This window comes from Cibotium barometz, chromosome 10, assembly GCF_041138505.1.
Source record: "Cibotium barometz isolate CiBa-2024 chromosome 10, ASM4113850v1, whole genome shotgun sequence".
Lineage (NCBI taxonomy): Eukaryota > Viridiplantae > Streptophyta > Polypodiopsida > Cyatheales > Cibotiaceae > Cibotium > Cibotium barometz.
In genome coordinates, this window is record NC_141055.1 from 6,189,313 (window position 1) to 6,261,401 (window position 72,089).

At 41.7% G+C, this 72,089-nt stretch overlaps 3 protein-coding genes across 4 annotated transcripts; all 3 read right to left on the minus strand.

The window, feature by feature from the left end:
- Positions 1–4,140: 4,140 nt before the first annotated feature.
- LOC147634474 (type I inositol polyphosphate 5-phosphatase 10-like) lies at positions 4,141–9,397 on the minus strand. 2 transcript variants are annotated; one of them, XM_086803561.1, is made up of 10 exons: positions 8,880–9,397; positions 8,676–8,784; positions 8,183–8,254; positions 7,943–8,030; positions 7,707–7,811; positions 6,962–7,556; positions 6,434–6,627; positions 5,648–5,756; positions 5,366–5,514; positions 4,141–5,196 (listed from the first exon to the last, which is right to left on the minus strand). In XM_086803561.1, the coding sequence occupies exons 1-10, from the start codon at positions 8,898–8,900 to the stop codon at positions 5,043–5,045; spliced, it is 1,596 nt and encodes a 531-aa protein (XP_086659687.1). In that variant the 5' UTR covers positions 8,901–9,397; the 3' UTR covers positions 4,141–5,042. The 2 variants fall into 2 exon arrangements, with proteins under 2 accessions (XP_086659687.1, XP_086659688.1); XM_086803562.1 differs by lacking the exon at positions 8,183–8,254.
- A 38,580-nt stretch (positions 9,398–47,977) lies between these two features.
- Positions 47,978–51,731, minus strand: LOC147634475 (large ribosomal subunit protein uL14x/uL14z/uL14y). Its single transcript, XM_086803563.1, has 4 exons — positions 51,589–51,731; positions 50,884–51,168; positions 48,420–48,461; positions 47,978–48,296 (listed from the first exon to the last, which is right to left on the minus strand). Exons 1-4 carry the CDS (start codon positions 51,599–51,601, stop codon positions 48,214–48,216), a joined length of 423 nt encoding a protein of 140 aa, XP_086659689.1. The 5' UTR covers positions 51,602–51,731; the 3' UTR covers positions 47,978–48,213.
- A 13,170-nt stretch (positions 51,732–64,901) lies between these two features.
- LOC147634476 (uncharacterized) lies at positions 64,902–65,447 on the minus strand. The gene has a single exon (XM_086804453.1). It carries the CDS (start codon positions 65,445–65,447, stop codon positions 64,902–64,904), a length of 546 nt encoding a protein of 181 aa, XP_086660579.1.
- Positions 65,448–72,089: the final 6,642 nt, after the last annotated feature.

A 72,089-nucleotide genomic window follows, 5' to 3' on the forward strand; every position in this document is an offset into this window, starting at 1 on the left:
AATCACCAAGGCAAAAGCAAAACCCACTTGGACACTCATGTGTCATAACATCCAGCCCAATCTGAATCACTGAAAGCATGCATCTGTGACTCACCCCCCTTTGGGTAAAATAATCCAAAATACTGAGTGCCCTGTAAATAGTAGAAAATCCGTTTAATAGCTTGCTAGTGCTTCGTACCTGGGCTATGCATAAATCTGCTCCACTGTGAGACCGCATACTGTATATCTGGCCTCGTGTTGCACACATAAAAGAAGGGATCCAACAGCCTTGATACAAAATAGCATCAAAAGAGTCTCCTACATCTTGAAGACTAAATCAAGTACCTGTCTCCTTAGGTGTAGCCCCACAGGTTTATAGTCTTCAAGATTAAACCTCTTCAATAGCTTTTATATATATTTAGACTACAGCATAACAATGCCATCATTGCGCTGCACAAACTGAATCCCCGAATAGTAATGCAAGGGCCCCAAATCTGACATCTCAAACGATGATTGCAAATCAGCCTTAAAGGCTCGAATTTGATCTATTCGCATCCCGTGAGCAGCATGTCATCAACGTATAGAACGATGACCAAAAATGTGTCCTTACTCCTCTTCACATAGAGGATACTCTCCGTTGGATTGTTGCAAAAATCATTTTCAACCAAGTATGCATGAATCTTCTCATACCATGCTCTACTAAGAGCTTGCTTAAGGAAATAAAGAGCCTTTTTAGACTTGCATACTTTATACTCTTCTCCTTTCACAACAAAACCAAGAGGCTACGATACATACACCTCCTCATGTAAATCACCATTCAAGAATACAGCCTTAATGTCCAACTGATGTACATTCCACCCATGATCTACTGCCAAAGCAATGAGACACCTAATGGTAGTCATATGAGATGTGGGTGCAAAGGTCTCATCATAATCAATGCCCTTTTGTTGGGCATACCCCTTTGCAACAAGTTTAACCTTGTAGCGATCAATGCTACCATCTGCTTTACATTTTAACTTGTAAACCCACTGAGTACCAATGGCCTTCTTGTTGCCATGAGGTAGATTTGTCAAATACTAGGCATCATTCTTGAGTATAGAGTTATACTCATCTTGCATAGCATGCATCCAATGATCATCATCATGTGCTTCCTCAAAGGAAACATGTTCCTCCTCATTCCATAAAGTAGAAATGAGAACATGATCCACATGAGAATAATCTGCATGATGAGAACTTGCATGAGTTCTGCTAGGTAAAGAAGCTACCAACTAGCTATCCCTCAATGTCTGCACAAGCCATTTTGGCATACGCCTAGATTCTTCTATGGCTGCTCTCTCCTCATCCACTACATCCTCAATAATTACCTCATCAAAAGGCTGATTTTGCACCTACAAAGGCTAAATTTCAGTACTTGGTTGAGTATTCAAATACTCTACATATGGCTACCCTCCATTAAACAAAGGTAGGAGCGAATCAAACATGTCTTGTGAGCATACATTCTATTGCTTTTTGCATGAAAGCATGGGTTGAACTGAGTTTTCGACAAAAATAACATCTCTACTTACCAAAATCCGCTTTGAGGCTGGATGTAGAGTCAATATCCCTTGCTTTCTGAACTGTATTCCACAAATATGTACTTAACTGCCTTATCATCAAGCTTACTGCATTGTTGCTCAGGCACGAGCATAAGCAAGAAAACCAAAAGCACGCAAATGAGCCAGAGAAAGCTTCCTACCATGCCAAGCTTCATAAGGAGTTTTATAGTGCAAGGCCTTGGTAGGGCATTTGTTCAACACATAGTTTGCACACATAGTTGCCTCTAACCAAAAAACATGAGGTAAATCTTGGGTTTTCACCATACATCGTGCCATCTCCATGAGAGACATTTTCTTCCTCTCAGCCACACCATTTTGCAAAGGTGTGTATGGCACTGTACATTGATGCCTTATGCCTTTTTCAGCCATATATGCATGAAATTCCTTGGACATATACTCCCCCCTTGATCTGAACGAAGAGTGCCAACTTTACATTCACATGCATTTTCAGCCATGGATACAAAGTGCCTAAAGCACATAAGAACCTCTAACTTTTGCTTTAATGGATACACCCAGCTATATCTGGAGTAATCATCAATAAAAGTGATGAAGTAAAGATATCCCCCAATAGATGGTGTCCTCACAGGACCACATACATCACTATGTATAAGCTGTAACTTCTTAACAGCTCTCACAGATCCATCCTTTGGAAATGATGCCAAATGCATTTTACCAAGAATACACCCCTCACATACATGTCTAGCAGGGGTCTCAAGAGTTAGCAACTCAGACACCATATCATGCCTTGAATGCATAACAAACTGCCATAATTCAGATGACCAAATTGTGCATGCCATAATTCTGCATCACTCATAGCACGAGTTGTAGAGACTGAGCAAGCATCATGCTGTAACTTCTGAAATACATCCATCTTGTATAGGCCATGAAACAAGGTACTTGCAATAATAGAATAGCCATCATTTCTATCCGGAGCTATATATCTGTCATCCACAAATTTCACCCCATCAAGAATCCCTCCACATGAACAATTCATCTACCCTCTCCGCCAATTGATTGATGCGAGACTAGAAAGTGTGTAGGCACGCGCGTGCGCGCGCACACACACACACACACATGTATATGCACATACACATATATATGCATATATGTATATATGTGTATGCACGCGTGTGCACACATATGTGCATACATATTTGTGGATTTGTATGTACATACAAAGCTCTGTATATCTAAATATGTGCATACATATCCGTAAATGTGTATGCACATACATTATATAATATATACATACATACATACATACATATATAATATATACATATATATAATATATATATATATATATGTACATATATATAGATATAAGTATTTATATCTATATATATGTACATATATATAGATATATATATATATATATATATATATATATATCTCTAAAATATATATACATATATATCTCTAAAATATATATATAGATACAAGTATTTATATCTATATATATGTACATATATATATATATATATATATATATATATATATATGCGCGCACACAAGTTTGCTTGGGGAATCAATTGACTTTTGCAGCTTTTAAGGCAAAGGCAGATTCAAGTATTGACCATGACCATCAAAAGGAGCGCCATTTCAAAGAGCACATGGGCGGGAGTGGATTGTCTCAGTGCCCAAAAAAAGAACATTTTTCCCAACCAGTCAAGACAAGGAGAGGTCTTAACCTCGGACAGATTTTTATGCAAAAAAATGTACAAATCAACCTGTTTTATAACCAGAATTACCAGAATCTGAACAACTGATTTTAAGGAGACTTTCGCTCTCTGGGCGATTATCACGGGTACCTTGGAAACCCTTTCAAGGATGCACCTGCTCTGAACCTCATAGGTATCATCATGCAAGCACCTGTTCTGAACCTCATAGCCATTCTAGGCAAACAATCATTGGTATTGTGCTGATAATCACGGCATGCTGTTAATTACGCAATTCGAAACAACACACAAAAGGCTAGACTCGTCTAAAACTGTGGTAATTCAATTAATGTTAGTTACTTAAAATAGTCCCCCTTCCAAACATCGAAAAAAGTACTTGGAAGATGCCTGGTCAAGGTACCTGACAGTGCTGCTATGCTCAGGTAAGGAAGGGCAGGCTGCAGGATGGCTGTATGTGACCAGCCTTTTTGCGAAATGTTTTTGTCATCGCACAACAGTCGGACTGTGTTCTGCCTTTTCCTGAACACATTTATGTCACCACATGTGATCATGTTGCTATAGAATGCCCTAAGAGAGGTTATTCTTTGGTGCTAGATTAGTAGTTTCCCATTCAAATTGTTTACCTTGGCACTTGCTGACCTGCGTACAGTCCAACTGGTGTCCACTGTCCAACTAAGTAAGGGATGAGAGGCTTTAAAATGTTCCTCTTCATTAAATTGTAAGGTATAAGGTGCTTCAAAATGTTCCTTTTCATTAAGGTGTCAAATAACAGAGGCTCTAGTTTCCTTGTGTGCATCCATAGATGTGAAGCTCAATGCTTTAACACAGGAGTGGTGGACAAAAGAAATGTGGCGTTTAAAACGATTGCACTACTTGGATATGATAAATGAGCTACAATGTCAAATTCCATGTAATGCTGGAAGAAAAATCACATCATACATGCCATATAATGACATTACAAGACCTCTTGATAGGCTACCACTGGGCAATAATAATTAAAGCCCTTGTATTTAACTTCAATGTGGTCAAGATGGCCATGACCAGTGTTGTCTTCAACCTCCAAAACTCACTTTCTACATCTGCAACCATCAGCTGAAGTAATATACTTTACAAAGGGGCTTCAAAAAAATTCGAAAACATTACGATTCTTTCTGTAGGATCAAGAGTTATTCATATGCCATGCATGTACAGGCATGCAACACCCTGCAATGTGACTGCCTCCCCAAACCTTCCAAGTGAGGGCCTAGGTCACTTTACTTCGAGGCGCCCTTTATTTCGACAAAGGTATGAAGCCTCTGCAGCCTCCTAACTTACTTGGCTTGATGGGCAAGGGCAGTCCAAACATTGCAAGGTTTTTTTTATTGCCAAATATATGATGTAAAGATAAATGATACCTTCCAGCTTACATGGCACCAATCAGCCCTTGGCACACCATCCCCTTTACCAATGCAGCCTCTATATACACTCATGATGACCAGCATATCTTCCTCTCAAAGACAAAATGTATGTCTTATCCACAGCAGTCATTCTTGACAATGCAAGACCTCTCTTCTATCCTAAGCTTATTTTCCTCTCATCTGCTTGCATAAAGTCCCTCCTAATGGTTATGTAAATATCTCGCGTCTAGGTGACCGCCATGTAATTTGGCAAGCACTAAAATCCTAGTCAACTTTTTAGTGGCCATTGAAGCTGTTGGATGGCAAAGTAGTTTGACAACCCATGTGAGGGACTGTATTGTGCCCCTTGAGAGAGGAGAAAACGTTAGCAATTTCTGCTCTGAAGTTGGAGATCAGGTCAAAAAATCCCCAAGCTTTTTTGGGTCTGGCACCTCCACTTCCGCCGAGAATACAGCATACACGGGTCGATGATCAGAGAAGTTGGACTCTGCTCGGACATACTCTAGCTGCTTCAGTCCTTGGCCATACCAAAGGATCCGATCACACCTATCAAGAGAAGACTAGAATCACTTTCTTGACATGGATTTGATGTACTAGATGGCTTTTATATGATGTGCTTAGGTGAGAGATGGTACACTTGATTGATATAGACTTGATGAACTACATGACTTTTATATGATGATCAGCTAAGATGAAAGCATGAAGGTCTGCTCACCAGGCCGGTGTCCGCCGCTTTTCCCCGAATTTGAGCCTCTCCACTGCATAGCAATCTGAACCCGCCCTGTACTTGTAAGTTGGAGGGAAACATATTTTCCCCTCCTGCCAACCTTTGAACACACGGCCTGCCCTCCTCTCAATGTGAAGCTGTGGTGGACATAATATTCAAATGGGCTTTAGCTTGGCTGCAGCATGGAATTTCTTGCGAGCATAGATACAATATGGGACAGCACGTACGTGGTCATCAATGTCATACAGATGATAGTAAAGATAAGTTAACCTGATCCCTTTCCAGTAGTGTCTCCCAATCACCACGGGCAAGCAGCAACTTGGTAGAAGTGGAAGAAAGTGCAAGACGATAGTTCAAGTCTCCAAACCAGAGGATTCGACTGGTTAAACAATATTATCATCAAGGCTCATCACTAAATCGCATGATCATGCATGAAATTCACACCTAGAACTAAGCTCATTATTATTCACACCGAAACTAGAAAAAGAAACAGATCCTTTGAAGCCATAAAGAGACCTCATGGTTGCATGCATAAAATAGGACATATATGCACGTGTGAAGGTTGAATGGGTAATGTAAAGACATGCATGCATGCGTATAGTTGAAGTAATCTATACATGCATCCGTGAAGGTTGCATGGGTAATATATCACACATGCATGGGTTGTATAAGACATACATGCATTTGAGAGGTTGCATGGGTGAAATAAGAGATGCATATGTGGTGGTTGACTGGCAAGCATGAATGCTGAATGTTAAATAAGTCAAGATGCTGAAGGTTGAATGGGTGAAACAAGACATACATGTATGTGAGAAGGTTGGATGGGTGGAATGAAACATGCATGCATGTGTAAAGGTTGAATCACTGGAATAAGGCATACATGCATGTGAGAAGTTTGGATGGGTGGAATGGAGCATGCATGCATGTGTGAAAGGTTGAATGGGTGGAATGAACATGCATGCATGAGTGAAGGTTGAAATACGACATACACACTATTGAGGGGGTAAAATTATACAAATATACGTATGCTCAAACAGCTCATCCTAGCATACTTACTCATGGTCAAGTATTGTATCAGGCAAGGATCCTTCCTTGTGTTGAGAAGATCTACGAAACCGTGTCCGCTTGAGAATAACTGAGACATCATAATTCCGGCGGAGCTCGTCACCTTCTTTTTCTCCTGAAGTCAAGTGGCTGCATATGAAACAGAAGGTTGTCTGATGAAGGCATAGGCTGATAGAAATCGAACCCTACACCAATATAAATCATCTGTTCAGAGCACGAGCTAGTCGGCGGGTGGGAACACCCTCCCTAATATAGAGGTAAAAATCGCTTGAGCTGCTTTGATTGCATAAACTTCAAATTAAGTCCCAGGCCTGATGTGTTGAATGGTGATGTCTGTATCTAATCATGCCCTTGCCATGGCAATAATGAGGTTTCATCATGCCCTTGCCATGGCAATAGCCAAGTTAGTCATGCACTTGCCATGTCAATACAACATGTGTGTACATGCTCTAAGACTTCAAAAGATGAAAGTTAGTATTCTTCCAGTCTGCCTTCACAATAGGCCTGATGAAACCTTACCTTGTTCCCAAGATAGCCCATGATACCACACCCAACTGATGAGATCTTCACATGTCGTACATATCTGCAAAGGTCATCCCGAACCCAGACTGAGAGAAATATTCCCACCATTCTTTTGCTAGCAATCAATGCATATCGGGGCGTCGTTGGCAGGATTCTGCAAGCCGAGGATTTGGCTATAAAAGATGGCGATACCAGTGGAGAATAATCCACCCCTGTTGTGCAAGCCTCCTTGTCATAGGATATGTGTGACCTGAATGATGTGATGGATTCAGACCTACCAAATGATTCATCTAAAAAGGCATCTTCCGGCATAATGGGGAAGTTGAAGTCCAGGCTACTACTATCATCACCCATCAGAAAGAGGTCAGCTCTTTCATTCGAATCTGCTGATTCAGAGGTAGTATCTACAAGGTTAGCAGAAAAGCTGCAGTGTTTCCCCCTTGGGGAAATGGTATCAGCATAGCTGCATGCTAGATCTGACAAGCTTTTCTTGTTCAGAGCCCTCTGGATCAATTGAAGCCACCGCATGACTGAGGACTTGTCATCTACACCCAGAACATTACCAGCATTCAAGGGTACAATCTCCTGAAATCTGCATCCCAGAGAAAGCCAACATGAACCCGTTCTCTTTTTAAAAAATTGCCATTACTGCAGATCATATAATTCTACATGAACACTTCTGATAATCAGTAAACTGGCTTTCTAAAGCATAAGGCGACGTGTGTGTTACTGTGGGGATTACCCAACGACATAAATGTCTGCTGGTTCCATCTGGTTGAGCCACTGCTCGAGGTTCATCTTTTCTTCAGGCGGTTTGCCCCCCACATTCCATGTGCCAATAAAGATCCTGATTGGATGTATAGAAGCACTCAAATGTTTAAGCAAATCTATACTTCTTAAAGAGCTCTTGATCCCAAATACATGCACCTTATTTTGAAGGGATTAAAGAGCTGCATGAAAAGGGTGAAAAATTATTGCCTAAACTGTTGCTTGCTGTTAAGATTATCCCTTGAGAGGTCTGCATCTGTATGGACCGACACAGCTGAAGAGTGTCTCCGGTCTTGGCCTGCACATGTGTGCAGATGCACATACATACACACACACATGAGCTCAGGAGTCCAGAAAACAAAACCAAGCCACTGCTTTCAAGCACGGAATGCAATAATGGCAACAAGGGCCAACTTGGAGAGGAAAACATCAATTAAAAAACAGAAAAACCTGCAAAGCTCCAGCGACTGGCTTCATAGCCTTGTGTTGAGCAGCTGCTATGCCTTCTTCTCATGCAGAGGTCTGGAACATGTTAAATTTCACCATGAAAACCCGTTACACAATCATGTAGATTTGAACCTCTAAATTAGTCAAAGTAGGTAGCACCACTCTTGCATTTAAGTAATGATGATTGTAAGTTATATACGCTCTTGCTTCCATTTGGTCACTGTGTGTAAGATCGTAAAGACCCGTTCACCATCAATGTAGGTCCAAACCCCCCAAATTATACATAGGTTGTGTAGACTCGATCATTACAAGGTTAATTGTGAGATGAAAGACCACAATTACCTATCTCACATTGATGGTAGATCTACTTACCAAACAGTGTAGATCACAGTGAGGAGCTCAATTAACGGAATATATGGAGTTCCATTCGCAACATGTATAATTCAAAGAAGAAAAAGACATGGAATGAAAGAAAGAACCCCATTAGATTACCCACCGTCGTCATCGAGTTCACTTTCTGTGTTATCTTCTTCATCAGCGCCGAATCCTTCATTCTTGGGCCCATGCTTAAGCAAACTCTTAAACGAAAGCTTAGACCAAAGCATCTGTGGAGTCACGAGATCTCACATCAATACCCAATTGGATGATTCTACATTCCTCTGGACTGATTGAAATTCAAACTTATAAAGCAATGTCACACCTTGCCACGTTTACTGGGCATTCTGTATCATGGGGGCCTGGGAGGAGAGGAATTGAATCCTGCTAAGCTCCACTTCTTGAAGCTCCTCCTGTAGAGATCTGTAGGAAAATTTAGAGAAAACTGCACGCCTTGGGACCTGGCCCCTCTGTGAGAAGACTTGATGAATTCCTGGAACGTGTGCGTGATGAAAAGGAATACTTAAAGCCTTGTACATTGGTCACGCAGTCCGAAAGCGTTGTTTCTGTACATTTGGCTAAAACAGTGCTCAACGTTAACTTATCGGAGAAGCAATCAAAATGAGGGTGGTTTAGAATTTTGCATGGCTAAGAGGCATCTACGATGGGATCATGGGAATCTGTTGATGCAAGCGAAATCATGCTCAAAAGGTGGACTCTGATTGATTGGTTGAGGATTAAGGGATGGCAGAAGTGAGAGTCCTGGTTCATGTGGTGGGTTTGTGAGGGCAATGCAGCAGCACTTAGCAGAGAAGGTATGGGCTCCCCCCCACACACACACACACACACAGAATGTTGATGAGAAGAGAGATATGAGACGCGGTTTCAAGGCGGGGGGGGGGGGTAATCACAGCGCTTCTAGAGAGAGAGAGAGAGAGGCGGGCGGGGGGGGCCGTTGGATAATCACAGCGCTTCTAGAGAGAGAGAGAGAGAGAGGACTAGTACGAAGCTGCAAACAGAGCTCGTGGAGTTGTGATGTGATTGATGGGTGGAGAAGAAGCTTGCAGAGAGAATCTAGAGAGGGAGAGACGGCTCTTGGATGGGGACAGGTGAGGTGAGATGAAATGATGATGGGAGAAACTAACTAGACGAGGAATGTTCTGATTGTGCAAGGCCCAGAAATGGCCTGGAGAAAGACAGTGCTATACTAGCTAGAGAGAGAGAGAGAGAGAGAGAGGGAGAGAGAGAGAAGAAACGCTGATAAATTTATTCCTTTTGAGTAATCATTATTTTGGGCAATTTCAACCCACTGAGAAAATCTATCAAAATCAAAGTTTCAGATTTAACAGAGACAAAAAGACCATCATTACCCCACAGAGGGCCAAAAAAAAGGGGCTAAAATATAAAACGCAGTAGAAAATTACAAGTGCAATGTCACAATAAAATCGTCTGTCCACCTCCATAATGATTAAGTCATTCAAAAATATATTCATTTGTTTTGAGTATATATATATATATGTATATTATAACTCACCCGCAATCTTGTGCTCCGTTGACCCTCCACTAACGTGAAGGGAAGTGGGGCCCCATCAATCAAAAAACATTAGTAAAATATTAACAGATTTTTCCAGCTCATCAAAAGAGGGCCAAAAAAATTTGGTGAGTTAAAAACTTTCCAATTAAAATTTTGCGCCTTCTTTTGGTGAATGGAGAACAGCTTGTTGGCATTCAACCTCCTTTCTTATAGGCTACTTTCCCGCTCCCTCCCACAATTGGTTAGCTTTCCTATACTTTTTTTTAAATTAAGAAATTTGAAGTATATAACCCTTTTCCAAACTCATTTCCAACGTACCCTAGCTTTTGCTAAGGTTTACCTTTTATCATACTAAATCTTACCAAACAAGCAAGCTTGACAAGCCCCCGGCTGGATTTTTTCAGCTCGAAAGATAATCCTACTTGTGTCCTAAAAGTACAATATCTAATGTCATGTCCTCCTCCAACATGCTTCTCCCTTTGATTTATCTTCTGTGAGTAGTTGTGTAACTCCTTGTTATACTCAAAAAAATCATCAAAGTCACCACAAAAAATCTCTAATTGTCTCACTAAGTGCTTAACACTCATTTAAAATTCCTGTAACAAAGGCCATAATTTACTATGGAACAATATTCAAGTTGATGAACTTGCCAAACATTAAGAATGCATAACATATATTTACTTAATTCATGTTGGAGAGGAAGGACTAGCTACAGTGGTGGTTGGATGGCCCAATAGTACCTCGAAGACCACCAGCCCCAACACCCAAGTCAGTGCTCTCTTAACTCATATTGAATGACTCCTCACTTGAAGAAGTGCCCAAAGATTCATGGCTTATAAGACAACATGTGTATTTTTAAGTGTGCATTAATTAATGAACAATAGTTTCCTAAGATTTCATTAACATAAGACATTAAGGTTCATGGCTTATAAGACAAAATGTGTATTTTTGAGTGTGCATTAATTAATGAACAATAGTTTCCTAAGATTTCATTAACATAAGACATTAGAATAGTAAAGGTTCATGGCTTATAAGACAAAATGTGTATTTTTTAGTGTGCATTAATTAATGAACAATAGTTTCCTAAGATTTCATTAACATAAGACATTAGAATAGTAAAGCTAGCATGAGAAAGAGGGTCGTAAATAGAGGAGTGATAATCAAGACTTCAAAAGTAAATAATTGCAAGAAACTTCATACATTCGACCCTTTTCCTATTCACATCAAACTAATAATTGGTATCCTATTAATTAATGGGCTAGGGAGAGTGAGTGAGTTGGCACGTGTATAGCGAGTGGGAGAGTGGATTTGTGATTGCCTTTTGTTTTGCACGTGTTGATGCATGCAACCCGTACGTCGACGGGTGGTCGACAACAAGACGGGCCCTGCATGGCTAATCCATCTAGTTTGTGGCACCAGGGTGATGAGGAGGGCTCGAGTGGATGGGCGAATCGGGAACCTGATTCTGAGGAGGAGATGAATCGACGAAGAGAAGAGGCGGAGGTTGAATGTTCCAAGAAGAAGTGTGTGCCCAACTGGTTTTTGAGCGATAGATTATTTTCTCAAGCGAAAACCAAGGTATGTTTGAAGCTTAATTAAGAATTAGTCAGAAGCCAGGTGGGGCTATTCTCAATGTGCATCGTCTTTATCTTTTGCCCTGGTAAACCCTGTCTAAAGTGGAACTAGGGAGGTGGCTTCAAGAAAGTATCTTGCACGATAACGTTGTCTCCAAAGTTTTCTACTTGGGAGAAGGTTTCTTCAATGTCCTCTTTGTTAAGGGTCGATCTGTATCTGAGTTATTTGCTAAAGGACCTCTATTTTTTGGACAACGTTTAGTGCATGTTTTTCCCTTTGATCCATTATTTGATGTTAATAAGAGCATGCAGAGTGCATGTCCGGTTTAGGTTGAGGTGGTCGGTCTTCCCCCTTGGCTTAGGCCACCTCTATGTGATATTGCTCAGCCTCTTGGCATGGTGCTGTATATCCCTAATGACGAGGTAGGCTGTAGGCAAAAAGGTAATAGTGTTTGCATCACTTGGAATACTTCCATAGAAACCCCATGTCCGGTTTAGCTTGAGGTGGTCGGTCTTCCCCCTTGGCTTAGGCCACCTCTACGTGATATTGCTCAGCCTCTTGGCATGGTGTTGTATATCCCTAATGACGAGGTAGGTTGTAGGCAAGGCAACAGTGTTTGCATCACTTGCAATACTTCCATAGAAACCCTGAAGTCAATAGATGTGGATTTGGGTCAATTGGGTGTCATGGAACTAGGCCTCAAATTTGGTGCATTTCTAGGTGCATGTTTCAAGTGTGGAGGGTTTGGCCATATTGCAAAAATTACCCGAAACAGATTGCGGCAAAAGGGGATGAGGTGAAGGATAGTAGCCTAAGTGCGGTGGATAGAGCTAAAGCTTTTGCGCTAAAAGTCAGAAGAATGAGGAGAAAGGAAAAGAAGTGATGAAAGAGACGGGTAAAGGGATTTCGAAGGGGGAATGGGTTAGGGTTAAAGGGAAATCCAGTTAGGCAAGTTAAGATAGAAGCTAGGAAAGCCCAACCTAACCGGGGGCAGCAGGTAAAACTTCGGATTCTCATGGGAGTCTGAGTCCCGTCTTTTATTCTAATCCTTTCAGTCCACTTAATGATAATGAAGCCGCCCCTCGTTTGAACAAAGATTTGATTCCATAGTTGAGGAATCTTGAAAGGAATCCAAAATGAGAGAATAATATGAGGAGTGAGGAGGAGGTTGATATGGTTCTAGAGACTGCTCTATCATGAATAACTATTCAGAGTTCGTTGGGCTGTACGTGGAATGTTAAGGGTATTAAAGATTTAAAAAAAAGAATGCATTGTTTTGGGGGACTAGTGAAATTATGGGGCTTCTCGGTTCTTGCCATTTAAGAACATAACCTTTTGGAAAAATCCCTAGAAAGGATAAATTTAGAGAGTGGGTGATTTTGTATGGGGGTGTTAATTTGGGCTATAGTGGAGTAATGACCTTAGTTAGGGGTGATATTAATCCTAGTGTCATTGCCAACCATCATAATGGTAGGATTTTGGTAGTTGAGATTTTGGTAATGACCTTAGTTAGGGGTGATATTAATCCTAGTGTCATTGCCAACCATCATAATGGTAGGATTTTGGTAGTTGAGATTTTGGTAAACGGGGAAAGAATATGGATTATCAATGTGTATGGGGCTCACAACCACAAAATTAGGAGCGATATGTGGAATTGGATTGCCAATTGAAATATTTAAGTTCCTTGCATTGTCCTAGGTGATTTCAACATGGTGGAAAAAGTTGTGGATAGATGTGATGGCAATATTGTCCTCTTAGGAAAGGAGAAGGGAAAATGGGAGGATTTAAGAAGAGGGTTGGGCCTTAAGGATGGTTGGCATTTAGGAGATTGGAGAGATGACCCGGGCCATACCTATTTCAGTCTTTAATATTTATCCTCTTCCTCCAGAATTGACAGGGTCTTTTTTAGCCAACAAGATACTTGGGTGCCCCACACTATGAGAGTTTCTGTTGATGTAGCATTATATGGTAGTGATGTGTGTGAACACACTTAAGACTGCAGCAGGCAGGGGCACTTTTTCCCTCACTAGGAGGTTTTTTCCCATGTACGTATGTACACCCTCTTATCTACTCATTTTGTGTTGTGTACTTATCTTTTGTATCTGTTGGCACACATTTGTTGATTCTAATCTAGTGAGTTTGTGTGCTCTCAAGCTTCTCTATCTTGTGTGTGTGCATTGTTACAACCCTAACCCTAATTCCAACAATTGGTATCAAAGCTAGCTTCCTTGACACTTACTTGATCTAGTAGTCCCGCCTCCCTCCACGCGACCCAGTTTTTCTCTCTCCGATTGAGATACCCTCTTAGGAGAAGAAGGTATATACTGTAGTGTGTTGTATACAAGGTATCTAATATTTTCAGGGTCTGCGACGCGATTCGGATGTGTTTTGGGCACTGCAAGGTTTCTACAAACGTTCAGGATTTTGGATTGGTTTTGCTCGATTTTGGGTGTTTGGGCTATGCAGCGGCGGCAAGATTTGGTGTGCAATAGCATCTATAGTGTCTTCAACAACATCGACCATCATACTTTCACTAGTAACACTCTATTCTCTACTCTATGTTATTTTTCATACACTTTGCAGGTGATTCAGTCAGTTTGGTAGCCATCCGGGGTTGCATTCAGTGAATACTAGAGTACTTGCAGTGTGTTGAAAGATTTTGCATTTGGTAGACAGTCATGGCTGGCAGTAGTGATGTATTCAATATGTTGTCTGTTGAGCACAAATGTTATATGCACATTATGTATGCATATACTAGGAGGCTAACCCACATTAGGCTTGTGAGCGTGGGAACAAGCTCTAGTGGAGCATGGGTTAGGACTAACGTTAAGGGTTAAGGTTAGGGTTAGGCATCCAAGGGATCACACATGAAAAATGGATCACACATCCAAGGGATCACACATGGAAAATGGAGAGTCAAGAGTCACTTGAGGGCCCTCCTATATAATAGGGGCATGGGGCACACTCAAGGGAGGCTTGGAGGCTTGGGCTTGTGAGGCCAAGGCTATGTTATGCTCTCTTATGTAGAGGATCATATCTACTCACCTACTATTTCACACTATAGCTACATGCTATTGGATTGGAGTTATACCTCTTGATGGTATGGGACATCAAGGTAGAGGTATGATGTATTTCATTTATAATTCATGTGTGCATCCCTTGGGCTTGGGTTGGGTAGATGAGTTTATGCCTGATTTATGCATGTTTATGCATAACAACTATCTAGAGAGATCTTAGGGTTTTAACAACAAACTTAATAGGACTAACTACCCATTGTGGTCCTATATGATGATGCATGTACTGGTTGCTAAAGGCATTTGGAATGTGGTAAGTGATAGTGAAACTCATCCTGTTTCACAACTACCAGTGCAACCAGGTGCTGCACGTACATTTGAAGTAGAATCTGATGTAGATGTGGCTCATCCACATGCACCACCAGTGCCTCCCACTACTGCTCAAATGAGATGGGATGGAAACGATGCACAGGCATATGCATTGCTTGCACTTTCTATGAAGTGAAGCATTATTCCTCATATTCGGTCATGTAAGACTTCAAAACAGACATGGGATGCACTTGCTGCATTATACCAGGTGCACAATGAATCACGTGTTGCATATCTGTACAAACAATTGGAGTTTGAGCACATGAATGAGGAAGACTCAATGGACAGCATCTTGACCAAGATAAAAGATTTTAAGGAGCAGCTCGCTAGTGTGGATGAGATATATCATGATAGTACATTGGTGCCCACAGTTTGCTGGATTCTTATCAGAGTTTTGCCTTTACCCTTAGACTCATGATGTAGGGAAATCCAAATGCCCTTACATTTGATGAGCTGATTTTAGTACTCTTACAAAGAAGAGCAGTCTAGGCAAAACAGATCTGTTATGCGACTTGGTGACCAAGCTTTTGTTTCTAGTTAGGAAAGGCAAAACAGATCTGTTATGCGACTTGGTGACCAAGCTTTTGTTGCTAGTCAGGAAAGGCAAAGGTAAAGCTTCTTCGCATGGTGTCTTTAACCCAAAATTAGAATGCTTAGGTAAAGATGCAGAGAAAGAAGGTGATAAGCCTAAAAGGAAGGGCAAGTGTCACTATTGCAGGAAACCAGGGCACTACATAAATGAGTGCAAGAAAAGGATAGAGAAGGAGAAAAAGAAAGAATCAAGCATAGCTATGGCTGATGCATTTGCACCAAGTGCACAGAAGAAGGAATCTTCAAGTTTTACTCAAGATGATTGGACATGGACTGTATACTGTGTAGATGGTAGCATTGATCGCTATAAGGCTAAACTTGTTGCAAAGGGGTATGCCCAACAAAAGGGCATTGATTATGATGAGACCTTTGCACCCACATCTCATATGACTACCATTAGGTGTCTCATTGCTTTGGCAGTACATCATGGGTGGAATGTACATCAGTTTGACATTAAGGCTGTATTCTTGAATGGTGATTTACATGAGGAGGTGTATGTATCGTAGCCTCTTGGTTTTGTTGTGAAAGGAGAAGAGTATAAAGTATGCAGGTCTAAAAAGGCTCTTTATTTCCTTAAGCAGGCTCTTAGTAGAGCATGGTATGAGAAGATTCATGCATACTTGGTTGAAAATGATTTTTGCAACAATCCAATAGAGAGTATCCTCTATGTGAAGAGGAGTAAGGACACATTTTTGGTCATCGTTCTATACGTTGATGACATGCTGCTCACGGGACCCGAATAGATCAAATTCGAGCCTTTAAGGCTGATTTGCAGTCGTCGTTTGAGATGTCAGATTTGGGGCCCTTGCATTACTATTTGGGGATTCAGTTTGTGCAGCGTAATGGTGGCCTTGTTATGCTGTAGTCTAAATATATATATAGAAGCTATTGAAGAGGTTTAATCTTGAAGACTATAAACCTGTGGGGCTACACCTATGGAGACAGGTACTTGATTTAGTCTTCAAGATGTAGGAGACTCTTTTGATGCTATTTTGTATCAGCAGGCTGTTGGATCCCTTCTTTATGTGTGCAACACGAGACCAGATATACAATATGCGGTCTCACATTGGAGCAAATTTATGCATAGCCCAGGTACGAAGCACTAGCAAGCTGTTAAACAAGTTTTCTGCTACTATTTACAGGGCACTCAGTATTTTGGATTATTTTATCCAAAGGGGGGTGAGTCACAGATGCATGCTTTCAGTGATTCAGATTGGGCTGGATGTTATGACACATGAGTGTCCAAGTGGGTTTTGCTTTTGCCTTGGTGATTCATGTATATCATGGCTCAACAAGAAGCAGTGTACAGTGGCCACTTCCACCTGTGAAGCTGAGTACATGGTAGCTTTTACAGCTACAGTTGAGTGTGTATGGCTCAAACATCTTATGGTTGATTTGGGTGTTGGACAGTCGTTTAGCACTATGATTTTCACTGGCACAGCAGCCAGAACGCATTAGCAATTGCGAGGAACCTAGTGTTTTATGCTCGCACTAAGCACATTGAGGTGCATTACCACTATGTCAGGGAAAGACTCTCTGGCAGAGATCAGCTTGGTCTACACATGACAACATGGGAGATTTATTCACGAAGGCTCTTCTTGGTGAAAAGTTTGAAGCTTTTCGTAAAGCTTTGGGCTTACTGCCTTATCAGGATTGATCGGCCATACCCTATACTACATGTTCACATCATCACTCCTCCAAAGGGGATTTATAGCATTATATGGTAGTGATGTGTGTGAACACACTTAGGGACAGTCGGGGCACTTTTCCCACACTAGGAGGTTTTTTCCCCTGTGCATATGTACACCCTCTTATCTACTCATTTTGGGGTGTGTACTTATCTTTTGTATCTGGCACACATTTGTTGATTCTAATCTAGTGAGTTTGTGTGCTCTCAAGATTCTTTATCTTGTATGTGTCCATTGTTGCAACCCTGTCCCTAATTCCAACATAGAATACTTGTGAGCTGTCTACCCTCTTATCCTTACTCTCTTATTTGTGTTTTATTGAATCCTTGCATAGCTAGATGGATGCATGCTTCGGTAGGAATGTTTGTGAGATCTCCCTCTCACATGAGCTTCCCCCCTCCTCTTGGGAGATTGATCCATAGCGTAGGAATATTCTTTTTACCTCCATCTAGATGGATAAAGCTCTTCCTTCACACCTACGGTTATGGAGCTCTGGAGTGAGTATGTGAACAATGGGCTAACATATCCATAACCAAGGGAAGTTTTATTTTGCAGCTATAAGGCAAACCACATGTTTTAGCAAGGCTAGGTAAGCTTTTAACTTAAACACATTTGGCACCTCCCACTACCAACGGTGTGGGTAGCCCCAAAGGAGTTGCCTCCATCTAGGTGGATAAAGTTCTTCTTCTACACCCACGATTATGGAGCTCTTCCTCCACGCCCATTATTATGGATCTCTTAGGTGTGTGCCAATGGAGCTTTGTCTAGGTAGATAAAGCTCTTCCTCCACACCCACGATTATGGAGCTCTTAGGTGTGTGCTAATGGAGTGAGGATCCGGATGATGGGCAAAAATATCCATAACTAGGGGAAGTTTCATTTCATGCAAAGCTCCAAATGGCACATGTTTTGGTAAGGCCAGGTAAGCTTTTAATTGTAAACATATTTGGTGCTGCCCTCCAGTGTGAGTAGCCTAAGGGTTATCTCTGATTCTGATCCATTCCAAGATATTAGGATCATTAAATATCACCCAGTGAGTACACACAGTAGCCCAAGGGCTTATATCTGATTTTGATCCATTCCGAGATATTGGGATCATCTAATATCAACCAATGTTCAGGAGGTCACACTTTGAAAGACATATGATTTTGGAGCCTCTGAAATGTTTGTTTTGATGTTGAGGACATTCGATTTGTAGGTTTTGAAGGGAAAACTCCTAATTTTTCTTGGCTATTTGCATGATTTTTAGGATTTAAAGCATTAGATTTCATTGCATTGGCCAAGGGATTACTTAATTGAATTGCTTAACCTTAGTGATTAGGGATGACATCCACTCCAAAAACATTGGCTAGAAGCTCTAATCATGTGGATTAGAGTATGAAAAGTTGTGTTTTCTTGTTCATGCATTGCATTCATTTTGTAGTAACAAAACACAAAAACAATCATCAAAAAATAATCATTAAGCATTACATTACTTACATAAACCCCCTCATCAAGATTAGGAACATTAGACACCCCTAAATAAAAATTGCACAAACAACCACACGAGTCCACAATCCTGTGAAAATCACATGTGATGTGAGCCTAGAGGGATGCTTAATGGTAGTTACACCTAATATGATACAAGGAAGCTAACACCACCTTGAAGACTTGTAAAAAAGACCACCTTGAAGACTTATAAAGACTCACCTACCCATGTCCCGAAAAGATCTTTCCATCAAAATATGTACCAACACCAATTCCCAAGCAAAATTCTTGTCTTTGTACTAAAGGCGGCCCAATTATGCTCAGCAACACTGTCATAGGCACTAGGCCCCACTTGCCACACTTGAAAATGAGACCCCACATGGTTCTAGCTCACCAAAACCATTTAAGCCTAATTTGATTTGATGTGAGATGTGAGACTATACTAGAGACATGATGTGAGCTTACCAATCCCCATTGAGCCTAGCTCACATGACTTGCATGAGCCTATTTCATCCAAAATCACATGAGCCTATTTCATCTAAATTGTGTGAGCCAAGCTCACCAGACCCGTATGAGCCTAGCTAGATGTGCATGAGCCAAGCCAAACCTAGAGTGAGCTTATCCAAACATGATACGAGTCTATTCAAACATGAATATGAGCTCACAAAACTTGCATGAGCTAAGGTCTTGTGTGAGCCAAAAGATAAAACATAATAAAAACAAACACACAAAAAAAGAAAAGGGAAATAAAATATTTTGTACAACTTGCATAGTGCACACGTGTCTAATGTTGTATAGACCTGCTTGAGTGGCCTAATCTCAAAATTGCAATGTGTCCTTAAGGTGTTGTTTCCCAGTAACATCATTATTGAACCACCTCATCTAGCCATAGGTGCCTGAGAGAAACTCTTTGATTATGCGAACTCAATCCAGGCTCATTATTGGAAACAATTATCTAGTCAATTATAGTGCATCACATCGTACTTCTTCAAACCCATCTTTGATGCAAACTCAATCCGAGCTCATTATTGGAAAACACGATTTGGTCGATTTTATAGTGCATCACACCGTACTTCTTCAAACCCATCTAGCCTTTGGTCCCATCAAACGAAGACAAGACTTCATTAAGCCTACACCCCAAAGCAAGGAGTCTTGGGAAGAAATGAGCCAAATAAATGCAGACTTGGGTAGAGAAACTAGGAAACCCTTAGAAACGAGGGGCACCATGGTCCTCCAAGCCCTAGATTCACTAGCGGTATGAACTTTATAAAAAGACTGTGAAACCATCCTATCTTTGGGTGCAACTCTATTGAGGGAGTAGGACCATCAAGTTTTACCCCCAGCCTCAGAGAAGCATTCAATCCATGTCAGTAGATGCCACACTTTTTCAAACCCTTTGCATCAACCTTGATTTGGGTGTGCATGTCGTGAGGTGCAAGGTGTGAAATAAAATGTGATGCCCTTAGTCAAATATGTAGGTGACATGCATGGGTAATTGAAGGTGTGTCCTATGTAGGTGACATGCATGGGTAATTGATTGAAGGTGTGTCCTATGTGTGTACTCCTCCAATACCAAATATCTCAACTGCTTTCTTTGACTCTCTTTACTGCTTTCTTCGACATTTTATCTTTTATTTCAATTTAGGGAATAAGGTCATAACGCTTAAGTGGTACCCCTCTTTGATTGAACGAGGGTTTGAGCCCACACAAACATTTGGAAAGTGGTACATGGGGCCAAGCATGGGAGTGAGACTTACCAACCCGCGTCGATGCCAAAGATACCATTGGTCTTGTAGAAGGACCCGATGAAGGGCTTACACGAAAGTAGTAGCACGAAAGTAGTAGATGGGGCCCTCACAAGGATGAGACTTACCAACCTGCATTGGTATTGAAGATATCGACGGTCTTGTGATGAAGGGCTTGCTGGGAAAGGTAATGATTGTACCACCACATGTTGTCTCAAAGGGTTTCCAAAACCCAATATCTAGTGTCCATAGAAGTATTTGATCATGCCATAGAGATCTATCCGCTGGCAAAAATGGGGCCTTCATTGAGGTGGAAAGCCAGTCATTCTCATTAGCTCTCTTTGGCACCTCCTTAAGGCTAATGATGATGAACTAGAAGAGAGATAGCATGTGGTGGCCACTATAGTTGGGTTAGGGAGGACGTTGGTGTGTGGTAGAGATCATTAAAGTTCTTTATTCAAATCCACATCTTTGTGGTGGTGAGTGGTTTAGGGGTGTCAGTGGTGTAAGGAAAGTTGTAGACTTTCCCTTTACCCTCCATTTGCAAGAACTTGCACCACAACCATAGTCTTTGATAGGCATGATCAGGGGCGAGTAGGTTCCACCATTAGTAGCCATATCCTAAAGGTTGGCTACATGTATAGAGGTATGTATGCTTTGGGACCTACGACCTTTTTAGTTCATTTTTTGTAGACAATTACCTCAAGGTGCTACCCTTATTTTTTCATTACTTACTTCTTGTTTCTCCTTCTTTTTCTTGTGAATTTGATAGAGCATGCTATGGATGATAGGTCCATAGTAGAGTATGAGCAACTGCCGAGTTTCTCTTGATCCCATATGAGCAACTGCCAAGTTTCTCTTGATCCCATATGCCTTGTAGAGGCATTGAATTTACCACACGTGAATTCTCCTCCTTTGAAACTTCTTTAGCCTCTTTCTTATCTCATTCTCCACCAAACTATGCACCATATTATGAATTTTCCAAAATCTTCAGCCTTATCCCAAAGAAAATAGCATCCATATCCTCTTACTAAAGTCATGGATCGATAACAGAAGTAGGAAGAACCACCCAATGTAGTGGGTGGCACATGGACAAGCTCTAAGAGGAGTCTTTGTAGCACGATTCTTTCTTGTGGAAATGCATGTCAAATGCTGCTTACCCATTATACAAGCTTGTTCTTCTTTCTTGGCGAAAATGTATACCAATGCCGCTTACTTTTCATTATACAAGATTCATATACATCTGACATCTCAAAAAATATTGGTAGATGTGCCACAATCCTACTCCACTGTATTTCTTTTACGACTACAAAATTCAAGTGCCCTCATGCCATAGCTTGTTTGTTCTGACATCGACTTGGGCTATAAAAGCCGATAATTCCTACAAGTTGCAACATCGAATTCCTCTCCCAACAACAACATTTGTGCGCTTTTGCCGCACAGGTCATAGCTGGGGACTTGCCGAACACCGTATGCGAGCCACGAATGGCTGCAAGCATACAACCAGGAAGGAAAGCTCAAAATAGAATGCAAAAGGTGTGTCACTCACCGCTTAACTGCCGCCTTGAAGGATTCCCGTGTCGCAGCCATGAAGGAGGAGCCGCCGTCGTGCCGCTCTACCGCCTCTCCGCCGCCGCCGTGCCGCTACACAGTGCTCGATCGCTCTCTCACTCTCTCTCTCTCTCTCTCTCTCTCACACGCAGGAGAAGGAAACCAAAGAGATAAGGCAAGAGCACTCTTGTATTCACAACACATGAGAATGAGGATTTTAGGGTTACATTTGACTCTTATAGGTGACTTGGCCGTTCACACTTGGGCGCCCATACATGGCCGGTCGATCCTAACCCTTATCCTACTGATATTCAAGGTGCGCCTCTCATCGGCGATCACCCAATCCCTTCATCCTTAACATATGGTGCCAACAAGCCCGGCCCATGACTCAGAATATTTAAATTAATGACGTAAAACATAATACGTCTCAATGTCCGTCAAAGGTTAACAACATTACCACCAGTATCCGTGATTATTGCACCAACCTTATCAAAGAGAACCTTCAAGTCAAGTCAGCTATGGTCGACTGACAACAAATTCCTCTTAATATCTCTTGCACACATAAAGGATATCTAATTTACATAAAGCCTAGAAACAAATGGAATGGTACATGTTCCTATGGTGGCTGGGCATTTGGCATCGTTCCCAACTACTACCAAAGATGGAGTCCCCCACAAGCTTAAGGGAGCTATACTAGCCCTTTTGACTGGCCATATGTTGAGATGCTCCATCGATGATCCATGAACCATCAAGAGTGCTGTTGCCTTTGTACACATTTCTTCAATTTCCACAAACAACTCCAATTCTGCTTTAGTGTTGTTCCAGGACTCCTTCCTTCAAAGGATTCAAAGTGTCATTCTTCTCATCTACTTCCTTCAATCTATATGATTTGATCACATGACGAGGCTTGTCACAATAGAAACATTTTACTTGTGATTTCTTCTTCCTCTCAAAAGTAATGGGGTTTACTAGAGTGCTTCCCCTTGCTTTTTATTGAAATCATTAGAGAATACATTATCACTACCATCTCTAGCTTTTCTTCCTCCACCAGTATCGCATTGAACTCCTCAAAAGTAAGAGGCGGGTCATGCACCTACGTGTTCAATGAGGACACCAAATTATAATATGTCGAGGGAAAAACTTTGATGAACCTGCAAATTCCTTTCACTGGTTTTGGCGATTCCCACTACTGCTATCTGATTATGCATATTCTTTATCCACGATATAAGCTACTCTTCTTGCTTCTCCTTTAGAACACTTTTGTGTTCTAAGTTAAGGTTTTGTATCCTTGGCTTATTCCTCATCTCATACTGGCTCTTAAGAAGTTGCCCATTGTATCCACATTATGTATCCACATTCCTTTGCCTCCACATTAAAGTGAGAGTAAGATCTGACAGTATGGTCTGTAACGGATCTGTTGGATCTAGAGTAGGGCTCGACTTTGCAGTGGTTCGTGTTGTGGTTCTCCACAACTCATATAAATCAAGATTGGACCTAATCTTGATTGTAGAGAGTGTAGTAATCCAAATTATGGTAGAGAATGAATATAACAATTGCATTATTTGCAGGTTAGGCCATCTCTCCAAATTATTTGTAGTGATTCGTGTTGCGGTCGGCCATGTCACCCAACTGACCATATCATCCAACTGGAACCATATTAGACTACAAACAAGAATACATAGAGATAGCTCCCATCGTCATTAGAGATCACATGGACCCTCAAGATAGCTCCCATCGTCATTAGAGATCACATGGGCCTCGCATCTCAAGAATAGTGTGCCCTTGGTTTGATGTCTAACAGTCACATAGCCCGCACAAGCATGCATCCTACTTGAAAAAGTGCCAAGTCTACATAAATAGTCTACTAATCATCTGGCTTGCACAAGTATGCATACTTAGCAAAGTGAAAATTGGCAGTGTCTAAAGTGGGAACTACTAGGTGCCCGGGTGCTCACCACAAAACGGCTACTCCTCATATAAGGGACGTTACAAAATATAAGGGGATTTACAAAATAGAGCACATTTGGCAGTGTCTAAACTAGGAACTACTAGGTGCCCAGGTGCTCATCACACAAAACGGCTACTCCTCATATAGGGGGCTTAACAAAATAGAGCACATCCATCACCCACAGTAACAACATGAAGGAGCATTAAGAAAATGCTTTTCCAACGTGATCATGGTAGGATTGTGTCTGCAAAAATAACATTAAGAGCACATTGGTGTGTTTCTATTTGTTGGACCCTTAATGGCTATGGAGAAGAGAAGGCAGGGAGAGGTGTAGATTCTCAGATCAAACTTACAAGAGTCTCCCCACTAATTATGACCTAATATGACAAAAATGGGTGCATATTTTATTTATATAAAATGTTGTACTCACATATAGCTAGTGTTCTCTCCACTCACAAGCATGAGTGTAAAATGAGTTGTGAGTTAGCTACACTCACAATCATGAGCCTAGGTGTGAAAGCATGAGCATGGGCCTACGTGAAAAACCATCATGATTGAAAATGTTTGTAACTATGAATACTCACAAGCATGAGTTTAGAGTCTGATTATGACTTATAAGTGAACAGATTCACATCATGAGGATGGGTATACTCATGATGTGAACGATTCACATCATGAGTATGGGTATACTCATGAGCGAGGGAAAATGTAACTTTTTTTATTTCTTCTTTCACTTCTTGGACATTATCTCTAGCACTCTTTTTGTCTTTTCTTTAACACTTCTACTTTCTTATTTTGTCTGCTCTCTTCAAGTTCGCTCAAGCACAAGTATGCTTTCTTTGACATTTTTTCATCTTCTTTGTTGTCTTTTTTGTATGTATAATTTTACATTTTTCTATATGTATAATTTTAAATTTTTGTATCAACTCCCTGTTATATTATAGCTCGTGTCCCAATCAATCACTTTATCCTTGAAAATGAAAAGAGCAAGGTTAATAAGCAAGGCCTTGGCACATCTTGCTAAATCATAATGATACCCTAGTGGTGCGAGGTCGATAACTTTAGTGGACTTGTCTTAACAATTTTTATTTTTATTTTTATTGAGGTTTTGTGTGAAGGTGTGAATGGATAAGGCTATTGCAGAGAGTGAAGAAAAGTGTGGTAGAGATGTCAAATTTTTTGATGTCTTTAGTGGAAAGATTGGTGTGTAAGTGTTTGGGGAACCTAGAGGGAAGCATTCCAATCAAGTTTTATTTAATTTTTTTGAGTTTTATGAAATTTTACTTTTTCATGTGAAAAACCAATGTGTTGGGTTTGTTGCTTTTTTCTAAAAAATCATAAAGACATTAAAAATATTACTTTTTAAACTTTTGCTGAAAGTTTCATTACCTTAGCTCTAGATAGTAAACTCAAACTACACCTTATTAGCTGGTAAAAATAAGATTTGGACCTTCAGAAATAAGATTAAAATCAATTTATGGTTTTTCATGAGTTTTTGAGTTTTTCACGACCATAAAAACCATAGAAATTCACACCAACAAAAAGTCTCTTAAATCCCATTGTGATTTACGGGATTGTATTACTTAAAATAGGAATTCTTATTTCCAAAATCTTTTCCTCTTATCAATAAAACAATTTGGCATGAAAGACCTGAGTTTTTCATGGCCCATGACTATCTCGACTTTTTCACATGTGACTCTCCTAGATTCTCACGCCGTGAATTTCTTGAAAAAATCATGTCAAAATATTTTCATCAATTGACAATTTTGAGATGTTCACACATATAAAGTCATCATTTAAGTTCATTATAAATATAAAAAGATCAAAAGATTTTGGTGTGAAAAACCAGTATAGTTTTTCACAGTCGTTTTGATAAATTTACACTTTAATCTTGAAAAAAAATTCGCTTGGAAAAATAAAGTTTTTAACAGCCTTGATCCAATGGCTTGTTAAACATCACCAAAGGGTTATTTGGAATACCGTCATATATGGAACAAGAGGCTCACTTTGCCCATGAGGGTCACACGATGAGCAACATTCAAAGGTTTCCAATGGAAAGAGGAGTTGTGCAAGGAGTACCTCCTATACAGACTTTTGTGCCAAGGGAACCTTTATTAGAATACACTCAATGCTTGCCTCTTAACATGTATCTCACATCTATGTTTGGTACACATTTTTAAAGGCCCCCATTATGAGGAGAAGCCATTGGTGCACATGTCTTTGGTGGGAACCCCGGCTTACATGCCAATGGGGTCGTTATTGTGTGACCATTGATGGTCAGTGGTGCAAGCATTAGTGGGGATCTGGGGGCATGAACCCTTGGCTTGACGATATGGAGAATATTCTTAGAATATTCCACAAGATACATAAGTTCATTATTAGTGGGCGATGTGGACGATTAGGGTTGCGTCCTTGATATGCGGGTGGTGAGACTACGTCCATACTATGTAACCATCTGTGTTGTATACGCATCTACTACACCACCTACAACACTATATATGGACACATTTAACACAAGCTAAGGTATCCAATGCTTGTGAGTATCCACACCCTCCACACTAAATACTTCCTGCATCCAGAGTCTATCTAGATCACCATTTAAGCTCTACTTGAGAGTGCACAAGTGGACAACACCATCACATCGTAGCTGTCTCAAAAAAAAGTCTCTATCTATTGTATTATCTCTTGCACTTTGTTTTTGCAATCTATCTTTACGTTGTGCTATATTCTTATAACCTTTATCCATCCTCATGAGCCAATCTCTTAGTACACTTTTAGGCTTAAAAGGGATGTGGAGAGTATTACTAAAACTAGAGACACTTTTCCCCTCTACGAGTGAGGAGATGGTAATAGGATGAAATTCAAGGAGGTCGAGAAACAATTGCAAATCTATAACCAACAAAAACAAGAATTGTATGCTAGAAGGGGCCTAGCAAAATAGAGACACCAGGAAAGCGTGCCAACCCTAGAGCCAAACACACAAGAAAGGGATAGATTTAGAGGTGGTGGTACAAGCCGAAGACCTAGCACAAGCACTGGTAGAGGGGATGCCACTATTAGAACCAATCCAAGAGGAACCAAAGGGTGAGTGGGAAACAATTACCCATCATGGGCTAGTAGAACCAAACTTAGAAAAAGGGAAAAAATATAAAGAACAATTGTACATCATGGGCTAGTAGAACCAAACTTAGAAAAAGGGAAAAAATATAAAGAACAATTGTACACTAAGGAGGACATTATACCAATCTTCATTTTCTTGCATACATGTAAATAGTGCTATTACAAGGGCAAGAGAGATTTCCCTGGGGGGGAGAAGCCCTAAATACAGAGGTCACATTCCTTCCCACCATGACCTTGAGTAGAGAGAAGTATCATCGAGAGACCAATAAAGTAAGGTGGAGGGAAAGAGGGAGAGGTCATATACACTTCAGTGAACCAATAGTCTTTGAGCCATCTCCAGTCTCAACCATCACTATTCTAGTTGATTTGTTAATAAGGATGGTAGCTGAAATAGGTAGGGGGAGTGGTAAGGGAATTGGGGACTTCTCAAGTTCATGCCCCAAGCTAAAATCCTATAAAGGTGTATCATATAGAAAAACTAATACAAGCGTGTATCAATGGAGATGGATATCCCATCTCCAACACATGGAAATCTTTGAGTCCATTTGTGAAAAATGTGGACATATCAATGAGCTCACAAATATCTATTTGGTTTTCCAAACGTTAGTAGGTGGGAAGGCATATCAATGGTATTGGACAACTTAAGCTAAAGGATAAGACCAATTTTACATCACTTAAGAATGTGTTTATGCCAAGCTTTACTAACGGAGTGGTGATAAGTGGGAGCCCAATGGATAGCTCTACAGCATTGAGCCTAGTGGCACAACTCTATAACATTAAGCCGAGTGCCAAGCTTTACTAGAAGTGGGGATAAGTAGGAGCCCAATGGTATAGCTCTAAAACATTAAGCCTAGTGGCGCAACTCTACAACATTAAGCAACAAGAGCTTAAGAATGTCTTTGTGCCAAGCTTTACTAAAAGTAGTGACAAGTGGAGCCCAATGGCATAGCTCTACAACATTAAGCAACAAGACACATCAAAGGGCTTAATTCGAGAAGCCCAAGGGAAGTTCATTGGCACTTATTGTGCAACCTTTGAGAAATTATGCCGCATTAACAAATAGTGTTGGTCACACCATAGTTCTACGTGGAGAACATATTCTATGCTAAACAAAGTGTCCTCCTATAATCTCAAAATGTGCATCCTCTAACACATGTATAAATTCATCCTATCTCACAAACACACCTCCATAAAGTATCATCTTTACCTGGCTTATATAGTTCTCTCATTATCAATGGATATGGTGTCACTTACTTGATAAGCTTCCCCATCTTATCTTTGTTCAAGTTGATCATAGCTCCAATCAAGCACCGTGTCTACTTTAAATAAGCATGCATCTAGGAGATTATCATTGGTTCTAGTGGCAAGCTCGTGATTAGGAATTTGTGATATATTATCAGCTATAATATATTGTGTTCCTTTTCTTATAGTGATTGTTAGACTAAAAATGCTATAGTGGAGAGACTAATTGACCTAGAAAACTAGAAAAGATTCAACTGTTACCATTGTCCATGCATGGGCTAATGGTAGAAAAGCTCGATGCAAAAAATGGTTTGACCAAAACGTTAAGGACAAGGAGCTTAAAGAGAGAAACCTAGTGTTGTTATCTGAAACACGGAGAAACAAACAAAAAAAGCTTAAACTCTGAGGATTGGGACCATTCAGAGTCACTGAAATTACTCCATAAGGGTCAGAATTGATACCCTTGATAGCATCAAGACCAATGGATATATCAATAGGAGTAAGATAAAAATTTATTATGGACCCCTGACCGAAGATATGTTTGCTCATATACATATAAGAAGGAGGAGAAAAAAGAACAAGATAGGGTGAAAAGACTCACCTAAGAGGAGGCTATGGGCTAGGATAAACAAAGCTACACAATGGGATTGAAAAGACATTGACAACCAATATGACTACGCTATCATCCATAGATGATAAGGACCTGGATATTGAGCTTGCAAGGTTCAACATTCAAGTGTCTGGCAAGAAACAACATAACAAACATATCTCTAATTAACACTGGGACAACTCACAACTTGATATCTTATGAAACATGGGAAGCTCTAGGTAAACCATACTTAGAACCAACAAATGCAAGTGCTCGTAGTTTCCATGTTAGTGTGTAAAGGTTGAAGGTTGTTTAATTATGAAAATCCTTATCAAAACAATAACCCTATGCCTAGAAAGGTATATGTTATGCTTGCAGTAGGTGTTATAGAAGAGCAAGTATTATTGGGAAGAGTGTGGATTGGTGCACCTGACTGCTTCATACCACGAAAAGAACAAGGTTGTGCAATCTCAAAGGATGATCAAAGAAGCCAAAAGGTCCACACTAAGAAAAGGCCAATCATGGTAAGAACTGTCGCCCTTCAAATTACTCTCTAGAAAGAAATGGGTTCCTATGAACCTCCTAAAGACACAAGGCTATTATGAAGGGAGTAAAAATGTTTAGATATCTAAGATGAAGGAAAAGGGGGACCTAGCTCTTAGTTAGAGAGGTCAACAAAATCAATGACCACGGTGGAAAAGTGAACTAGTAAAAAACAAAGCCAAAGTTGTTGGGTAAACCAAAGGCTATGTTGATAGCACAAGGGTACTACAAGGGAGCCACAAAGGTTTGGATAGCCAAGAGGTTCCAAGACCTATAAAAGATAAAGTTCAAACACATGGATGCCAAGGGTCAAGCAAGGCCCAACACAAAGAAGGTGACCATTAAGAGGACACATGTACTCATCTAGAGGAAGAAACTATAAGGGCCACCTTGCTCCATTGACAAAATTGAAGAGATTATTCAAAACAAGTCTGAAGAACCAAAGCCATCAAGAATAAACCCCATCAATAACAAGGGTAAGACCAAAGTGGAGGAAGAACCATGTATAAATCATGCCATGGATCCAACAACCAGTTTCATCCAATGGTTGGAAGAGGAGCACTCGAGGAAGGAATTGGAGAATCTCCAAAAACCAAAACACTATCCCTCCACATCAAAGGAAGGAGGATACTGAGGACTTGAAGATAAGGGGAAACAAACACTCAAAGGAAGTAAAGAAAAAGGGCCCTTATATTCTTGCAACCAATGATGAGCAGATAGGTGAGAAATTCGCACACAACTTTCCAAAGATAGTCTTGCCATGAATATCTCAAGTTTTTCATGCCAAATTTTTTTTCTCCAAATGGGACAAAAATCATGCTTTTTTGACACTCCACAAAGGTTAGAGAAATCAGACTATCAATTCAAAAGCATGATACTTTGAAGTTGGGTTGGTGTGAAAAACCAATTGATCTACTCACATGGCTGAGTATCTCGAGTTTTTCATGTCCAAAAAAGGCGCTCCAATAGGCATGAAAATCAAACCTAGCAAGTCAAGGGGATCGTATGAACTAGGAAATCACCTCAAAAGGATAAAAACCAAAACTTTTTTCGATGTGAAAACCAGACAAAGATCACTGATAGTGAGTATCTCAAGTTTCTTACGTCTAAAAAAAGGTGGTCCAAAAGCAGTAAAAATCACGCAAAGTCCTTCACAATGATCAAAGGATTTAGGATGTGTGAAAATCAAAAGTTTTTTGGATGTGAAAAATTCATAGATGTTCATGATCATGAATATCTTGAGTTTTTCACACCTAAAAAAGTACTTCAAACTTGTCATCTGAGGTGACCAACCAACTTCTAGAAGGTGTAGGAAGGACCTACATCTAGTTAAATAACAAAAAGAACAAACCTTTTTTTTTCACGACCATGAATAATTTGTTCACACATGAAAAATATGACTAGTACACTATTGACACAGTGTCACCCACCCATATTTATGAGTTATTCATCCCATACTTGTCACTTATTGTCCATATTTAAACTACTTTTGTCCTTCATTCTCACCTATTTTTTTGCCTTCTTCTCTTTCGTTTTCTCTGCTCGGTGCGCCTACTCGCTTTCGATTCTGGTGCTCTTCCACGCCATCATCTCAACCATTAGATTGAGGTAGGGGTCACTCAACAATTTCTTGCCTTTGATGGTTGATGTTATGTTGAAGCGCTTGTGCTCTCACTGTCTCTATCACTTGTGTATTGTCAAAACAATCATTGGTAATCTATCAAAACCATGCCATGAGTCTCTCTCTCAATTTTATGTCTTTTTCCTTGGCCATACACCACCCCAAGAGCACAAACTCTAAAAAGTTGTTAAACAAACTCAATCTTGCTAACACACTAGCATGCTATTATTTTGTGAAAATCAAACACTCCTTTTTCCCTCTCCTAGACACTACAATAAAAGATATACACCTCTGTTTGGACATGAAAAACCCTCTAGTTTTTCATGCCAAAGTGACCTCATCTAATCGGGGAAAATGACCAAACTTGACCATTCACATTCCCGCTACTAGGTACTTTATTTTCCATTTGTTGAAGAAATCCTCAAGATGCCATATTTTCTTATGACTTTCACCTCCACTCACTCTATTACGTCTTCTAACATCATCTTGTACCAAATAACTGACTGCTTATTGACATGATTATCTCTTAGAAAATCACATGTGAAAAACCACTTTAGTTTTTCACGCCCAAAAAATCTTAAACATTACATGTGTTACTAACTTCATCTCATCATATACATAGTCTACATTACTTATCTGCATTACATTTGTTGAAAAAAGATAAATTTTATTGAGATATTCACGACCGTGAAAAATTAGATTGGTTTTCCCATGTTAGAAAAATTTTTTAGGGATGACTTTCTAGCAGTAATTACATATTCTAATAACTAACTGAATCATTCTAACACCTTTTTATCATCAATTACTAACATTTTTCCATGTGAATATCTCTGATATTCATGCCATGAAAAATCAGGACTGGTTTTTCACGCCAGAAGAAGTTATTCAAAATGGTTCTATTCTACTTAATCTCAACTCCAATTGTGTTGTTAAACCATTCTAGCTTGATTTTGTAAAACCATTCTAGCTTGATTTTGTTTAAAAAACTAACATTTTTTCGATGTGAATTTCTGAGATATTCACGGTTTTGAGAAAAACCAGGCTGGTTTTTCATGTTGATATATATATAGGCAGTGATGTGTGTGAACACACTTAGGACCGCCAGGGCACTTTTTCCCTCTTTAGGAGGTTTTTTTTCCCGGCTTGTATATACGTCCATTATTCTAGGGCTAACTTATCTTTTGTACATTGGTACAATCTAATACATTGTGTGTTGTGTGCATTCTTGCTTCTTCTTCTCCAAGCTTTGTGTGCTTTCCTGCAACACCCTAATTCCAACAATTGGTATCAGAGCAGGCATCGGCTCCTAGGGCTACGCCGCCGCCGGCACCCTCCGACTCACGTTCTTAATGCAGCCACAATAGTGGATGCTTCTACAAATGCAGATTCTGCAAATGTTGTGCAGGATACTGAATGGGCGTTTAGCGTGTATTGCCAGTATCACCCATCTGTACATGATGCATGTTTGGCAGTTTTTGTTGACTCTGATGTTTGGTATTTTGACAGTGGTGCTACAAAGCACATTACCTCGCATCGTGATATATTCACTTGTCTTGAGGCTGTCCCTAATGGGAAACTGTCACATGTGCCAATAATGCTTCTTACCCAGTGAAGGGCATTGGTAAAATTATGCTTACTGCTGCTGCTGCAAATGGCAGCGCTTTCACACTTTCAGATGCTTTGTATGTGCGAGGGATAAAGAAGAATCTATTGTCTGTCTCTGCGCTTGCTAGACTTGGACTTGTAGTCAAATTTATGGATGATAGATGTACTGTTTTGATTTGACTTCTGGTGATACAATTATTGTATCTGGCACCTTGTTTCGTGGGCTGTATAGGCTCAATTCTTATGACAAGTGTGTGGAAGATTCAGCAAATGCAGTTTCTGATGAAAAGGCAGTTTCAGATGCAAAACTATGGCATGCTCGTTTTGGTCATCTGAACTTTGCTAGTTTGCTGCGTTTGCAAAAATTTGATATGGTTGCTTCATGCCCCCTCTTGAGGCACCATTGAAACATATTTGTGAAGGCTGTATTTTGCGCAAAATGCAGCGTTCTGCGTTTCCAAAGGATGGTTTTGTGCGGGCCACTCGCAAATTGCAACTTGTACATAGTGATGTATGTGGGCCTATGCAAACTCCGTCATTTGGTAAACACTTATACTTCGTTACTTTCATTGATGATTACTCAAGGCATGCATGGGTATATCCACTGAAGGCAAAGTACGAAGTGTTTTTGTGCTTCAAACAGTTTATGCTTATGGTTGAAAATGTATCCAATTGTACTGTGGGCACCCTCCGTTCTGATCGAGGGGGGGAGTACATGTCTAAAGAGTTTGATGCATTTCTGGCTAGTCGTGGGATAAAACACCAATGTACAGTGCCGTATACCCCTCAGCAAAATGGTGTTGTTGAGAGGAAAAACAGGTCACTTATGGAGATGGCACGATGTATGGTCAAGAGCCAAGCTTTGCCACATGCGTTTTGGCTTGAGGCTGTCATGTGTGCCTCATATGTACTCAACAGGTGTCCCACTAAGGCCTTGCAGTCTATTACTCCATACGAAGCTTGGCATGGCAGGAAGCCTTCTATTGGTCACTTGCGTGTCTTTGGTTGCTTGGCCTATGCTTTAGTGCCTGTGTGCAACAACGTAGAAAATTGGATGATAAGGCTGTCAAATGCATTTTTGTTGGTTACAGTGCTGAGAGCAAGGTTATAGATTGTATCATCCGCAGTCAAAGCGTATCTTGATTAGTCGAGATGTTTTTGTGGAAGATGTTGTGCAGCCTTTATTATCATGTACCAAAGAGACAGGTGTGAGCTCATGGGATGTATTTGATACGTTGTTGCCTCTATTTACAGGTGGGAATTAAAATGTAAGTCCTAATGAGGCAAATACTCAGCCTATGCAGATTTCAAACGACATCATAGATCAGCCTATTTCTGATGCAGATTTACAGGATGCAATTCATAAGGATACGGCTGAAAATGAGCAGGCTAGAGGTATGCCTAAATGGATGGTGCAAACCTTGTGTGATAGTAAAATTGATACACCTATATCTAGTCGTACGTTTCAGCATGCCTCTTATGCATCAGATTGTTATGCTTTGGCTTTGTCTAGTATGTGTGAAGAGAAAGAACCTCTTTCATTTAATGAGGCACAAAAATTAAAAAATTGGTTTGGCTGCAATGCAAAGTGAATATGATGCTATAATGAAGAATGGTACATGGTCTTTGTGTGATTTGCCTATTGGTAAAAAGGACATTGGATGTAAGTGGGTTTTTAAGTTGAAACGAAAGCCAGATGGCAGTGTTGATCTATAAAGCTAGACTTGTTGCAAAGGGTTATCCTCAAGAAAAGGGCATTGATTTTGATGAGACCTTTGCTCCCACTTGTCGTATGATCCATTCGTAGCATTTGTGCATTGGCAGCTCATAATGGTTGGAATGTACATCAGTTGGACATAAAGACTACGTTCTTGAATAATGGAGATTTGCATGAGGAGGTGTATGTATCGCAGCCTCATGGTTTTGTTCAAAGAGGGCAGGAAAACAAAGTGTGCAGGTTGAAAAAGGCTTTATATGGTTTAAAGCAAGCTCCACGAGCTTGGTATGAAAAGATACATGCATATTTGACTGCACATGGTTTTCAGAATAGTCCAACAGAAAGCACTTTGTATGCTAAACGTGTGGATGATGTACATCTAATCATTGCTCTCTATGTCGATGACATGCTGCTCACAGAACCAAATGAAAGTCATATTGCTGATTTTAAGGCTGATTTGAATGCCTCTTTTGAGATGTCAGATTTGGGGCATTTGCATCATTATTTGGGGATACAATTTAAGCAGTGTGATGGAGGTATTGCTTTGTGTCAGACAAAGTATATTGAGACATTGTTGCGGAGATTTGGCCTTGAAGACTACAAGCCTATTGCTACTCCAATGGAGACAGGTTTGAAGACTACAAGACTATTGCTACTCCAATGGAGACAGGTTTGAAGACTACAAGCCTATTGCTACTCCAATGGAGATAGGTTTGAAGACTACAAGCCTATTGCTACTCCAATGGAGATAGGTTTGAAGACTACAAGCCTATTGCTACTCCAATGGAGATAGGTTTGAAGTTGAGTCTTCATGATGTTGGAGATCACTTTGATGTCACACTCTATCAAACAGCTGTTGGTTGCCTCATTTATGTATGCATTACGAGGCCGGACATTCAGTTTGCAGTCTCACAGGTGAGCAGGTTTATGCATAGCCCACGGTCTCAACATTGGAAGGCAGTTAAACGCATCTTTCGCTACTTGAGTGGCACCATACATCTTGGGTTGTTTTATCCCAAGGGGGGATCGTTGTCACCAGATTTACATGCTTTTTTGGACTCAGATTGGGTTGGTTGCTATGACACAAGAGTGTCCACAAGTGGTTTTTGTTTCATGCTCGGTAGCTCATGCATATCTTGGTTGAGCAAGAAGCAACCTACTGTGGCCACTTCTAGTTGTGAAGCTGAGTACAGGGCAGCTTTCATAGCTACGGTTGAGTGTGTGTGGCTGAGACGGCTTATAGTGGCTGACTTGGGTGTTGGACAGGAGTCTGCCACCATCTCTATCTACACTGATAGTCAGAGCGCATTGGCAATTGCGAGAAACCCAGTTTTTCATGCTCGCACAAAGCACATTGAGGTGCATTATCACTATGTCAGGGAGAGACTCTCAGCAAGAGAGATCAGCTTGGTCTATGTGCCAACACAGGACAACCTCGTCGATCTTTTCACAAAGGCGCTTCCTTGTGAGAAGTTCGAAGCTTTCTGCCGCAAAGCTTTGGGCTTGCTCCCCTTTGTGGACTGATCTACTTCAGGCATGGCACTTCCCTCAGGCATGGCACTTCCCTATACATGAGTGCCAGCTCTCGTTCACACCATCACTCCCAGGGGGGATTTGTTGATATATATATAGGCAGTGATGTGTGTGAGCACACTTAGGACCGCCGGGGCACTTTTTCCCTCTTTAGGAGGGTTTTTTTCCCGGCTTGTATATACGCCCATTATTCTAGGGCTAGCTACATTGACACAATCTAATACATTGTGTGTTGTGTGCATTCTTGCTTCTCCTTCTCCAAGCTTTGTGTGCCCTAATTCCAACATTTCACGCCTTTAAAAAAAAGCTTATCCAAAGCATCACTGATTATACAAAAAGTTTCACTAATGGCAGCTATAACATTAACACACTAACTCTCTCAAAAGAAAGAGGCAAGGCAAATGAGGAGTCTCTTTACCAACTAGTTTAGGGTTGACAAATATGATTCTTATTGTTACAGGATGACTACATATAAGAAGAAATAGGAGGACTTAGATTATGCATCCTCGGAGCCAAAAACCTCTAGAGAGGTTGGAACCACCCCGACCAAGAAGAAGGGAAAGAAGAAGGTATCACGAGCGTAGAAGCTCACCCACCTGGGGCCGTACCTCAAAAATGTGGTCAGTAGAATCATAAACATAGATGTACCTACTAGAACTAAAGGAAATGTCTCTTTTCAGTATTCATTCACCAAAGTGAATGCTTTTCTTCTTAGAAACCCCAGAAGTCAAAGCCAAGATGGACGTGATTGAGCTAGACCAATATGCATAGCAAACTACCAACAAAGATCATCAATGCCTAGCTCTATGCTAAGTTGATAAAATCCTATGACAAGAGGACAAAGACAGGTGAGGTAACACTACCTGATGGGTCCACAAGGAGAATTATGATAAGGGAGGATGATGTCAGGTAGGCTATGCAGCTACCCCCAGCCACATGCATGCACAGGGTAGAGCTGAAGGATCTCCCATTTGATACAATGCTTAAGGAAATGTTCGTGGGGTAGAGTACGCAAATGTCAAAGAAAAGGTGGATGATGAACTAGCTGGAAGGGAAGTATTAATGATAATGCAGATTAAGCCCATGGATACGTATAACATAATTGACCTTCACAAATTACAAAAGGTCCACGTGAATGTGAAGGATGACTAGCCCTATTACTTGAATAAGGATCTTTATGCATACACGTCATAATAGCAAAACAACTTAATAAACCCATACTTGCAAGGAGGATCTCATGGAACACCTGGAAAAAGCTGACATTCTCATTACAAGCACTAAAGAAATTATGGCAAGTATAGAAGAGAAGAAGACAAGAGGAGCCCGGATTTTAAAAACTCGTGTAAGGTCGTGCCCTCGTGAATTTAGGTTTCAAGGAATCAAGGTGTGATGGGTTGGTGGCCCTTGCACAACATATGTACTCAGCAACACATATTTCATTGCGGCCCCAATGGTACACTCCTCTTTCCAGTGTCTCCTTTCGATTCTTACGAGCACGTGCCACTTTGTGCATTCAATTTTGTTATGAGTGGTGGATGAGGAGGATTCCCTTATCGGCTCAAGAGGAGGTTGCGGAGCCCATAGCTCTCTCGATATGCTTGCCAAATGTGGGGGTAGAGATTGTCCAAGCAAGAAAGCATTGGAGCCTATTGAATGTTTGTGAGATCACCTACGCATCTTGGGGTACGGGGGAATTAGCAATGCTTGCTTCAAATTAGCAAGGCAGGAAGGTAAGGGTTGTTTGCTCTTTAAACAAATGTATTTGCTCTTTAAACAAATGTATTTGCTCATAACTATCATAGTTAACTTACAATGAGTTGTGTTTCGATGGGTTGGAAGGCAGCTAGAAGCAAGCACCCAGGTGTCCTCGGATTGGGGGCATGATGACGCACTTTGGCTTAAGGTACGGGGGAATTAGCAATGCTTGCTTCAAATTGCAAGGCAGGAAGGTAAGGGTTGTTTGCTCTTTAAACAAATGTATTTGCTCATAACTATCATAGTTAACTTACAATGAGTTGTGTTTCGATGGGTTGGAAGGCAGCTAGAAGCAAGCACCAAGGTGTCCTCGGATTGGGGGCATGATGACGCACTTTGGCTTAAGGGACCTAAGCTAGACGTTTCCATTTTGTAATCTCACTCCATTTTGGGTAGATGTTTTGAAATCTCACTCCATTTTGGAGTTGTTCTGAATCTCACTCCATTACAAAGTTTTATAAATATATTTATTTTCTAAAGTACTTTGGTTTAATGAATAGGCGTTTTGGTTTATTGAAATTGTGGTTTTGTGGTATGGTTGGTTTATTTTCATACTTGGTTTTTTTATGTGCTTGGTCTCACTCAACCTAGTTTTCAACTCATGCAATTTTGGAAAATATGGTTCTGTATTTTTTTTTGGTACACAGTGTGATAGGAAACAAACCTTTTATAAATACCCAAGGCCCCTTTTATGTGTCATTTTTTTCTTTGCACTCTCTAGAGCACCAAAGCACCTAAACAACCCTCCTCATCATGATGCCCCTAGAGCGATTCACGGACTTCCTACGTGAGAGTTGTTGAGATATCGAGCTCATCTAGTGAGGTGGTGGTGGACACTGATTACCTGCCTGGGGGATAGGCCCCACACTTACACCACTGGCATGGTTGGTGAGATCATGGGTGATATGCGGCCAGTGGGATGACAGGCTGTGTAACAGCCATTCTAGAGACTAGCATAGTAATAGTGCCAGCTCATTTAGTTGGGTTCACACTATAGAGAACCCTAGTATGTATTTGGTTGAGTACCTTTTCATAGTGTGTACTCTTAAGAATCTTTGTATATGGTGTGTTGAGTGTTGTGTGAAGAAGAAGAAGATTTTCAGCCTCTCACCTTGTGTGTTCTCTTTTAGGGTTTTGTGAGTGTGTGTGTGCTTACAAGAGCTCAAGCTCTCTTCTCCCCTGCATCTTTTCATGGTATCAGAGCCTGGTTCATGCTAAGGGCTGAGCTGTAAACCAAGAGAAGTACAGGAAGCGGTACGAGGGTAAGAGCTTCATCTACTCTTCCCTATTTGTGTTGGCGACTACACCCTTATCGGGAGCTCTACGGGAGGCACCGGTAAACGATCTCTAATTGAGGAGCTTTCTTCGTAGGAGTAAAGCTACAGGGCAACTATACTGTCCTGTTGGACTACATTTTTTAGGCCGAAAACGTGTTTTGGACACGTTACGACCTTTGTTTTTCAGAAAGCAGGCGATTTCAAACACTGCCGGGTAAGTCATCGATTCTCTGCAGAACTCTGTTTTAAGAACTGCAGGAAGACAAATTGGTTGTGCAGACATTGTGTGTGCTGCAAGGAGGTCAACAATTGCCATTGGGTGTATGTATGCACATTGATGTCACTGGTTGTGAAATTTGAGTGTAGTACAGTACCATTATAGAAAATACAGTAGTTTGTGCAAGACAGAGTGCTGTTTCTGGTAAATTTGTGTGTCTGGAAAGATGTCAAATGATAGCATAAACCAGATTGTTGCTGAGAAGCTTGATAAGAACAACTTCCATGCTTGGAGGTTCAGGCTGACAAATTTCTTGATGGGAAAGGATTACTGGGACTATATAGAAGGTGAGCATGAAGAGGCACCAGAGATACCGGAGATCAATCCGACTGCTGCTGTAGAGATGTGAAAGAGTTCAAGGATTAAAACTAAGGAGCCAGAAAAGTTATGTATTGGCTCTCTATCAGTATACAAGACACCATGATTGGGCACATACAGGATGCCAAGTCCCCCAAGGAGGCGTGGGACACCTTGGTAAAACTCTATGAAATGAAGGCACGAAAGATACAGTTGAAGAATGAACTTCATACTGTGGAGAAAAAGAGTATGTTTGTGAATGACTATGCATTAAAGATCAAGGGTATTGTGGAATCCCTTGCATCTATTGGCATTTCAGGATGATGATGATAAGGTGGAAGTCTGTCTACGTGGTCTTGGGCCACAATACAAGGTGTTCAAGATGTCTATTCAGACTCGGGAAAACATTCCCAATTTCACAGATTTGGTGTCTATGTTGAGTATAGAAGAGAAGAGCTTGGTAAAAACCAACAGCCTTCACAAAACAAAAACAGTTCAGAGCAACAGACCTTCTACACAAGTTCAGGAGGAAGAGGACGAGGTAGAGGAGGCCGTGGACGCAGCCAAGGAGGTGGCCGAACAGGTAATCAGAATTATGACCAACAGAGCAACAACAATAACAGTCCCCCAAAATTCACAACAACAACAACACGCAGGTGGAAGAGGCCAATTCAGAGGCAGGGGGAGTCAAAGAGGTCATGGAAATTGGCAAAGGCAGTATAATGATACACGTGGATGCTTTTATTGTGGTAAGCCTGGACATGTGCAGGTAGATTGTTTATAAGAAGCAAGTTGACATGCAAAATGAAAAATTACAGCAAAAAAACTATGCATCCTCGAGCAGAAACAATGAGGATAATGAAAGGTTGTTTGTTATATGCAGCATGTCGTTAATGCCATGTCTGAAAATGTTGAAGCAGCACATAAAGATAATGTATGGTATGTTGATTCAGGTGCTTCGAACCACGACAAGTCATGGGGAGTGGTTCAAGGAGATGAAAAACCTTAAAAGACCAGGTTTTGTGGAAACAGGGATGACACTACTCATCCGATTGCCCATGTTAGAGATGTGCTATTGTCTATGCAGGATGGCAAAGTGAAGTACCTTGCAGATGTACTTCATGTTTCGAACATAACAAAGAATTTGGTTTCAGTTGGCCAGATAATTGAGCAGGGTTTGCAGGTTTGGTTTAACCTTGATGGTTGTTATGTTGAAGACTTTAAAGACAAGTGCAGGCTGGTTGAAAAAGGCAACAGAGTGGGCAGAATGTTTACATTGAATTTAAACATGCCTGAAGTGAGTGCTACGATGTTTGCAAATGGTTCAAGAATTGTTGCAGACATAGACATAGAGAAAGTGGTTGAGCCCCTTAGTATGCCTGACATTTCTGTAGGGCATTCTCATGTTGATGGAGAGTTTAGTGGCTCAGAGATGAGCCTTGATGAGGATCTTGGGATACCAGCTATATGAGAACACCTGGCGTAAAGAAGGCTATGGAAGCCATAAATGCAAAGCTGCGAAGATCTGGGAGAGTGAAGAATCTTGTGCAGAGGTTTACCTATGATGGTTATGTGGTACATCACTATGCATACATGGCAAAAGTTGTGCAGGTTGTAGAGCCCACATGCATTGATGAGGCTGTTGGAAATGTATGTTGGGAGAGAGCTATGGATGAGGAGATGGATGCACTATATGGAAATGAGACTTGGGATTTAGTGCAACTGCCTGAAGGTAAGAAAACCATTGGATGCAAGTGGGTGTACAAAGTAAAACATAACAGTGATGGAAGCATAAGCACCTAGGTACAAGGCTAGATTGGTAGCCAAAGGATATGGCAGACATATGGCATTGATTATGAGGAAACTTTCAGCCCAGTTGCCAAGATGGCAACAGTGAGAGTTGAGTGGCTGCGTCAAAGCAATGGTCTTTACATCAGATGGATGTAAAGAATGCATTCTTGCATTGGGATTTGCAGGAAGAGGTGTACATGTTGCAACCACCTGGTTATGAGGATGTGAGTCACCTCGAGCATGTTTGCAGGTTGAAGAAAGCCTTGTATGGCTTAAAACAAGCACCAAGAGCATGGTGTGACAAGATTTCTGAATATCTTGTCACTATTGGCTTTCATGTAGCCAATGCAGATTTCTCGCTATGTGTGAGACACAGTGATAGAGGGGTTGTGCTTGTTGTCATCTATGTAGATGACCTGATCATTATGGGGACCATGATGCAGAGATCTTTGATGTAAAGATCTTGCTAAGACAGAAGTTTGAGATGAAGGATTTGGGGGAGCTCAGATATTTCATGGGCATTGAGGTGATTAGATCACCACATGGTATTGGATTACTGGCAGAGACAGTATGGCTTGGACATGTTGTCCAAGTATGGTATGACAGGCTGTAAGCCTATCTCAGTGCCATTGGATCAGAATGGCAAGTTGAGTGCAGATTTAAGAGAGATTTTGGAGGATCCTACTTTGTATAGGCGCATAGTAGGAAGCTTGATCTACATGACGATCACCAGGCCGGATTTGAGCTATGATGTTGGGTTGGTGAGTCAGTTTATGCAAGTTCCTTGGAAGCCGCATTTGGATGCATTGAGACACAAACTGAGGTATGTGAGGTCTACTTTGCATTGTGGACTATTTTATGAAACTGGGACAGAGATATGTGTACATGGGTACACAGATGCTGATTGGGCTGGTAGTATCAATCTCAGATAGAAGATCTACTAGTGGCTTCATGTTTTCTTTGGGGAGTGCTGCTGTGACTTGGAGCAACAAGAAGCAGCCTACGGTTGCTCTATCCAGTACAGAGGCCGAGTACAGAGGTGCTGCTATGGCAACATGTGAGGTAGCTTGGTTGAGAAAGCTACTTGCAGATTTGGGTCTATCAGTGGATAGACAAGTTGTCATTTTCTGTGACAACATCAGCAGTATACATTTGGCTAGGTACCCAGTTTTTCATGCTTGCACGAAGCACATAGAGGTCCACTACCATTTTGTCAGAGAGAAGGTTTTGGCAGGAGACGTTGACCTTGTTTATGTCAGCACACAGGATCAGGTTGCTGACATCTTCACCAAAGCATTGGGTACAGAGAAGCTCCGCAGATTCAGGGCTTCACTTGGTGTACATGAGATGGAGTTGAGCTCGAGGGGGAGTGTTGAGATATCGAGCTCATCTAGTGAGGCGGTGCCTGGGGGATAGGCCCCACACTTACACCACTGGCATGGCTGGTGAGATCATGGGTGATATGTGGCCAGTGGGATGACAAGCTGTGTGACAGCCATTCTAGAGACTGGCCAGTGGGATGAATGGCTGTGTGATAGCCATTCTAGAGACTGGCATAGTTATAGCGCCAGCTCATTTAGTTGGATTCACACTATAGAGAACCCTAGTATGTATTTGGTTGAGTACCTTTTCATAGTGTGTACTCTTATCTTTGTATATGGTGTGTTGAGTGTTGAGTGTTGTGTGTTGTGTGAAGAAGAAGAAGATTTTCAGTCTCTCACCTTGTGTGTTCTCTTTTAGGGTTTTGTGAGTGTGTGTGTGCTTGCAAGAGCTCAAGCTCTCTTCTTCCCTGCATCTTTTCAAGAGTGACTTCCCTAAGGTCATGCACCTGCAAGCTATGTTCACTCGCGTGGTTGACTAGACCTCCACCATCCAACTACACGCAGATCTATTTGCTGACACACTCACCTACATGGAGACCCACCTAAGGCCGCACTCACTGGCATTACGGGATGATGAGAGCATGTGTGTGCCATGTAAACTACTCGATCACATAGCCCACAACGAAAAACCCTTCAAAAAATGGCTTAAAAGATTTGAAGGTATGGCGGCACTCTCAGATCATAGAGTTTGAAAAAAAAACAAGTCCGCAAGCTCGGCAAAGGGGATGTTGGCCCCAGCGCTTCCTCTCATGGTGGTTGGCATGTTTTGTCTTCCACATTTCTGAAGGAGAGGAGGAAGGTGAGGTTGAGATCCCCCAGCTACGCCTTGGGGGGTTTCTTCACAGAGAAGGCTAAGCAAGCCAAGGTAGCCCCACTGGTGGTCAGTGAATTAGTTCTCGTCCAAAAAGACTTCCCCGAGGGTGCGCTGGTGGGGTTGGCCGAGAACCCTCACCACTTCAAGGCTAGTGCTAGCGGCAAGGTAGTTGAAGACAAAGGTGACTCTGCCCCCATTCCAAAAATAGAAATTGAAACTTTATATCCAATGGTGATTGGGGGGAGCTCTTTCTATTTTTGCATGACATCGAAAAATCTTGTGGGATTCGCATGGATGAGTGCCTCAGCATTCTCAAAGTGAAATGTGAATTCCCTATAGATGATTTGGGTATAGGAAACCATGAGAATAACCTCTTGCCCATTGACAGATTCCATGAAGGACACAGTGGTGGCGATCGTGCTAGAGGCAACGAAGAGCGCAGAACAAGCTCTTGTAACTAAGGAGGAGTTTCAGACTGCCCAAAAAAATCTCCAACTTGTAGTCGTGTCGTACTGGGAGATGGGTGGTGGGATTCCAAAGAGGGCAAATTTGGATGAGACCAGGTCCAAGATTGATTTGGAATGCAAAGCCAGCAAAGATGAAGATAAAAACAGGAAGCTATGGGGGAGGTCAACAGCTGGGCCACGCAAGGTGGGGGGACGCATAGTTCCATTGGCCCATACCTAGCCCTGAACCATTATATTTCCCTTCTCCTCCTTGTGGGTGGATGATTTTGTTATAATCCATAAGGACTTCACCGCGTTTGCTACTTTCCCACTTTTTGCATTGAAAGCGTTGTCAAAGCAGCTGTGTGTGGCCACTTTAGGCCAGTCAGTTTAGCTATGTGATATTAATCAAGAAGTCTCTTGTAATGACTACATTTGGTAGCAACTATAGAGGCAAGGTGTTGACCCAAATAAGAATTGCACAATTTGTAGGCCAAAACTCACCCAAGGACATAGCAAAAACCATCTTAACAAGGGGAGCTACCCATAGCAAAAAAGCATCGGACACCCCTTGTAGGATGAATCCCACCCTCTCATATGTAAATTCTTATGTAAAGGCTCTCTTTCAAACTGTTTTGTTGCAATCTCTATGAATCGTTGTCAACTGTATTGCAATCTATATAAATGAGCTCTTTCAAATTGTAATTCATCTTTTGTGGAGTTTGTATATGATTCGTCTTTTTATGTTCTCTGTGAGCTTCTCCATGTGTTTGAATTGCACAAAACATCAAAATCCAAAGGGGCCACAGGGGTGTAAAAATGCCTTGTTGTGCGGGCCTCCCGCACATGCCTTTTTCGCACCCTTCTGGCCCATCATGTGCATGTCTTTTTCCACATGGATCGCTTATGTGTCAATAAAGAGAGAAACTTTTCACAAATTAAATGGTACGATTACTTTGAGATGGGAATATGAATTAAATTGACATGATATTTTGGGTTATTTAAAACTTGCATGGATGTATTAGTGTTCTTTGATCCAACTTCGAGTTGAAGGTCATTTGGCCTATAGATGATTAAACATCGCAGGACCGAGTATAGCATTCATCGCATCAAACACTCAATCGCCAAAAGACAAAAAAGTTATCTTTCATTGACAATTGCAGAAATATTACTTTTGTACTTGATAGGCCAATTACATTAAAAGTCAGACGGTCTATTTTTGTGGCCCTTTTTCTTCGCGAATTTACCGGCCAATTGCATGTCCTTCGTCATGATGGTTGGCATGAATTGCACAGAGGTTAGTGTCTTCAAAAAGAGTGACCAAGTAGGCCTCCACCGCCTCCTGCAACACTTCGAGGGCAATGGACTGCATGTGATATTCCATCTTGTAATCCCATATAATTTCCTTACATGTCCATGTAAATGGAGCCCTCCAGATTAGCAGCTCCATCATTTTTTGGTGGTAATGGCATATCTCCTGGAACACTCTGAAGCCGGAGCGCGTTTTGCATTGTGTACCATGCGAAAGAGCTTGGGGGGTCATGCCATGCATGCAGGGGCTTGAAAAACTTGCTCTTTTTACGACAGCGGTGTTACAGAGGTGACTCTAGCCGTTCGGACTCTTTGGGAGTCTCAGTGGCCTCTGGTTGTCTAGGAGGGGCACAAGGTCTGGGTAGAGTCTTCAAGGCTATTGCTGGGTGTGCTGGAATCTCCATGCCAGCCCATGTGGGCTCCCTCAATGGCTTGTCATCCTCCAACTGAGTCCTCTCTGAATCGGAGCCACTCCTCTGCATTGTGTCACTGCTATTGTCGGTGTCGTCATAATCCACAAGCACCCTCCTTTTCTTTTTACTGATGGAGGCATTAAATTCCTCTGCGATGTCCTTGGTAGGTGCTTCCCTCCTCATCTCCTCTTCTATGACTTTCTTCACAATCTGCTTAGTGCATACCATGGCCTCGAAAGTATGAATGGCCGAAAGAGGATGTATGATATCGAATGTATGAAATGGCCCAAAGAGGAAAATCTCCTTATATAGAGCTCAAAAAAACATCATCATTGCAACAAACCCTAATTTTAGGAGGCATTTCACACGGGCCAGAACGGTGCGAAAATGCCCAGTCCGGGCACCTCGCACATGGCATTTTCACACCCTTTTGGCCTACATTTTTTTTGTCCAAAAAACTCAATTCTACAATACTTGACAATCTCCCTCACTTGGTAATCAACAATTTTGACATTAAATGATAGTTGGAAAAACTAAAAACAAAAATTGTGGCAAAATGACACTTGAATCCATATATGGCAAAAAACAAAATTATCATTATAGTCTTATGAGAGAGAGAGTTGAGAGTAGAGTGTATGATTTTTGGTACATATGCCTCTTGTTTGTTGTGTGAAAGTAAGAGTGAGAGGTGAGTCCTTATAGGAAAGTAGGTAACTTCTTGGAGTTGACAACAAGGAGGAGATTTGGGAGATTGGAGGTACCAACCATTGGTGGTGCTTGGAGGTCAAAGAGATCCAGGGCTAGAAGCAAGTAAGAATCCCACGACGATTGTAACATATTTCATTGTTTGCTAGAATGGGAGAGTTCTCACGGAATGACAGAAGACTACATAAAGAAAAATTGATTCCAATTGCTCCCCAAATTAAAATTAGGGATGCTATCAAATTTATACATGTTAGGGTTTCAAGAATGATCATTAAGAGCAAGGCAAAAATTTCAACTAGTTGAATATAGAAGAAGCCTCTCATATAATCATTTTGCAAAATGTTAATCAACAACAATCGTTGATGAATTCAATCATTTTATTTATGCCACCGCCTATTCAATGCAATTGTGTGTGAATGCTATATGTAACTGTCTTTCTCTTTTTTTTAATAACTATTCATAAGATAAGATAGCAACACAAGTCTTCTCCTAAATCTATAATCATATAAAGGAACGTGCCATTCCCATATTTAGATGAGCACTTCCATTGATAAAAGCTGAGGATACCAAGCACTTGTGTCGTGGGCACTTGCTTTGAAATGTGTACCCCATGCTTTACTAGAGTGCTTGTGAAATCAATCTCATTGCACGTGGTTGCTACACAAAAACAAGGGCTAGAATAGAGCTGGTGTGAGTAGGTATAGAAAGAAGGATAGTTGAATTGCAATGTGAAAGGGAGAAAGAAAAAAAGAGTGCATATGGGCTTCAGGAGTTAAGAGATTAACTTGGGTGTAAACTGAGGTTGAGAAGCTTTCCCTTTCCACACAAATAGTGTATTCAGCACTATAAACGTGGCATGTCTGCTCTATTACTCCTGTCTTACACGCCCCTAAATTGCTCTTGCATAACTTGCCAGGCTGTTGTTTAGAAAGTCATGAGCTACCACGTTGCAGATCCTCAAAGCCATTATTGCAGCCATAGTCAACTTGGTTGCTCTCAGCAAGAGCTTGAAAGCTCTTGCTAGGCTTGGGACCTCCTGTGCTTAAACTTTGTTGAGGTAAAGCTATGAAAATCTATGGCCTTCACCATTTGTTGATTTTTGGTGGCTTCCCAAGAGTTTCGTGGCGTCTTTTCTGTTTTGTGGCTCACTACTCTCTCTCTCTCTCTCTGCCCGCCCCCCACACATAGCTAGTCGAGAAAAATACAAAAGATGAGATGTCTTTCAAAGACACGGACAGTTAGCAGTGAATAGTAAGTAACTCTAACCATGTAAATGCTATCCATAATTTTAAAAATGCTCACTTTCAGACCACAACTACCTGGCCTAAACATACTTCTTACCTGCTGCAAGCCTGTGAAACCTCCTAACAGTATATGCTAATTTAGATGAGGTCAGCAATCAGCTGATATTCACAACTGTAGATACGAGCTATCCACAAAACATGGAAAGCATGATCAATATTTTTGGACAAAAACTTAAGGCACACATGGAGAGACAAGCATGAAAAAACAATGAAAGAGGTAATGTATTCGAGAGATTAGCTTCTTCCAGCCGGGTTATGAACATTTACAAAATAGTGTTAAGATAAACCCCACAAACCTTGTTTTTACTCAACTAACAGATAGACACAAAAGTCCAATCTTATGCGAAAGCTTTCGAATCAAACGGAAGCAGCTCATCTTCCTGAGCTGTAACCCAAGCACTAAGTCAAGCACTAAGTCAATTCTATTTAGAAAGAGCTACACAATCGCATTTGCAGCACTAGCAATTCTCGGCCATAAGTCTGCACATTCCTTTCCAATAGGACCAGTGATTGCAGAACCTGGAAAAGACAAGGATGAGGAAATCTCTCTCTCTCTCTCTCTCTCTCTCTCTCTCTCTCTCTCTCTCTCTCATGAACACGCATTTCAGCTTTGGAACAGCTAGCTGAAATAATGCCCCATACCTTTCATCTCTCCCTTTGGATTTACAATGACTCCTGCATTGTCTGTTGACACAATAAACAGAGAACAGAAGATAAAGTATTAGCAAGGCAAAAGTCGTTAACATGTATCCTGTTACCTGTATCCAGAAATAAATAATCTCATGATGCTATCACTACTTCAAGGCAGAAAAGGCATACGAAATAATCATTCAAACTTGGTATGCATCATTGTTTGGCCCTTTGTCTCTAACAACAAACCAGCCCATCGATTCTCCGACCAATCCAATATCATGGGAGTAAATTCCACATCTTTAACAATGGCACTGGAAGTTCCTATTCGGTCATGGGTATGGGTCATGAAATGGTTCATCAGACATCTCGGCTGTTCAATTGGCAAGCCTCTACACCAGAAATCACTAAGAATTTTAAGAAGAACCAATTCTGAGAGAGCTGAACTGCATCACTCTTTAGGTGGCACATTAAATCTGCACTATTGTACACTCACTGAACCGGCATGTCAGTAAACCATGCTGCAAGGTTGTCCTTGTCATGTAAGGCTGGCTTTCACTCCCCAAGCCCACGACAGTCCAGAAAGGCCAGGCGTGAGCCATGAGGAACAATGCTATTAGGGACAGGCCATTGGAGGCCATTGGTGGGCAGTGGAAACTTCACAAAAACCCAAGTGAACACTTAACTCCAAGAGAGTCTGCTCACAAAGTTTCAAATCATCTATGCTAAATCATCAACTTAGCATCAACTATGTGCTATGACATCCTCACTCACATCATCGGTACCCAAGAGTAAGTGTATGTTCATGCATAGAGAAATGTAGATAAACCATCAAACCGAGTGTCTATCACGCCTCCTCAAGTGAAAGGCAAAAGACTCAGACATGATGAAGGCTAGCAGTATAGAAAACACAAGCTCACACATATGGTAGCTGATCAGGCAGATGCACTGCTTAAGAAAGAAAGAATTAGGATAAACCAGCTGGTCGCAAATTGGACAGGCTTCATCAGTAGTACACATGTCCGCTAGTAAGGCAGAAAGATTTACCAAAAGTTCAAATTATTTACCGAACTTAACAAAAACCAATGTGCAATCTAAACTCCATAAGAGTCTACTCATAAAGCTTCAAATCATCAACTCCATCACACATAGACAATGTGCTATGACATCCCCACTCACCTTATCAGCATCCAAGAATAAGTGCAAGGTCATGTACAACGATACGTCACCAGTAGAAACCTGAGATTCTATCACTTCTCTAGAGTATCACTTCTCCAGAGGTGAAGGGCTGACTCAACCTAGCACTATTGAACACACACACACACACACACACCCCGTAGCTAGTCATGCAAATGCACCACTCAAGATAAGAAGAATTAAAACCAGCTGGCCGCAACTTGGACAAAAACAACCAGACCTAACAATCTAAAATGTCCATTCCTATTCTATTGGCACCCTTGTACACAGCGATAGCATGCAATTTGAATGTGGAGAGAGGAAGTATAACAACTGACATGATGCAGTCAGTTCCATGGGATCAAAGGTCTACCAATGCTTTTGAAAATCATTTCAGAATTATCAAGGTTAGAGGTAAGGCTGGACCAGTAAGAAGAAAGGTTATCACATCATTGATGAAATGCGTAGCTGCTAACAATCTAAAGAAGTAGGCAACCGCAACGGGTGATGATGTGTTTGTAAATGAGCTTAGTCATGCTTCTCGCATCGGCATGTAATTCATCAGTCTCTTGAAACAGAAAATGGCAATCTATGCCTATTCGTACTTGATTCATTTTTACCCAATGCATGAGTGGTTCCAAATACCTTTATGAACTCAAATTCCATCCAACAGATTGCCACAGGTCATCCATAAAAAGCAAAGCATGGTTGTCAAAACATCTAACCTAAACCAGAAGACTCACCACAATAGCACAATGGTGTTGGAAACTGCTGCACTTCACAGAGCTCACAACCCCTTCATGTAACAAGGTAGGATGATACATAACTAAATCTAAGCTTTCTCTTGATGTGAAATTCTAGCCAGGGGTTTGTATAAGAGCAACAAAGAGAATAATAGTCTAAAGGTTGAGAAAAAGCATCTTTTCTACTGCCATTGCAAGTTTCTACCACTTGCAAGGAATTTCTTTCACAAGAGCACAACAAAATGGTGCCTCGAGAATGGTAAGCAGGCTTAGTAAGAACAAGTGCATGCTTCTTTCACGGGCATGGGGTGGAGGGGGGAGAGAGAGAGAGAGAGAGAGAGAGAGAGAGAGAGCGGAAGCTAATGAGAAAATGTTTAGCAATCGGGTCATGGCAACTCAATAGTTTTGTTTGTTACTCGCACTATTTGCAGCAAGATCCCTCCGCTAGCTAAATCCGTGAAACTACAAACCCCCTAGTATGCCACACCTCAGCTGTTTCTTAAAATCTTACCAGGTGGATCAAGATCACAAACAAGAGAGAAAATGAATTTCCTCACCCTCAAAATACATGAAGACACCGTCCTTTCTTCTCCAGGGTTTGCGCTGACGGACAATCACAGCGGGCATGACCTTCTTCCGCAGATCAGGCTTCCCCTTCTTCACCGTGGCCATCACCATGTCCCCAACGCATGCAGCGGGCAGCCTGTTCAGACGGCCTTTGACCCCTTTGACGGAAATCACATACAGGTTCTTGGCACCTGTGTTGTCTGCGCAATTCACGACAGCGCCCACGGGCAGACCAAGGGACATCCGGAACTTGTTGCCAGAAGAGCCTCCACGCCCTGCCAAGACAGGAAACAGCAATGAAAATGTCAGAACCGTGAAGCTGTAGCAAAGAGAGAGAGAGAGAGAGAGAGAGAGAAAGTCGGGCCATGTAGCTGTAAAAGCACGGCTATGATAAATAATGAAACCGCCATAGCCATGAAGCTCTGACAAGTGTGGCCATAGCCAAGAAGCTCAGAAAATGGCAATGAAGCTTCGGATCTTCAGTTTGCAGGGCCATAATTACCAAAAGTGGAGGGAAATGGCGAGGAAAGGCGGCTCAAACGACAATAGCTACGGAGCTTCAAGACACAGAGTAAGAAATGGGCGAAAAGCCGAGTGTCGGGTCTAGCCCTAGAATAGCCATGGAAGCTCTAACACAATTCAGAACGAAAAGGAGGAACGCCATAGCCATAGCCAAGAGTCATCAAGAAGCCTACCTCGTTTCGACATGGCCGCTGAGCTGAGAGAAAAAACAAACCTAGTTTCCACAGCGTATAAAGTCTTCAATTAAGTTTACTCACTAGATTAACAATAATGATTAGGTTCATAATAAATTAGCTCCTATACTAATGCTGGCTCCTATACTAATGCTGGCTCCTTTTCTTCTCGAAAACCATGAAACTAACACGAACCGAGAGGCATTTGAGCCTTCAGTCACTTGGGATTTGCACTCAGCCTCAACCACACCAACGTCGTGTCGCCACGTGCAATCCTCAAGTATCGAAGGCCTCGCTATGGGACCTAACTGTTCTAATAGCTGAACTACACCCTTGTTAATCGCATTTGGATTTTTCACAATGGAGATGCATAGGCATAGAGAGGGATATTCCCTCTCTCCCCTACGAGTTTCTCTTTGTGAGCAATTCCACTATGCATGAACAAAACCAAGAGCAAGCAGGGATGTTAGAGTTTGCATCTATGAGAAGAAGAAGGTGTTGCATACATCAAGGAGAAGAACATGCATTGCGGGAGCTTGAAGGAGAGGAGCTACCAACCACTAGTCGACCTTCGAGAGCTTCAAGGGACGCAAGCTTGGAGGCAAGGTAAGATCCCCACGATGGTTATTGCCAGCTTGTGCCTTTGTGTGAATGTGAGAGAGAGTTTTGGAGAGTGTTGAAGGAAGCTCAACCACTCCCAAACAATTGCTTCAGGCCACAAATGAACAGATTCCCAAGTTAGAAGGTTGAGCTCAAGAAAGCAAAAAGAGAAGACCATAGGCTTGATAATGAGCTTGTATTAGCAACCAAGGTCACCTAGGAGGAGCTCACCAACTCTCACAAGCAAGACATGGATACCCATACCAATAACTGGAAGTAGCCAAGCATACGACAACCTTGCACATGAATTCCACAAGGAATAACTCCTAGAAGAGGTGAAGAAAGCTAAAGCCAAAGAAGCCCAAGCCATCTGAGGCTAACCAGTTTGCAAAGGAGTGTGAAGACACCCTCGTTCATAGCAATTGGAGAGGCAACCAAAGACCTGACCAAATTCTATGAGGAGTATAACCAATCCATGATCAACAAGTGGATGGCCATGGCCACAGAAAGAGCCTGTCACTCACTAGGGCACACACACAAAAGTAAGCTAGAAACCATTGCCTCGGATGATACCCCCTTGGAAGGGCGCAACCAAAAGAAGCTAGATATAATTCTCTTGTGGGCAACTAACCTCAACATGTTGCCAACCACATAGTCAATCCCTCGTGGATACCCTCACCCTCATCAACCACACCCTTTTCCTTTACCTGGCTCAATTCAATACATTTTTATTTGACCCAATCTCAACCCTCACCTTCTACACCATCCTAGCCCACATCAACTCCTCATTGATGAAAACCAACCCTTGCCACCTCGTCTCTTCAACTAAGCCATTTCCTTCTTCTACAACCAAGCCATTTCCTTTGTGGACACCACCCTTCTTATGTACTCCATTGAATCTCACACAGCTGTGTCAAACCTTGCCATGTGGTGCCACTTGTTCCTCAACTCTACACTCTTTATTGAACAAGACCACTTCCTTGAACTCACGACATCACCTGAACTAGCCCATCAATGAAGATATGTGTCACTCTACCATAGTAGCCATGGCACCACCCGGCTTGAACTACCCCATCAATGAAGATATGTGTCACTCTACCATGGTAGCCATGAAGACCTCATTTCGTCGAGGATTGAAGTCAACTTCTAGCTTTTGTCATATGCCCACCAACAACCAATACATCCCACAAGGCATCCTCCTCTGACTATATCAAATGGTCTATACATACCTTGAGCAAGCCCTATAAGCAGAGACACCACCATTCATTCCATTCATGTGCCCTACCTGTTGCAAGACCTCTCCATCGATGAGGCACAAGAGGTCTATGCCTTTTTCAAAAGCCACAAGCCTACAGATGAAGAGGATGACCTTCAAGAGTCATTAGAAGTGGTAAACATGGTGGGCCCAGTCTTCAAGAGAAGAAGACCCGCAAGTCGATAGGCACAAGAGGTCTATGCCTTTTTCAAAAGCCACAAGCCTACAGATGAAGAGGATGACCTTCAAGAGTCATTAGAAGTGGTAAACATGGTGGGCCCAGTTTTCAAGAGAAGAAGATCCGCAAGTCGATAGGCACACTCTTCTGGTAGTTTAGAACAAAGAAAATCCCTTGGAGCATAACCCAACCCCGGCAATGGGCAATCCCAAAGCTACCCCACCAATCACTTCGCTTTGTCCAAACCAACACCCCACCCAAAACCCTACCTCAATCTTCATGCATCATCCTCCAAGGAATTACCTACTCTTTAACCCCCCGTTATTCTCGAGCTTCTTCCTCAACTTAACACATTCATCCACCCATGAGCCCCCAATCATTGAACCATTTCATGAGGGACCTGACCTCAATGAGGCACCATTGCCAACCACCCAGGAAGAGGCTAGTGATGACGATGGAAGGACCTAAGGATGTCCTTGCCCATCCATAAACAATAACTCACTTACCCACCCACCAATGTGCAAGGAAACTTCCATGATAGCCTTAACACACCTTTGATATGGCTAAAATTCGACTCATGAACCAACACCTGGACAAACTATTTTGCTAGTGGAAGATTGACCACCCATAGAGGAGGCTAGTAATTTATTGATCCAAGGGACTTGCAAGGCATTTGGGAGAACAAACCTGAGTGGTGAAATCCCTTTCACCTAAAAACAATCACCAAAATGTGGAGAGTACATGGCCGTGCTAAGAGAAGTCCATGTTGACCCTAACTAGGTTCATGCACATCAGAAGAAGGTGGCCCTAGTGCAAGTTCTTATGTGTGAAAGGAAAAGGACCTATCAATAACTTTTCTTACATTTGACAAACCCACACCACTCACCACCATGGAGATGCGGCTCTAAATGAAGAATTCCAATGATCTTTACTACACAAACGTCCCTAACCCAGCCATATAGTTTCCAGATGTCGTTTCTTCTAGCTCACTATTCTCATCCTTGAGGAGATGCCAAAGGACCAATGGACAAGCAAAGAACACCTGGCCTTTAACCTTAATGAAGGCCCAGATTTTTAATAGAAAATATACCTCTATCGCATGGTTAAATAATTCCATGGCCATAAGGTGGTCACATTTGAAGACATGTCAAATACTAGGTTCTAGAAACCCTTTGACATCATGCGGTGGTCACTTTCCCAGAAGCCCTTCATCACTTCCTTCTATGAGACCAGCAATATCTTTGGTACCAATGCGAGTTAGTAAGTCTCACTATTATGCCAGGCATCACATACTACTTTCAAATTATATATGGGCCTGAAGACCGTATAAAATCCGTCAACTCAAAGAGGGGTGCCACAAAAGCTTTGGATGAAAGGTAAATGTCAAAAGAAAGCAAAAATAAGAGTTGAAAAAACCAGAGAATTAGAGTCATCACATGGAGGAGTACACACACGGGTACACCTTTAGCCTCATAACCCAATGCATAACACCTATATCACTCACAAGGACTTTGCACTTCACTCACAAGGGCTTTGCATTTCACTCACAAGGGCTTTGCATTTCATGAGCACATCTTGCTTACATAGGCACTCACAATAGCTAACACTTGTACCAAGCCTCATCCACATATATCTCTAGATGGGAGGACATGCTTTGGCCCATGGTATGACCCATCCCATGGATCCTCTTCAAGCGTGCTTCAAGCGTGCAAGAACCTCCCAACATTTTCAACAACAATAACTCCTTGCAATCATCATGAGACCACTTGCCTCTTCTTCAACTACATTCACCATCACAATGTTAATCCCAGTTAGGATTAACAATTATGCTCCTCCATTTGAGGACATTAATAAGTGTCATGCAAAGGCACTATAAAAGTTGTAACATTATGAGATATTGGCCACCCAAAGCCTTAGTTAGTAAGTTTTGGGTGCCCAAGTGTGAATAAGGGCCGACTGTATATAAGGTATTCTCTCATAATGAATGGACACAATCTCCCTTTGTGCTATGATAGTTCTTGCCTTGTCTTGAGAGAGAGTGTGTGAGAGTACTCTAGTACATGTGCCTTCTCTATGCTTGTATGCATGTATGCTTGTGTAGAGAAGTGAGAGACAGAGATTGCCTTGCGTGGTGATGTGAGCGACTCTACGGTGACAGTGTGGAGGTGAAGCTTAGAGGATTGGAGCTTCTCGAAGTGAGCTTGGAGACCTTAAGGGAGATGAGCTCGAAGCATTGGTAAGTTCCCTATGATAGTTGTGTTCTATTGCTTCTTCCAAAGGTGAATGCATAGAGTTCCTTCTTTGGAGGTTTGGTAGCCCATAAAATTTTTGGTGCCATTGTGAGGGAAACATTTGTTTCTTCCATCCTCCTTGAGTTTCACCTCCCGCTATACAAGTTTCATCATTACCTTTGCAATTCTGGAAGTGCATTGTGTATGGAATGAATGGATAAGGTTTGAGTGGAAGTAAAGGTTTATGAGAGAAATTGGTTTTGATTATGTGGGTGAGTATTGGGGTGACCTTAGAGGAAAGCTACACCGTTTTTTTCTTTCAATTTTGATGTTTGTATCATCAAATTCGTGAATGTGAACGAGCAGGGTGATACTCTGTTTTTGTTTCTTCAAAAAAATCCACAAAAATAAGGAGCCATTGGTTATGTTTTGAACTCGCATTACACTCCTTATGCCTAGCACAATCATTTTGGAGCATTTGGATGGGTAATTTGCACCCAAACTCCTCTCTGTCGTCTCGTCGATGCGGAACTTCACATGTGAAAGTGCAAGAAAATGGTTCACGACGTGAACTACTTCCTGCTATCTCACGGCGTGAACTGCTCCTGCAATCAGCGCCACAAATCACGGGATTACCTTGCTAAAAATAGGTTGCCTTATCTTGACATCTCTGACACAACGGGTCTTACAAAATTTTAATCCGTGAACTAGCAGAGAATACTTCATGACGTGGAACACTACGTAGTTCATGGCATGAACCAAGTAGATTTCACAACGTGAACAATTCGTTGACATGTCACGACGTGAACCAATTAGATCTCACGACGTGAATGGCATAGCTTTTCACAGCATGAACTGTTAAACATTTCACGACGTGAACTATTTTATGCAGTTTCATGGCGTTATCAAATTTAGTTCACGAACCTAGCATTGTCAAATTAAGGTTAGGGAAGTGCCTTAATTGAGCAAATTGAGACCAGTCAAATTAGATCAAGGTAACGCTGACTTGTAAATCCGAAGTAATCTTCAAGGACGTGAGAGTGCAGAAACTAGTTCATGACATGAGCTACTTACCATTTCACAGCGTGAACGATTTAGATCTCATGACGTGAACGATTTAGATCTCATGTGAACGATTCTCTGATATCTCACGGTGTGAACCGTTATCTGCAATCTCACGGCGGCCACAGAAAGCAAAAAATAATAATCAAATCAACAGTACCTTACCAAAATTCATTTGGGGTAGCAAATTAGCTTATCAAATCACATTCACATGCACTTGAGGTCTGGAAAACTCATCGGAGATGACCTCACTCTCGACGATAGTGCATTGAACCACCCAGGATCTTCCTATCAAAAGAGTGTTAGTTCAGGCCACTCAGCGACTCAATTGAGTGTCTTAAGGAATCTAACCACCGTCGATACAAGTAGTGAAGAATCCATGGAAGAAGGGCTGCGATTCTCTAGGTTTGGAGAAGAGGAGAAACCACACACTCCCCTACAAGATCTAGTGGTATCATTGATATAGCCCGGGGATTTTTTGGTCTCCAAACCAGCAACGATGAGGAAGCGCAATCTGCCATGCACGTGCTCATCAACTAGCGTTGGATAGGTCCAAGACAAGAATTACCTACCCAACCTTCAAGTTCTAGGCTGTCTAACACTGGCACCCCCATAATGAGAAGAGACTTGGAAAACGCAGCCAGGATAGGTCAAGTATTCTTCCCAACCTCAGAGGAAGTAGAATTAGAATTGAAAAGAATTGAAGTAGAACAACATTACGAGAATTGAGCTTAAGGAAACAAGAGCTCGATACTCAAAGGGCTAGGGCTGAACAAAAGGAAATGCAAAATGTGAATCCATTTCAATCACATGGCAAGAAACCAGAAATAGTCATGGGCAGGACTGAGGGAGACATCCCAAATCTAGAGCCCGTTAATGAAAAGCCAAGAGAGAAGGAAGGGTTTGATACCCAAAACAAAGGAGATAACCTGCATAGGGAAATTGTGGAAGTAGAGGACTGCCTATACACCAAGAAAGACATAGAGCAAGTGATCAATCATCCCACATTCTTACAGGACATGGAGCTCTTGATTATACAAAGACAGATGGAGGTAGCTACTAATGAGCAAGTGATCAATCATCCCACATCCTTACAGGACATGGAGCTCTTGATTATACAAAGACAGATGGAGGTAGCTACTAATGAGCAAGGCCAGACTGAGGTGGTCGGACCTACCCCTAGACTCGAAATGCCTAGAAGAGCGAATGCTAGAAGAGGATGAGGTCTAGGTAGGGGGGAGTAGCTCCTCAAAGACCAATGGCGGTCTAGGTAGGGGGAAGTAGCTCCTCAAAGACCAATGGCGGAAGAGCGAATTCTAGAAGAGGATGAGGTCTAGGTAGGGGGGGAGTAGCTCTTCAAAGACCAATGGCGGCGCGAATGCTAGAAGAGGATGAGGTCTAGGTAGGGGGGGAGTAGCTCCTCAAAGACCAATGGTGGATCCAAATGTAGATCTTAATGCAGCCCACAAGCAAAGATTTATTGAATATGGCTACAGAAATGGGCCGAGGAATGGTCAAGGAACTAGCCACTGCTCTAGAATCCAGACTATCCCAAATGAAGCCACACATCATTTCAAAACTCATACAAAAATTCTCAGGGGATGGGGACTCGACCCAACATGTTGAGATCTTTAAGTCCATATGTGAAACTTGCAAATCAATAAGTGATGTGACCATGATTCATGCCTTCTCAATGACCCTAGAAGGAAAATCTTATCAATGGTTTCAAACCCTCAAGCCAGAAGATAAGATCAACTTCACTCGGCTTAAGAATGTGTTTGTGCCAAGCTTTGCCTAAAGTGGTGACAAATGGAGCCCTATGGCACAGCTACATAATATCAAACAAAAAGAAAATGAGTCTATGCAAGACTATGTATCTCGGCTAAAGTACTTGAACTCAAGATGTAACTACGGGAGAGGCTAACTAATGATCGTTATTGCCCTACTTCCAGAGAGGAGTCCGAGATCACAAAATGCATGATTATTTAGTGTTAGCCCGACCGGTTACTCTGGATGCATGTTGTAAGTTGGCAATCAAATATGAAGACAATATGCTTGAATTGCCATGTAGCATTATATGGTAGTGATGTGTGTGATGTGTGTGAACACACTTAGGACCGCCAGGGCACTTTTTCCCTCACTAGGAGGTTTTTTCCCCCGTGGCGTATGTACACCCTCTTATCTACTCATTTTGGGGTGTGTACTTATCTTTTGTATCTGGCACACATTTGTTCATTCTAATCTAGCGAGTTTGTGTGCTCTCAAGCTTTTGTATCTTGTGTGTGTGCATTGTTGCAACCCTAACCCTAATTCCAACATGCCACAACCTAAAGATGTCAAGGTAGCTTCTACAGCAACGACTTTGCAAGTTCAAGTCACCGACACAGGAACTCGGAGTAAGCAAGTTGGGAACATGACTGTGGATGAACTCAGTAATGCCATACTGGACAAATTGAAGGTGAATGATGGAAGAGAAGCATTAGGGCATGGGTATGCCCATCTTTACCCCGTAGAGATCTGGTATGGTGTTCTATGTGAAGAATGAATCACACTACCACTGAATGCCCACAATTAAGAGTAAGGCCATTACTCTATTGTGCTCATTGTGTAAAATTAGGGAACCATGATACTTCCATGTGTAGGTATCCGAGATCCCAAACCATAGCACAATTGCCGGCACTTACCATTGGCTTTACTAGCACCACCCGTGCAAATCACTGCGGCTATGCAAGAAGACAACCAAACCCATCCTATTTACCTAGGGGGATGTTTCAAATACAAGACATGTCACCTCTTCCACCACCACCTATTCTACCACCACACGCTAAAATCCACTAAGTGTTGATTGTTGAGGAGCCATCAGAGAGGAAGGTGAAATGGTGCGTGAGGTAGAAATCAATAGTGAGTACTATGAGGAAGCTGCAAAGATTGCACCAGAATTTTATGTCTTACAAAATAACATGCCAGTACGAGTGTTCCAAACCACAATACAGTGGAAAGGTAAGGACATAAACACAAATATGAGGAGGGGGCAATGGACCTCATCAAATAGTAGAAGGTCCTAACAAGAATGTGGTTCATACGCATCAAACTTAGCAAATGACTACACCACCTAAGTGCTTACTTGTACGAAATGTGGGGTTGATCATTGGATCAAGAACTGCCCATATCGTGCAAGCAGTTTTGCTTCCACTTCTAACTAGGTCACTATCAGGACCATAAGTGTGCAGCCTCGAAACATTACGCCACTGAATGTCCTGACACGAGCCCAAGCCCAACTACGAGACAAAGGAAAGAACCCAGTAGATGCCACCACTTCTAGAACTGGTAGGAGAAGGAGGGTGAAAAAAGTGGGTAAAGGTGACACCAGAGTCACAATTCAGGATGGATCTAAAGAAGATACTATCGACACCGAATCCACCCAATCAAGGGAAGAGAGTGATCAAGTGCCAAAATCAGATGAGCTTAACTAGGAGACGCAAAGAGAAAAACCAGCAACCCCTAAGGGAATTGGTGAATACCCAAATGCTGGAGAAGAGATAAGAAAGCTTGAAGAAGCTAGGGCCCTAGTAGAAGAGTGTCAACGACTTCACGAAGCCAAATTATGGGCTAATCGGGCTAGGGATACAATGTATCCAAGAAATGAACCAATAAGGGAAAGAGAATTGGACGTGCCTACTCCAGTTCCAGAAGAGTCTGAAGAAGGATCTCAAGGAAACCTTATATCAAGAATGTTTGAGGAGGTCGAGTAGGATGTGTCCATTCATTCATTCCCTAGGGATGGATATGAGCGCACATGTAGAAGGAACCCTCACTTGCGAACGACGAGAGAGCCTAGAGACATAGGCAGTCTTGCAGCTGTACTGTCCACTTCTGTACAAATGCTATTAAGACAACTGCTATGCAGTTCACCAACATTGTGGGCACACATAAAAGAATGGGTAGAGAACGGATTAAAGCCAACAGCCACTGCAGAGGAGATCTAGTCACCTCTAGTAGAAAGAAACTTAAAACACACAGGGAAAGAATGCCTAGATTCGTTAAGATATAGGTTAATCAATTGGGACGATATTACAAAAGTGATGACACTAATGCTACAATCCTAATTCATCATATAACGGATACCAAGCATTGGCTATCCTGGATGGTGGGGCGGGAGTCAGCATCATCACAAAATGATGTTGGGAAAACTGGGGAAAACCAGATATGAAAAGAGCGGATCTTATCATCGTTAAAATGGTAGATGAAATATCTTTAAGACCCATGGGGCTTTTAGAAAACCAGATATGAAAAGAGCGGATCTTATCATCGTTAAAATGGCAGATGAAATATCTTTAAGACCCATGGGGCTTTTAGAGAATGTGCGACTTAAACTCTTTATGTTCCGCTACTACCGTCATACATTTGTGGTAATAGACTTTTTGTGCCAACCAGACTCATATGACATAATCTTGGGGAGACCCTTCATGAGGGAATCCAAATTGGTGCACGATTGGGCATTAGACCATGTGTATGTTCAAAGGGACTCACCAATCCTAAAGATAGATCTGTGAATGTGGAAAGCACACCCCATGGAAGGGCAACTATTTGGTAATGATTCGGTCACAATCGAGCGAACCACATTCGTATAAGTATGCCAGTCCACGGTGAAATTTTCAAAGGAGGAAGAGGAAGCAAAAATGTATACATCACTACCTCCTCTAGATTTTAGTGAAAATTGGATGCATGTGCTAGCCACCATAGATGTTATGCAGCCCCGAGAGGAACCCAATACGTTGAATCTGGGAATGTTCCCACTACCTCTGTCTGTATGGTCAATTGGCAACCCATTGAAGAGGAATCGGAGGAGGAAGCTTCAAGCATAGAAGGGATTGGATCACAAGGCTGTACCAGTGCCCAACTTAGAAGATGGCGAAAGCAGAAATGATATATCACTCGACAAAATGCCTTGCTACAAAGAAAACCCACGGATGCCTAGTGGCTAAGATACCTCAAAGCTACTAAGATACACGATGAAATTTCTAAGAATTGGGGTGAGGAGTTAAGATTCCGTTGAAGGGAAACGTACGCTTAAGCTTACAAAAGCTGGGCACCAAAAACGAAACAAGGCTTTGGCGGAAGCCGAGCATGAGGCTAAGAAGGTGATGGCTAAAATAAAAAGAGAGGATAAGGATAAACCAGACCTACTTTCAGTGCCAGACCATTTCAAGACATACACAATTGACGAACGAAAAGTGGTCCAATTGATGGCCAAAAGAGTTAAAGAAGATGGTTTATCCACATCATATGATGGCCCCACTGAGGTCAAGGAAATTGATATTGCAGAGCTAGGAAACCAAACCTATTTATATCACTAAGGACTTGATTCCAGCTGAGGGGAAAAGGAATTTGTTGCTCTCCTTAAGGAGTTTAAGGATTGTTTCACCTGGAACCACAAAGAGACGAAGGGTGTACCCCCTGAAGTGGTACAACACACGATTCCAATCATGGATGGATCAAGACCAACCAGGTAGAAACCATAATTGTAAAGGAGGAAATTGATAAAGTCATTGCTGCGAACTTCATCTATGAGATAGAACACATGGATTAGTTATCACCAATCATGATAGTGCCAAAGAAGAATGGGAAACTTAGGGTCTATGTAGATCTCAAAAAGGTCCATGTAGCTACTAGGAAGAACCATTACCTACTGCCTTATACAGAACACATTTTGGAAAGAGTAGCTGGTGAAGAAGCTTATAGCATCTTAGACAGATTTTCAGGCTACAATCAGGTGTCTATAGCACCCAAAGACCAGCATAAAACGGCCTTCAACACAATGTGGGGGACTTTTGCTTACAAAGTTATGCCTTTCGGTCTCACCAATGCCCATCGATGTTCCAACGATTAATGTGCACAACCTTCAAAGACTACTTGCAAAAGTGGTTGGAGGTATTCATTGATGATCTATGTGCACACTCCTGATGGTCATACCATTTGGATTGCTTAAAAAAAGTGTTTGAGCGATGTCAATTGTATCGTATATCCTTAAACCCTTTAAAATGCCAATTTGGGTCAAACACGGTGTGATCTTGGGACACATTGTCTTTAAGAATGGTATCTCCACTAACAAAGGCAAAGTCAAATTGATCTTGGAACTGCCCCACCCACTAATTACAAAGGTGTATAGAGGTTTATGGGCCACGTTGGGTATTATCACTGCTTTATAGTATTTTATGCTGAAATTGCCAGAGCATTATATAGGCTACTCATTGTCTTTGAATGGACTCATATGATAAATTGAAGCAAGCACTGGCTAGTGCAGCAATTCTGAGACCACCCAATTGGGATCTTATATTCCATGTACACATCGATGTATCAAACTTTGCTATAGGATGTGTATTGGCACAACCCTAGTGAGTTCAAATTGGACTACCCAGTTTGCTTCGCTAGTCACCAATTGAATGATGCAGAGATGAATTATACCACCACTGAATGAGATGGTTTGGCCATGGTTTATGTTATCAACAAGTATCGACATTACCTATTGGGCCAACAAATTTGTATTCTTTGCAAGTCTTATTATACTTAGTGAATAAGATGGTTTGGCCATGGTTTATGCTATCAACAAGTATCGACATTACCTATTGGGCCAACAAATTTGTATTCTTTGCAAGCCTTATTATACTTAGTGAATAAGCCTTGCACCACGAGAAGAATCACATGCTCGTTTGTTATTACTATTGGAATTCGACTTCACGGTGGTCGCGTTGACAAGGGAAGCCAAAGCAAGGCACCTCTATAGCTTAGCTTCCTTGCCATCTAGAAAACCAACTCCCAACACAAGCTAGACCAAAAAAACACAAAAGGGTATCTCCTTTCTCCTAACTCAAGCTTCACCTTTTGGGGATTATGAGCACACGCCAACCCAAAAGACCTTACGAAGTGAATTGAAGAGCCAGGGCTTGGAATTACTAGCACACGCCAACCAAGCCTTGATGGACACCTTCAAAACAAACCATGAACCTGAACATGATTAATCATTCCCAAACTCTCACAAGATCAAGCCAAACTTCCAACATCTTTCATCGAATCCCTTCGCTCTGCTCCCGACAAGACATAGGCAGCACCCAACTGTTACATCCAAAACCTAGCTTCCATGGTCAACAAATCTTCAATCCAGCACATCAATCAAACTCCAAGAAACTCTTGATGCATCCAATATACAAATTTGGGCATGAGGAACCCTAATCCACACTTTCATACACCTGAAAACGCGTAGGCGGCACGGCGGGACTGCACTAGTGCTCCTCCCAGAAACCCTTCTTTTCCCCCTTCCAAATCGCCAAATGAGGTGATTTTTTCGGCTCAAGAAAGCACCCCCTAGCTTAACAATCACGGCATCGTGACTGATGTGGCATTTATGCCCTTTTTTGCCCAAAATTTGCATTTTTTTGCCCATTTTTATGCCATTTTTGACCGTTTTTCACCCAAAAATGACCGTTCTTTTGGCAATTTTGACCACACGGGTGGGGGAAAATCCAAAAGTCATCCAAAAACTTTTCACCACTCCCAAATTAGTCCTCCATGCCTTCAACCCACCTCTCATAGCATCTGGGCGTGATTTTTGATGACTATGCACATTTCCATGTATAGGCAACACTGACACGCAATCCATCGTGCCAACACAAGGGGCATCCGGCCACATTTTATTCCACATATGTACATGCCAAAAGCATTAAAAGCATGTCTTAAACCCAAATCACACCAATGGTGCCACCTCCAAGGTCCTAACACCTCGGTGAGGTATGTATGTGGAAGTCATCACCGCTAGGAACGTTTTCACAATATATACATTGCATAATCATTTCCACCACCCATGAATGAGTTGGCAAGTCTTTCCAAGGACCATGTGCACTTTTTTGGTTTCACAAAAAGTGCCTAACATAACTTGCCAACCCCCCTAGTCTACTTGTTCATTCATGATAAGCAGAAGCTTCCAGGACAACTAGTGCATGTCTTCCCTAGAAACCTCATCCACACACATGACAACGTCCATATTTTGATCCTCCATCTCAAGCATATCATCTTTGACAATGCACATCAAACGAGCAACATACTTCTTGAGCCTGAAACCATTCACACGATATCCATGCCAAGTGCCATCCAAGTCAGCAAGCTGGTAAGTGCCACTTGCAAATTTGTCCACAACCAAGAAAGGACCTTCCCATTTTATTTGGAACTTCTTTTGAAATGTATGGTCCAACCTGCTATTATACCGCAATACCATGTCCCCTTTATTGATGCCTTTGTCTTTGAACATCTCATTTACCTTCTTTTGGTTTATCATCAACACCTGTTCATAATGCTCTAAAGCAAGGTTTCTATCCAAATGCAAACATTGAAGATGCATCATCCTCTCTTGGAATGCATCTAAACCTTCTTCACCCAACTCACACATCAATTTCAATGATGGGATTTCCACTTCAATGGGCAACAGGGCCTCCTTGCCAAACACCAAATGAAATGGAGAAAAACCTATGCTTGTCTTCATCGATGTCCTATAAGCCCACAAGGCACATGGAAGCTCCAAATCCCATGTTTTGCCATGACTTTAAGTCATCTTTGTGAGTATCCTCATTAGCTCTCCATTGAACCTTTCATTTAAGCCATTACATTGTGGATAGTAAGGAGTGGTATACTTGTGTTGTTTTATATGTAGCTTCTCACAAAGGTAATCAACCAAGTCCCCACGGAATCCAGGACCCCTATCTGATAGCAACTCCAAGCACACCAAACTTGCAACGTATCTCCTCATAAAGAAACTTCCCCACATCCTTGCGTGACCTGCTTCACTGCCTTTGCTTCTGCCCATCTTGACAAGTAGTCCACAACAGTGAGGATGTAGACCTTTCCTCTACCAATCATAGGCAATGGCCCAATCGCATCAAGTCCCACTTCTCAAACACATCATATGCCAACATAACATTCCTCAACTCGGGATTCAAAACCCTTTTGCCCATCCTTTGACATGGCAAGCATGATCTACACCAATGATGCACATCTTTTTGTATACTGGGCCACACATACCCCTCAAGCAATACTTTATGCAACATGACAATCATGGCAAAGTGACAACCACATGCACCTTCATGGTTTTCTTCCAAAATTTTGTATATCTCCTCCTTCCATGGTACTCATCGCAAAACCAAATCAGCACCTTTCATGTACAAGACATCATCATGCAACACATACTTCCTTACTTTCCTCATAAATGCATATTTCTTGGATGGCAACGCCTCCTTTGGTAAAACACCTGTTTGCAAGAACTCAACCTCTTTGGAGAGAGATTTCCTCCCATGATACAATGGTCCTTCTACCCTCATCATCACAAACACATTGGTTATCACCCCTTGTGCTGCTTCATGAGCCTCCTCATTTTGGGACCTGTCTATGTGCTGAATGCTCCAAGCTTCAAACCTTTTAAGCAACTGCTTCACACGCATGCATAAGCTCTTCAACCTAGGATTTTTGTTCTTCCAAACTCCCAACACTTGCTTTACCACAAGCAATGCATCCCCTTTTATTTGCAAACGATAGATCCCAAGCTGCATGCATATGCATAATCCACTCTCAAGAGCAACATACTCTGCCTCATTGTTACTCTTTGCATCGATCTTTAAACCTTGCTTCCTAACCAAGGCTCCATGCTGGTTATAGATCACCACACCACCTGATGCCGCATTATGGCTCTTCCTATATGAACCATCAAAGTACATCAAGAATGCATTGTCAATCCTGGGTGTCTCAACCTTTGGCTTCCTCACAACTTCTTCTTTGATCAAGGGAGGGCTCTCCTTGTATGTCAACAAATCCGCCAAGGTTGCTCTAGTGCTTTCATCAACCAAGAATGAGAACTCAAACTCTTGTAGCTCAACCACCCACTTCATCACGTTTTATACATATTTGAATTTTTGATGAAGAATTGAGGAAGAAGGGAATAGCTTGTAAGGAAGGTAAATGGCCTTTGCAATAGATAGTGTCTAAACCTCCTGTAAGCATATACCACACTTACCATCACAAGCTCCACCTCTCAGAGTAGTCCCTTTTTGAAGGTGTCTTTACCCTACTAGCACAATACACTAGTCTCATGTACTTTGACTCCTTTCCCTTTTGCAAAAGCATAGCACCAATGGCATCCTCACCTATTGATGGATTCACATAGAACTCTTGGTTCCAATCAGGGGCCTGCATGGTAGAGATAAGGTACTCAAACGCTCCTTGACCTGCTCAAAAGCTTCTTCACATTCATGGGTCCAATCCAAAGGGTCAACCTTGGCTGCTTGTTGCAAAGGATATAAGACCCTACTTCATTAAGACAGTCACCTAGTTAGACGGCCATGCCATAAAATCAAATTCTTTCCTTATTTGTGCATTTCGTGTTTACAATTCTTTATCGTGTGCACCACCAAGCATTGCCTCTCCCCGCTCTCGATTCCCAAGTGCTCGACTCCCCGCGTATTTGGCATTTTTGAGTTGAGGTGGGAGCTTGTGCCTTACCTTTGTGCTCTTCTTTTCATTTCTTTCCTTCTTTTAAATAATCAAATTTCATGTCATGATTAATTCTTACAAATGACCCAAATTGTGATTGCTGCATGCGTGTGTTGATTCTATTTTCTACACTCAAGACATAAGATAATAACTCACCATTTAACTCTAAAAAATGATCAAAAAACACAAGTTACACAAAGGACTTGGTCATAAACCTGCACTTTCATGGTGCATAAACTTGCACTCTCACGGTGCATAAGCCGGCACTTTCACGGTGCATAAACCTGCACTCTCACAGATTAACTGCCTCACGATTTTACCCATCTCATGAATTAACTCTCACGATTTTAACCATTTCATAGTTTTACCCATCTCATGGATTAACAACTCCCTCACGGTTTTAACCATTTCATGGTTTTTAACCATTTCATGGTTTTTAACCATTTCATGGTTTTACCCATCTTATGGTTTTAACCATCTCACGGATTAACTGCCTCATGGTTTTAATCGTTTCACGATTTTACCCATCTCACGATTTTAACCATTTCACGGATTAACTGTCTCATGGTTTCAACCCATCTCACAGATTAGCTGCCTCACCTGACCCTTCTCATGGTTTTAGCCATCTCACGGGTTTCGTACCCTACTGTCTCATGGTGCATAAACCTACACTCTCACGGTTTGCACCTTCATGGCATGTAGACTCATTAATGACCACATGCTCTTACCAGTCAATATGATTGACTTTCTTATCATTATTACAGATGTCGACCTCAGCTACCTCTGAACCGGAAGTCGAGGAGACTCCGGCAGTCACACAGGCTAGCGCAACTGGGTCACCTATAAGCAGGAAGAAGAGACCAACATTTGGCTCAAAACTAAGCTATTTGGGACAGTATGCATAAGAATGCATATTTGGGACAGTATGCATAAGAATTCCATGGATCAATCATAAGCAAGGATGTCCATACTACCCATGGGAAGATAGCTCTGTAGTACCACAACCCGAAGTGCTTGCAAATCTTAGAAGAATTTGAAGTTAAGGACAAACTAGAGAAAGTAGGCCTAGGACAAATGGCAGAGTGACAGGAACAGCAAGCAGCATAGGTAGAACCACCAGCACTCACCTTCGGTTGTAAGAAGGGCAAGCATTACTACAAGACACAAAGGAAATCATGAAGGAGCTCAAGAAGAGTAGAAAAAAGAAAACCAACAGGAAGATGCGGGGTATTATACCTGGGGTCATGGAGGAGTCATAATGCCTAGAAGCAGAACTAGCCTAGGAAATAGCTTCCTATCAGGAAGTGGTGGAGAAAAAGGAAGCCAAGGGCTTAAGTTTATCAGAAACTCTAGTAAACACACTAGTGGAAATACATCAACAAACCCCCCCTCCTAGCCCAACACAGATCATTTTTAGAAATGTCTCCCCACTTCAAAATTCCATTATATCAAATCCAAACACATCAGTTGAGTTTGGTACAGAGAAAGCCACAGGAAAAGAGGTGTTGCAAAAGGAAGGGCAACAAAGACATGAAGAGGTAACCTCAACACATATAGAAGTCCCTGGAGATAGATTGGGAGCAGACAAGAGAAAGAGAACTGAAGAAGCAGCTAGTCCAAGCAAATGCCAAAGGTTGGATGATGCAGAAAGCATCCCACCATCTTCCTTCTTCCATAATCTAAATTACGAGCACTTCCTCCTCACAAACGAGACTTTGGAAGGCCTGGACAATTTATCACATTTACCACACCAAGAATTAGAAGGCACAATTGCAACCAATGCTTCCATTTGGGAACAAGAATAGCGAGTGTGGCATTGTCATCTACTGACCACTAACATGCTTCAAGACAGAAATGCAACACTATGGAAACAGGTCTAGGATGCCACAAACCAGGTTCAGATGCTCTAGGAACACTTGGCCGCCGCTACAAAAGCAACCCATGGAGATGTAATCTTAAAAAGCCTAAAGGCTGCCGAGACGAAGAGCAAGAAGCACGATACCAGGCAAGCACTGGAAAGAAATAATCTAGTTCTCACCTAGACAATATTACAAAGAATTAAAGAAAATACAGACCTAAAGGCACAAATGGAGCAAGCCAAAGAACAGATTCAGAAGTTGCACACACTAAGGAACAAGCTAGCATCCATGCTCAAAAGCTTTAGGAGGTCCGAAGTACATTCCAAGCCAAGGAAGAGGAACTACAAAAGAACTTGACATCTATATCTGCAACTCTTAAAGATGCTCATCACAAAGTGCTCCAGCTTCAGACAAAATGGGAACAAACAAACAAAGCTAATACAAAGAAAGTAAGGGCCTAACAATTAATGCCAAATCTTTGGAGATGGAGACGCTGATGAATACCCACAAACAGAAAATGCTATAGATTACCCAGCAACTCTGAGCTAGCCAAGCATTGGTAGAGCTGAAAGGCTTCAGAAGATTGCAGAGACTTAAGAGTTGGAAGCCTCGGCCAGATGAGCACAAGAAGCTGCCACAAGAAGATTCAAGGAATTATATGCAGCTAGAATGGTCAGAGAAATGGCCAAAGAACTTCTAACCATCACCAAAGACTCAAGCTTCAGACAAAATGGGAACAAACAAACAAAGCTAATACAAAGAAAGTAAGGGCCTGACAATTAATGCCAAATCTTTGGAGATGGAGACGCTGATGAATACCCATAAACAGAAAATGCTATAGATTACCGACTCTGAGCCAGCCAAGCATTGGTAGAGCTGAAAGGCTTCAGAAGATTGCAGAGACTTAAGAGTTGGAAGCCTCGGCCAGATGAGCACAAGAAGCCTCGGCCAGATGAGCACAAGAAGCTGCCACAAGAAGATTCAAGGAATTAGATGCAGCTAGAATGGTCAAAGAAATGGCCAAAGAACTTCTAACCATCACCAAAGACTCAAGGATACAAGAATTGGAGTACTAACTGCGATTTGGGAACGAAGTGAAAGACAGGAGCCTACCGACAAGTTGTGCTTGCTTCTTGAGCGAGACTCGGAGATTGGTTCGTTTGTTGGTGACTCCTCAGGCCCCTCCTCAAACTCTTACTCTCTTTTTGTCTACACTAACACTCTCTTTACTTCAATATGAAATAAATTTGTATGAAGATTTAAACCTAGGAGATTTGACACTAATTAAACAAAATACAGAATGTGATGCTGACCTTACCATTATTATGGGTATCTTCCCAGGGGACCTAGTACTAATCGATCCCAAAGATGTATTCTTCTATCCATTACACCCTATTGTGCTCAACCTACGTAGTTGGTGTTGGGTGCTCTAAAATTCAGACATCTTCGACAACAGTGTCGATAAACTTGACCTGTTTGTACCAAATGATGTTCCTATTACACCTGCCAATTACGAGGTTGTAGCTAGAAGTTATCAATGGGTGGCCAGAGGTGTATAATACGCATCAACACTTAAACCTCTGTGAATCTCCTCTACCATTCCTATGGCATTCTTAAACTGTATCGTTATATACATAAACATCTAGAAGCCATGCTGACCACAATTGTTTATAACTTTGATAAAATACACATTAAATATCCTGATATATCTCCTATGGAAGTCAGAGACCTCCAGAAGTTTATGAAGCTCAACAAACCCACCTATCCACCCCCTAGTTCTAGAGAGGGTCAAAAGGAAACACCAAGTTCATCTAATCTTCCAACTTATCTGGTGTTTTCCTCTGTAGCAAGTAGATTACTAAATCCATACCCTAGTATTCCTCCTACTGACAAATCTCAGGCATATTGTATTTTCTCATGTCTTCTTTCTCTTCCATTAGAATTTCCCACGAACACTCTCACCCCCCGAGGAGTTACTAGCACCCCACCTATCTCCAACACAGCCAACTCAAGAGGTTAGTCACACTCTACCACAAGATACTCTTGAGCCTTTTATTGATGATACTGTTCTTAAGTCTTTGTCTACTGAAGAATATGAAGGATTCATGAGAGCAGGGAATCCATTGTTGAAGCCAAAGTTAATGTTCAAGGTGTTAATGCAAATAACAGCTTTTGAACATACCAGGCGGATCCTGAAGCATACTCTAACGTTACATCTACAAAGCAGCCTTATGTACCATACCCTCTTCGAGCACCAAAGTCGGAGTTAGAAGAATTATTGCCCCTTAGCTGGAGAAGGCACCTTATGGTCAAATGTGACAAGGCATACAAAGTTGGCTAACTTGCACTTGGAAGATTTACTTGAAATCACGATTGTAACATTCATGATCAGCTATTGCTTCTTCAGGTGGAGAAAGGCACATCCAGCCCATACATGAGGGGGCTATACAATAATTGTCACAGAGGATGCAAAACCCAAAATTGAAGATTTTGGTATACAGCCACCATGGTGGTAGGAGTACTTGACAATTCCATAATATAGTCACTAGTACATGTGTGCTCTGCCCACATAGAGAGTGGACCCATTGTATATGCCAGTGAAACAAAGATGGACACCATTGGAATTCCATGATGCCAAGCAGCAGGGATTCACATATCTGCTACAACTTTCCTCTATTTTTGCTAGCAACATTTTCAGATATAGGACAAGAAAGGAAGCAATTGCTGACCCATATACATGCATGGTGTCGCATCTCGGATCCCGCTATTGTGGCTAGTGTCCGCTT

What these genes read in the sequence shown, in the direction of transcription:
- LOC147634475 (XM_086803563.1), bottom strand. An exon ending in TGTCTTCATGTATTTTGAGG is followed by an intron (nt 48,462 to 50,883) that starts GTGAGGAAATTC and finishes TTGTGTCAACAG; the next exon opens with ACAATGCAGGAGTCATTGTA. An exon ending in TCCAAAGGGAGAGATGAAAG is followed by an intron (nt 48,297 to 48,419) that starts GTATGGGGCATT and finishes TGTCTTTTCCAG; the next exon opens with GTTCTGCAATCACTGGTCCT.
- LOC147634474 (XM_086803561.1), bottom strand. Translation starts at nt 8,900, where the DNA reads ATGCCCAGTAAACGTGGCAAG. An exon ending in AACAGCAAGCAACAGTTTAG is followed by an intron (nt 7,812 to 7,942) that starts GCAATAATTTTT and finishes ACATCCAATCAG; the next exon opens with GATCTTTATTGGCACATGGA. An exon ending in AAGCGGCGGACACCGGCCTG is followed by an intron (nt 5,197 to 5,365) that starts GTGAGCAGACCT and finishes TTCTCTTGATAG; the next exon opens with GTGTGATCGGATCCTTTGGT.
- LOC147634476 (XM_086804453.1), bottom strand. Translation starts at nt 65,447, where the DNA reads ATGAAGACAAGCATAGGTTTTTCTCCATTTCATTTGGTGTTTGGCAAG.